Source organism: Rhinoraja longicauda, chromosome 1 (genome assembly GCF_053455715.1).
Source record: "Rhinoraja longicauda isolate Sanriku21f chromosome 1, sRhiLon1.1, whole genome shotgun sequence".
NCBI lineage: Eukaryota > Metazoa > Chordata > Chondrichthyes > Rajiformes > Arhynchobatidae > Rhinoraja > Rhinoraja longicauda.
This window is the reverse complement of record NC_135953.1, coordinates 22,311-94,399: the sequence shown is the minus strand read 5'-3', so window position 1 is coordinate 94,399 and position 72,089 is coordinate 22,311. Positions and strand designations below refer to the sequence as shown.

The following is a 72,089-nucleotide window of genomic DNA, read 5'->3' as shown; positions in this document are numbered from 1 at the left end:
CCCAGAGAAAGACAGATACGCCCAGTGTTATCCGGGTGCGTTTGCACATTCACTCTGTTTCCCAGCGAGTGCTCCGGTTTATGTGAGAGGAATTAGGTTACAATGAAATGACTGCATGGATGGGGGTGATGGGATTGTACTGGGAGCTGGCGTGGACTAGATGGGCTGAACGGACTTCTCTGTTGAATGAAGGGAAATGTTGGCTGGTTTTGTTCACAGGGCATGTGAACGTGTCATTGTTAACTGTACATAGGGGTTGCCAACTTCCTCACTCCCAAATACGGGACAAGGTGACGTCACCGCCCCGCGCCCCACATGGCCTCACCCAGCCAGCGGCCATCTGCTCCCGCTCTAACAATGGCGGCCGCCTGGGCCGGGAGGCGGGTTGCTATGTAGCCTCTGCCTCGGCACCTACAATGTCGGGAAGGTAGGTACAGATTTTAACAAGCATCTGCAGTTTTTTTTCCTACTAGACTGTGCGGAACTACAGTGTCCAGGCCTACAGTGTCCAGGCCTACAGTGTCCGGGCCTGCAGCGCCCCCCGGGCCTAATATGGGACAAGGGCGGTCCCGTACGGGACAAGCCAATTCAGCCCAAAATACGGGATGTCTCGGCTAATACGGGACTGTTGGCAACCTGAACTGTACCTGGCATCTGTCGCTTAGGCCGATCCAAGTATTTTGACTCCCTTTGATCACTGCAGCAATCACGTTGGTAATGAATGTGTTGTGTTCACTCGAGGTCACAGTAGCCAGATGCCCGTAATGTGCTTGCTGATTGCAGAACGCCTGTAAACAAACAAAATAGATGATCTGTTGCAGTGAATCTGTGTGTTCCACCCTCTCACAAGCGCCAAATAAATCGTCCGAAGTGACGATGAAAATTGGGGAACTTTATTCCCTGGTCGTGGAGTTTCCCCCGAATCCCAATATTTCACCCACCGGTCGGAGCGATAGAAACGGGAGCCCACGGCCACAGTGAAGGGCAGCCTGGAACACAGGGCCTCATCGCAGGTATTCAACGACAGGCCACAGTGAAGGGCAGCCTGGAACACAGGGCCTCATCGCAGGTAATCAACGACAGGCCGCAGTGAGTTCATGGGAATGAACCAGCAGAGAGCAATGTTCCCCTTGTCTCCCAGAACAACCACTAGTTTCAGGGACTTACCTCAGCATCTGACCAGGTCTTTTTGTCACTGAAACACCGATAACAGGATGTTAATTCAGGAAAATAAAACCAGTTTTCAGCACACGGCCCTTCGGATAAGGCGTGCATTTCAAGGTCTTGCTGAGTCTCCTCCGGTCCAAATGAAAATGACGTCCCTGTCAGTTAAGGAGAATTCAGATTTAAACCAACTCACCGACCAAAGGGCCTTCCTCAGCGAGTCCCGTTTGTCTGCATTTGGCCCCTCTCCTCTCATCCTTTCCGATCCATGAACCCGTCCAAGTGGCCTTGTAACATTGTAGATGTACCTGCCTGCCCCACTACCTCTGGCACCCTCATTGTGAATAACATCCCTCCAGTGTTTCTGCCCTGCACTGTGATATCTATGTTCTATTGTTGCACCTCATGAATTTATAACCCCCCCCCCCCCCCCTTATAACTCAATCCCACCACACCTGGTAACACCATGTCCTGGTGGGGTCTCACCAACATCTCCTATGTGGGACCTTGTCGAAGGCTTTCTGAAAGTCGAAGTACACCACATCCACCGGCTCTCCCCTGTCAAGTTTCCTAGTTACAAAAAAAAAAATAGTCAAGGCAAATGTGGGTCCCTTGAAGACAGAAGCAGGGGAATTTATTATGGGGAACAAAGAAATGGCAGACGAGTTAAACCGTTACTTTGGATCTGTCTTCACTGAGGAAGATACACACAATCTCCCAAATGTTCTAGGGGCCGGAGAACCTAGGGTGATGGAGGAACTGAAGGAAATCCACATTAGGCAGGAAATGGTTTTGGGTAGACTGATGGGACTGAAGGCTGATAAATCCCCAGGGCCTGATGGTCTGCATCCCAGAGTACTTAAGGAGGTGGCTCTAGAAATAGTGGAAGCATTGGAGATCATTTTTCAATGTTCTATAGATTCAGGATCAGTTCCTGTGGATTGGAGGATAGCAAATGTTATCCCACTTTTTAAGAAAGGAGGGAGAGAGAAAACGGGTAATTATAGACCAGTTAGTCTGACATCAGTGGTGGGGAAGATGCTGGAGTCAATTATAAAAGACGAAATTGCTGAGCATTTGGATAGCAGTAACAGGATCATTCCGAGTCAGCATGGATTTACGAAGGGGAAATCATGCTTGACAAATCTACTGGAATTTTTTGAGGATGTAACTAGGAAAATTGACAAGGGAGAGTCAGTGGATGTGGTGTACCTCGACTTTCAGAAAGCCTTCGACAAGGTCCCACATAGGAGATTAGTGGGCAAAATTAGGGCACATGGTATTGGGGGTAGGGTACTGACATGGATAGAAAATTGGTTGACAGACGGAAAGCAAAGAGTGGGGATAAATGGGTCCCTTTCGGAATGGCAGGCAGTGACCAGTGGGGTACCGCAAGGTTCGGTGCTGGGACCCCAGCTATTTACGATCTACATTAATGACTTAGACGAAGGGATTAAAAGTACCATTAGCAAATTTGCAGATGATACTAAGTTGGGGGGTAGTGTGAATTGTGAGGAAGATGCAATAAGGCTGCAGGGTGACTTGGACAGGTTGTGTGAGTGGGCGGATACATGGCAGATGCAGTTTAATGTAGATAAGTGTGAGGTTATTCACTTTGGAAGTAAGAATAGAAAGGCAGATTATTATCTGAATGGTGTCAAGTTAGGAGGAGGGGGAGTTCAACGAGATCTGGGTGTCCTAGTGCATCAGTCAATGAAAGGAAGCATGCAGGTACAGCAGGCAGTGAAGAAAGCCAATGGAATGTCGGCCTTCGTAACAAGAGGAGTTGAGTATAGGAGCAAAGAGGTCCTTCTACAGTTGTACCGGGCCCTGGTGAGACCGCACCTGGAGTACTGTGTGCAGTTTTGGTCTCCAAATTTGAGGAAGGATATTCTTGCTATGGAGGGTGTGCAGCGTAGGTTCACTAGGTTAATTCCCGGAATGGCGGGACTGTCGTATGTTGAAAGGCTGGAGCGATTGGGCTTGTATACACTGGAATTTAGAAGGATGAGGGGGGATCTTATTGAAACATATAAGATAATTAGGGGATTGGACACATTAGAGGCTGGATAGAGCTCTTAAGGATAGCGGAGTGAGGGGGTATGGGGAGAAGGCAGGAACGGGGTACTGATTGAGAGTGATCAGCCATGATCGCATTGAATGGCGGTGCTGGCTCGAAGGGCTGAATGGCCTACTCCTGCACCTATTGTCTATTGTCTATTGTCTATTGTCATCCTCAAAAAATTCCAGAAGATTAGTCAAGCATGATTTCCCTTTCGTAAATCCATGCTGACTCGGAACGATCCTGTTACTGCTATCCAAATGCTCCGCAATTTTGTCTTTTATAATTGACTCCAGCATCTTCCCAAAACTTTTTCCTGCCTAATGTGGATTTCCTCCAGTTCCTCTGTCACGCTAGGATCTCTGGCCACTAAAACATCTGGGAGATTGTTTGTATCCTCCTTAGTGAAGACAGATCCAAAGTACCGGTTCAACTCGTCTGCCATTTCCTTGTTCCCCATAATAAATTCCCATGTTTCTGTCTTCAAGGGACCTACATTTGCCTTGACAATTTTTTCCTCTTCACATACCTAAAAAAGCTTTTGCTATCCTCCTTTATATTATTGGCTAGTTTACCCTCGTACCTCATCTTTTCTCCCTGTATTGCCTTTTTAGTTTGTTCTGTTGCTCTTTAAAATATTCCCAATCCTCTGGCTTCCCACTCTTCTTTGCTATGTTGTACTTCTGCTCTGTTATTTTGATGCTGTCCTTGACTTCCCTTGTCAGCCACGGGTGCCTCTTACTCCCCTTAGAATCTTTCCTCCTCTTTGGGATAAATTGATCCTGCAACTTCTGCATTATTCCCAGGAATACCTGCCATTGCTGTTCCACCGTCTTCCCTGCTAGGGCCTCCTTCCAGTCAATTTTGGCCGGTTCCTGCCTCATGCCTCTGTAATCCCCTTTGCTATACTGTAATACTGACACTTCCGATTTTCCCTTCTCCCTCTCAATTTGTGGGATAAAACTTATCATATTGTGATCACTGCCTCCTAATGGCTCTTTACCCTTACAGTTCCTCATTTCTATCCATACTGATTCTACATCTCCTGATTCTATGTCACCCCTTGCAAGGGAGTGAATATCATTCCTTACCAACAGAGCAACCCCGCCCCCTCTCCCCACCTGTCTGTCTTTTTTATACATTGTGTATCCCTGAATATTCAGTTCCCAGCCCTGGTTCTCTTGTAGCCATGTTTCAGTGATTCCCACAACATCATACTTGCCAATGTCTAACTGAGCTTCAAGCTCATCCACTTTATTTTTTATACTTTGCGCATTTAAATACAACACTTTAACTTCGGTATTCACCTCCCCTCTAACACCGGTCACAATTGGCCCTGACCTTACTCTCTTATCCCTGCTAGAACTTCCCTTCCCGTTCATTCGAGAGTCCTTTGCAATTTCTCCTGTATTCGCTTCCCCTTTAACTCCATCTTCATATTCCCAATTTGTCAACCCGTCATATACAGCGCGTCATATTTAGCTTGGGTAGTTTACACCCCAGGGGGATGAACATTGACTTCTCTAACTTCAGATAGCCCTTGCTGTCCCTCTCTCTCTATCCCCCCCCCCTTCCCAGTTCTCCTTACTGTCCCCGACTACATTCTATCTCTGTACCGCCCACTCCCCGACATCAGTCTGACATCTCAACCCAAAACGTCACCCATTCCTTCTCTCCAGAAATACTGCCCGTCCCGCTGAGTTACTCCAGCATTTTGTGGGTAGCTAAGCTTATATTTGGTGACTGCTGCAGCCCACAGCATCAGATGGCATAAAGGTGTCCTCCATTCCTCACCCTCACCTATCCCACCCCTCTCCTCCATCCCCCCTCTTCATCCCTCACCCTCTTCATCACTCCCTCTCCTCTCCTCCATCCATCCCTCCGCCTCCTCCACCCTCCCATCCTCCCCTCCCCTCCGCCTCCTCCACCCTCCCCTCCCCCTCCCTCCTCCCCATCTCTCACCCCCTCCCTCTATCCTTCACCCTCCATCCATCTCCATCCCTCACCCATCCTATCCCTCATTCCTTTCCACCCATCACTCACTCTCTCCTTCCATCCCTCTCCCTTCATCCCTCTCCCATTCTCTCCATTACTAATAATAATAATAATAATAATAATAATGCATTACATTTATATAGCGCTTTTCAAACACTCAAAGACGCTTTACAGGGATTACTAGAATATAGAGAAGTAAATAAATAGATGAATAAGTAAACGAATAGAGAAAGGATACAGAAGGTGAGGTGACGGTCAGTGGTTGAAGGCAGTGCTGAACAGGTGAGACTTCAGTGATGTTTTGAATGTGGTGAGTGAGGAGGAGTCTCTGACGGTTTGGGGTAGTGAGTTCCAGAGGGTGGGAGCAGCGATGGAGAAAGCCCTGTCCCCCCAGGATCTGAGTTTGGTCCGGATGGGGGGGGGGACAGGAGGTTGGCAGCAGCAGAGCGGAGGGTGCAGGTGGGAGTGTGCCTGTGGAGGAGGTCAGTCAGGTAGGATGGGGCCAGGTTATGGAGGGCTTTGTAGGTCATGAGGAGGATTTTGTACTGGATTCTCTGGGGGATGGGGAGCCAGTGGAGCTTGTAAAGGACGGGGGTGATATGGGCACGGATCGAGGTGTGTGTGAGTAGACGGGCAGCGGAGTTCTGGATTTGTTGGAGTTTGTTGATGATTTTTGAGGGTGCGCCATAGAGGAGGCTGTTGCAGTAGTCCAGGCGGGAGGTGATGAAGGCGTGGATGAGGGTTTCTGCAGCTGTGGAGGAGAGGGATGGACGGAGACAGGCAATGTTTTTGAGGTGGAAGAAGGCTGTCTTGGTGATGTGTTTGATGTGTTTGTCGAAGGAGAGGGTTTGATCAAAGATGATTCCAAGATTCCGGATGTGAGGTGAGGTGGATACTGGGAGACCATCAATATTGAGGATGAAGTTGTGGGTGGATTTGGTGAGGGTTTTTGGTCCAATGATGATGATTTCAGATTTGTTGCAGTTGAGTTTGAGGAAATTTGATTGAAGCCAAGATTTCATTTCATTGATGCAGTTTGTCAGTGTAGAGTGTGTGGTGGGGGAGATTGACTTGGTGGACATCCAACCCCTTTCCCTCCATCCACCCCCCCCTCCATCACTTGCTCCTCCTCCCTCTCTCTTCTCCATCTCCCCCCTCTCGCCCTCTCTCCCCTTCTCCCTCCCCCTCTCTCTCCCCTCCCTCCCCCTCCCTCTCTCTTCTCCATCTCCCCCCTCTCGCCCTCTCTCCCCTTCTCCCTCCCCCTCTCTCTCCCCTCCCTCCCCCTCCCCAACCCCCCCCCCAACCCCAACCCCTGGCAGAGGGAGGGAGGGAGGGAGGGAGGGAGGGAGGGAGGGAGGGACTGTGTGAGTGAATGACTGACTGAGTGAATGACTGAGTGTTTGTGTGAGTGAGCGAGTGAGTGTTTGAATGAGTGAGTGAATTTCCGTGTAGGTGAGTGAATTTGAGCGAGTGAGAATGTGAGTGAGTGAATGAGTGAGTGTGAGTGTCAGTGAGTGAGTGAATGAGTGAGTGTGAGTGTCAGTGAGTGAGTGAATGTGTCTGTGAGTGACTGCTGTCACACTTTGTCCCGTGTTCACAGCCGGCTGGCCTTTCGGCCCATAGAGTCTGTGCTGCCCCCTCAGGCACCCATTGAACCCAATGCTACTCTGGCATTTTACTCTCCCCCCCCCCCTCCCCCCCCTTCTCATCAACTGCAGAATCTTCCAGCCGCCCTCACACCCCAGGCTGGCAAACCTCCCCTCAGTAGTGGGGGATCAGGGAGATAATTCCCCCCGGGACAGGGGTTTTATTTTAAGGAGCCACCTCCTTAAGTACCCTGTTCCACAAACTCCCATGTTCCACAGTCCCAACACAGTGCCTGTGCATTCATTCCTCACCCCAATGTATTTCTAACGCTCCTGGAACCAATGGACCTTACCTGCCACATCACTGGCAAGCAGTGCAGTCAGCACCAAAACACACATCAGCATCATGTTTCCTTCCTCGAACCTGAAACACAAGAAAACGATTGATGATTAGTGTCAAGTTTCACAGTGAAGGTGGGCATCTCCTGCTGCCGTTCCCACCTCTCTCTCTCCCAGCTCTCCGTGTCGATGAGGTTTCCAATGCTGTTGCATCTTATATACCTGTAGTTCTGGCATCTTGGAGGCTTTTGGAACCATTGGAATCAACGCAATTGGCTGCAGCAATCATTGTAAAACTCCTGATGACCAATCACTGACTGACAGATTAGAACAAGATGAACAGGAAACCACAGAAATGTCTTGTGATCTCCAAGTGTGACTGTACAATGTGGCACTGTATCTGAACACTTCATGGTCCCATTATCTGGTTATGACATGTCCAATTAATATTATCAATGGGGACAATTAAGATGGACAATCTAGGCAAATATTTCCAAAACAACTGACTATTTATGCAGACCATTTCACTCCTTCCTATTTTCACTCTGGGGTGGGACTGACTGATGGGCCAAATGGCCCTTTCTTTCTCTGGGTTTTCTCTTGTTCCCCAAACACTTCCCACTCTAAAGGCAGAGCAAGTGGGCCCTTGGACCCATTGTACTTTCACCTTCATCGTCAACCCCTGGTAGAATCACAGCATGATACAATGATACAGCACAGAAGGATGCCATTTGGCCCATCCTATGTGTGCCATCTCTTTGAACGTGTGATTCATTTAACACAATTCTCCTGCTCTTTCCTGGAACCACTGGAAATTGTTCTTTCACACATTTCGCCAAGTCCTTTGAAAGTTATTGTTGACTCTGCTTCCACCAGCCTTTCAATCGTCAGTTTCAGTTCATGACAACTTCCTGAACAAAACGGATTCCTCCTGTCCCCTCTGATCCATTTGCAAATGGAGGCAGTTACGCCGGCTAGAGTAACTGCTTCCAACATGGTCCATAGTGAGATGGAGAGTGGGACTACAAGTGATGCAGGCAGGGGAACAAGGTGCGGACTGAGTGGGAGGACTGTAGGAAGCAACCTGATCAGGGCAATGTGGTTCGTGGCCATTCGACAGGGAACAGGGAAGAAAAACGTAGTTGTCATTGGGGATAGTATAGTTAGGGGCATTGACACTGTTCTATGTCGTGAGGATCGAGAGTCCCGAAGGCTGTTGCCTGCCTGGTGCCCAGGTTCAGGGCATCTAGTCTGACCGGCAGAGGAACTTGGAGTGGGAGGGGAAAGATCCGGTCATCGTGGTCCATGTGGGTCCCAATGACGTAGGTAGGAGAAGGAAAGAGGTTCTGCTAAAGGAATTGAGCAGCTAGGTACCAAATTGAAAAGCAGAACCTAGAAGGTGGGCGCAGGTTATTGATTGTGGATGATCAGCCATGATCACAATGAATGGCTCGAAGGGCTGAATGGCCTCCTCCTGCACCTATTTTCTATGTTTCTATGTTTCTAAGGAAATAATCTCTGAACTGCTACCATATGTTGGCAAAGGGTTAAGAGGATTAGAGAGTTGAACACTTGGCTCAAAGACTGGTGTGGAAGGTGGGTTTGAATTTGTGGGCCATTGGCACCAGTATTAATGATTTGGACGAGGGGATTGAAGGCTTTGTAGCCAAGTTTGTGGATGATACGAAAATAGTCAAGTCAAGTCAAGTCAATTTTATTTGTATAGCACATTTAAAAACAACCCACGTTGACCAAAGTGCTGTACATTTGATTAGGTTCCAATAGAAAAAAAAATGAAAACATACAGTAGCACGCAAACAGTTCACAGCGCCTCCTCAATGAGCCTCAAACGCTAGGGAGTAGAAATATGTTTTGAGCCTGGACTTAAAGGAGTCGATGGAGGGGGCAGTTCTGATCGGGAGAGGGATGCTGTTCCACAGTCTAGGAGCTGCAACCGCAAAAGCGCGGTCACCCCTGAGTTTAAGCCTAGACCGCGGGATAGTGAATAGCCCCAAGTCGGCCGATCTGAGGGACCTGGAGTTAGAGAGGGGGGTTAGAAGATTTTTGATGTAGGGGGGGGAGTGTCCATTTAGGGCTTTATACGTGAATAGGAGGAGCTTGAAGATGATTCTGTACCGTACAGGGAGCCAGTGGAGAGAGGCCAGAATCGGGGTGATGTGGTCCCTTTTACGGGTACCCGTCAGGAGTCTCGCTGCGGCGTTTTGGACCAGTTGCAGGCGGGACAGGGAAGATTGGCTGATCCCAGTGTATAGGGAGTTGCAGTAGTCTAGGCGGGAGGAAATGAAAGCGTGAATGATTTTTTCTGTGTCGTCGAATTTGAGGAAAGGTTTGATAGGTGGAGGGGCAGGTAGTGTAGAGAAAGCAGGGACTCTGCAGAAGGACTTGGACAGGTTGGGAGAGTGGGCAGAGAAGTGGCAGATGGAATATAGTGCAGAAAAGTGTGGAGTCAACCATTTTGGTCCTAGGAATAAAGGCGTAGACTATTTTCTAAATGGGGAGAGAGCCCCTAGAGCTCTATCTAACTCTCTTTTAAATTAATCCAGTGAATTGGCCCCCACTGCCCTCTGTGGCAGAGAATTCCACAAATTCACAACTCTCTGGGTGAAAAAGTTTCTTCTCACCTCAGTTTTAAATGGCCTCCCCTTTATTCTTAGACTGTGGCCCCTGGTTCTGGACTCCCCCAACATTGGGAACATTTTTCCTGCATCTAGCTTGTCCAGTCCTTTTATAATTTTATACGACTCTATAAGATCCCCTCTCATCCTTCTAAACTCCAGTGAATACAATCCTAGTCTTTCCAATCTTTCCTCGTATGACAGTCCCTCCATTGTGGGAATTATTGGAGGGGGAATGACACTTGCCCACACTGTGGACAAGTCCTGATGATTGGGAGCAGACTGATTGGTCATTAGCTGGACTGGATTTGTCCAGCTTTATTGTGGAGTCTAATGTATGGGCCAATTCACAGCGAAGACTTATGGAGGAAGGAAATATGTGAGACAAGGTGGTTGGAAGGAAGGTGAAGGAATGGTTCTCAATTGGAGGGGTGTTCATACTGTTGATGTAGAGGGGAATGCTCTTATGTTTGTCCTTGGGTGTCACCAGTGGGGTTTATCAACACTAAAGACTGAAGCTTTTAGAATACTGACCAGAGGAAGAAATTGAGGTTGTTTGGAAAAACAAGCAGGGAATATATTTCAGCCAGAAATACAGAATTAAATGTTTGAAATACACAACATCATCTGGGGGACAGACAGAGTTTACATTCGAGGTAAATATTCAATGTTTTGATTGGTCAGCCTGTTATGTGGAGAGCAGGAGCGAGGGAAAGAGATCCACGCAGGTGACTGATATCAGTTAAACATAAATGATTCCAAGCTGTGTTTGCTTTATCTATCTTTACAGCACCATTACATTGTAGAAATAATGAACACAATAGCACCTTTCAAAAGCTGAATTAATAAAACTAAGGCAGGTGTCACGATGTGGAAGATTTGCATAACATTTTTCGCTGAAACTCATTTTCTGAGACCAGATGTGATGTTTTTCTCTCTATCACCTGCGCTGTGGTCATGTCCATCTACTGATGAGCATGGATGATAAAACTGGGACTTGCTGCCAAAACCAGTTGCTGGGAGATGGGCAGGTGAAAGCTTTGTAAATTTCCCTGGTGTGGGACGAATAAAGGGATATATAATTATTCACAAAATGCTGGAGTAACTCAGCAGGTCAGGCAGCATCTCGGGAGAGAAGGAATGGGTGACGTTTCGGGTCGAGAGTCTGAAGAAGGGTCTCGACCCGAAACGTCACCCATTCCTTCTCTCCCGAGATGCTGCCTGACCTGCTGAGTTACTCCAGCATTTTGTGAATAAATCGATTTGTACCAGCATCTGCAGTTATTTTCTTATAATATATAATTATTATTATATTCCTGTGTGTTTCTTGGTAACCTCTGAGGGCATTTGCTAAAGGGACAAGTATTTTGGTGAGAGTTTAGAGTCACACAGAGATCAGAGCAGAAATGACCAGCAAGTTCCATCCAAAGGAGCTTCACTGAAGAGTTGGGTTTTTACAACATTCTGACGGCTTCATTTAACGAGATGCTCCCACATCTAATAATCAGTGTGTGCATTCTGCGCTCCACAGCCCTGAGGTGGAACATTCAGCAGATTCCCAACTCTCTTCACAAGGAGATTCCCCTTCATCTAAATCCTGAAAGTTGCCCCCATGTTGAACCCACCCCAGTTCTAGACTCTCCAGATTGAGGAACCAGCCTCTCATTATCCACCCATCTGTCCCTCTTGGAAAACACAACAACATTTTTCTAAATTACAGTCGGATAAGTCCCATTATTCTCAGTCTCCCCATCTTTCATTCTGAAAATCCATCTGTTGAATCAATGCTGCACTGACTCCAAGGCAAATATTTCCTGCCTTCGGTCTGGAGAGTGAATCACCCGCTAAACTCCAAATGTGCTCTCACCAAAACTGGAATATCAGAGAATCTTGCCCCTCCGATGCCCTTGAAATCTTTCCCCTCTCAGTTTAAAACTATATGTACCCTTTGGTTTCAGACTCCCCTACCCTTGTGAAAAGACTGTGACCATCCACGTTATCTGTGCCCCTCATGATTCATAAACCTCCCAAAGGTCACCCCTCAGCTAGCTCCACTCCAGGGTAATGGGGTGGGGTGGGGGGGGGGGGGGTGAGGGGTATGGGGAGAAGGCAGGAACGGGGTACTGATTGTGGATGATCAGCCGTGATCACATTGAATGGTGGTGCTGGCTCAAAAGGCCGAATGGCCTCCTCCTGTGTCTATTATCTATTGAAAACAGTCCCAGTTTATCCAGGCTGTCCTTATAACACAACCCCTCCAGTCCTGGCATCAACATTCTCATTTTTTCTGCCATCCTCTTTAAGTTATTATTATCCCTCCCTAGTCAGACCTGTACACAATATTCCAAGTATGGTCTCACCAATGTTGTGCTGCTGTAACATGCTGCCCCAACTCTTGTACTCAAAGTCCCAGCCAATGAAGGCAAACTTGTCAGACAGTGCGTTCAGAAAGTATTCAGACCACTTTACATTTTCCACATTTTGCTACGTTACAGCCTTATTTTTAAATGGATTAAATTCATTTTCTTTATCATCAATCTACAAATAATACCCCAAAATAAAAAAGCAAAAACAGGCATTTAGAAATGTTTGCAAAATTAAATATTGTGGCGCGTCGAAGGAGGCCCGAAATAAAGGCGAGGAGCCGGGTATTTCTGGACGTTGGGTTTTATTTCACAGTTACCAGACCGGTCAAGTCTGCTGGAATGACTTCGCGCCCAAAACCTCGTCCTTATATACGTAGCAAAGGACCGCCCCCCTGGACCGGTCCATTCCAGTGCCGAGGGGTCGGTAGTGGTATGGCCTGACCTTGGGAGCCGCCGCAGGACCCCCCCCAGAACCGGAGTCACGAAACGCACTGGCGGTCGCACAACCCGACCGAACCGCGTACGGAAATCGGCCGACAGAGGGGCCGGCGGAGGCACAGTTGGAGGGACAGGTGGCGAGGCAGGTGGTGGGACCCGCAAAGGGGGGCGACCTCGTGGCCGAGATGGGCAACCCGCACCGGTTGGTCAATGTCTAAGTGGGCTGGCTTTAAGCGGTCAATTGACAAGGCCTCCGGCCGGCCCCCCATGTCCAAGACAAAGGTTGTCTGTCCGTGCTCCAGCACCTGGTACGGGCCTTCATACGGCCTCTGGAGTGGCGTCCGGTGGGCGTCACGGCGCAGGAACACAAAGGCGCAGTCCCGGAGGGCCGATGGCACGTAAGGGTGGAATGTCCCATGGAGGGACGTCGGCACCGGTGTGAGCTTGCCAACTCGCTCTCGAAGGCGCTGTTGGGTGGATGAGGGTGGTTCCTCTCGCCCCGGCAACGAGGGCACAAACTCCTCGGGCACCGTGAGCGGGGACCCGTATACGAGCTCCGCTGATGATGAAGCCAGGTCCTCCTTGGGCGCAGTCCAGATGCCCAGCAAGACCCATGGTAGCTCGTCCATCCAGTCGGGGCCGGAGAGTCGCGCCTTCAGCGCTGTCTTCAGCTGCCGGTGGAACCTCTCCATCAGGCCGTTTGCCTGCGGGTGATAGGCCGTGGTGTGGTGCAGCCGCACGCCCAACAGGTGGGCCATGGCCGACCACAGCTCAGAGGTGAACTGTGGCCCCCGGTCCGATGAGATGACCACCGGCACCCCAAAGTGAGCAATCCAGTGCGCGGCCAACGCACGAGCGCATGTAGATGTGGATGTGTCGGCCAGCGGTATGGCCTCTGGCCACCGTGTGAAGTGGTCCACCACCGTGAGGTGGTTGTTGATGCCCTGGGACGGCGGGAGAGAGCCCACAATGTCCACGTGCAGGTGGTCGAAACGCCGGCAGGGTAGACCGATCTCCTGGAGTGGTGCCCGGACGAGGCGTTGAATCTTCGCCGTCTGGCACGGAATGCAGGTGCGGGCCCAGTGGCCAACCTGCCTGCGCAGACCGTGCCACATGAACCGCGCAGCTACTAGTGCGGTCGACGCCTGGATGGATGGGTGAGCCAGCCCGTGGACCACGTCGAACACCCTCCGTCGCCAGGCGGCGGGTACAATGGAGCGCGGCAGACCTGCCGACACATCGCACAGTATCGTCGCTCCTCCGGGGCCGAGAGGGACATCCTCAAGGTGGAGGCCAGAGATGGCAGTCCGGTAGGCGGGCATCTCACCGTCTGTTAGCTGGGCCTCCGCCAGGGCAGAATAATCAATGGCGGGCGCCACTTCTGAAACGGCATTGACGGCGGGGCGAGACAACGCGTCGGCCACCCGGTTTTCCTTCCCCTCGATGAAGCGGATGGAGGTGGAAGGAAAACCGGGTGGTCGACGCGTGGAACTCTTTGACCTCTTCGGCCGTGTCCTGGTCAAGGGCTCCCACCAGGTGGAAAAAACGGGTGTCATCTGCGGTGATGCCCCACAGCTGGAACTGGGCCTCCGCTTGGTAAAACCAAACGCGAGCCCGGGTGGTCCAGAAAGTCGGGAGCTTGATGCCTACCGCGTCGACAGCTGGGGCCTGGTCGGCCTGTGAGCCGGACGAACGGTCAGCTTTCCATCGTGTGTCCATCCTACTATCAATGGACCGTCAGGGTCACCAATGTGGTGCGTCGAAGGAGGCCCGAAATAAAGGCGAGGAGCCGGGTATTTCGGGACGTTGGGTTTTATTTCACAGTTATCAGACCGGTCAAATCTGCTGGAATGACTTTGTGCCCAAAACCTCGTCCTTATTTACGTAGCAAAGGACCACCCCCCTGGACTGGTCCATTCCCGTTCCGAGGGGTCAGTAGTGGTATGGCCCGTTCCTTGGGAGCCGCCACAATATGAAGAAATAACTGAAATATCCCATTTACATAAGTATTCAGACCCTTTACTCAGTACTTTGTTGAGGCACCTTTGGCAGTGATTGCAGCCTCAGGTCTTCTTGGGTATGAGGCCTCAAGCCTGGCACACCTGTATTAGGATAATTTCTCCCATTCTTCTCTGCAGACCCTCTCAAGCTCTGTCAGGTTGGATGGGGAGCGTCGATGCACAGATATTGTCAGGTCCCTCCAGAGATGTTCGATCGGGTTCATGTCCAGGCTTTGGCTGGGCCACTCAAGGACATTCACAGACTTGTCATGAAGCCACTCCTGCGTTGTCTTGGCTGTGTGCTTAGGGTCGTTGTCCTGTTGGAAGGTGAACCTCTGCCCCAGTCTGAGGTCCAGAACACTCTGGAACAGGTTTTCATCAAGGATCTCTCTGTACTTTGCTCCGTTCATCTTTCCCTCGATCCTGACTAGTCTCCCAGTTCCTGCCGCTGAAAAACATCCCCACAGCATGATGCTGCCGCCACCATGCTTCACCGTAGGTATGGTATTGGCCAGGTGATGAGTGGTGCCGTTTGGCATTCAGGCCAAAGAGTTCAATCTTGGTTTCATCAGACCAGAGAATCTTGTTTCTCATGATCTGAAAGTCCTTTAGGTGCCTTTTGGCAAACTCCAAGTGGGCTGCCATGTGCCTTTTACTGAGGAGTGGCTTCCGTCTGGCCTCTCTACCACAAAGGCCTGATTGGTGGAGTACTGTAGATATAGTTGTCCTTCTGGAAGTTTCTCCCATTTTCACAGAGAAATCTGGAGCTCTGTCAGAATGACCATCGGGTTCTTGGTTACCTCCTTGACCAAGGTCCTTCTCCCCCGATTGCTCAGTTTGGCCGGGCGGCCAGCTCTGTGAAGAGTCCTGGTGGTTCGAAAGCTTTTTCCATTTGAGAATGATGGAGGCCACTGTGCTCTTCGGGACCTGCAATGCTGCAGAAATTGTTTTATACCCTTCCCCAGATCTGTGTCTCGACACAATCCTGTCTTGGAGGTCTATGGACAATTCCTTCATCTTCATGGCTTGGTTTTTGCTCTGACATGTACTGTCAACTGAGGGACCTTATATAGACAGGTGTGTGCCTTTCCAAATCATGTCCAATCAATTTAATTGACCACTGGTGGGCTCCAATCAAGTTGTAGAAACATCTCAAGGACAATCAATGGAAACAGGATGAACATAAACTCAATTTTGAGTGTCATAGCAAAGGTCTGAATACTTATGTAAATGTGACATTTCAGTTATTTCTTTTTAATTACTTTGCAAAAATTTCTAAACACCTGTTATTGCTTTTTTTAATATGGGGTATTGTGTGTAGATTGATGATTATTTTTTTTTAAATCCATTTTAAAATAAGGCTGTAACGTAACAAAATGTGGAAAAAGTGAAGCGGTCTGAATACTTTCTGAATGCACTGTATGTCTCCTTCACCACCCTGTGTAACTGGTTGCTACTTTCAGAGAAAGGGGCATTTGTACCTCTTGGTGTCAGATCTACAACCTCTCCAAGGCTCCACCATTTACTGTGTAAGTCCTTCCCTCGTTTAACTGCAACACCTTTAAAATTAACACCTCACACGTTTCTGAGTTAATTTCCATCTGCCATTACTCAACAATCTTTTTCTGCCGATGAAGATGCTCTTTTATTCTGAGACAACCTTCTTCATAGTCTACAACACAAGCAATGTTGGTGTCATCCACAAACTCATTAACTTATCAACTTACTGACCACTTCAAAAAACTCAAATCCGTGTGTCATGATCTGCCACACACTAAGCCAAGCCGACTCTCCATAATCCATCCTGTCCTTTTTAAATGCAGATAGATTCTGCCTCTCAGAATCCCCTCCATAACCACTGATGTTACACTCATTAGTCTGTAGATCCCTGTCTATTTATTGCAGGCCTTCTCAAATAAAGGCACAAAATTCACCAGCCTCCAGTCACCCAATACCCCAACTGTAACAAATGAAGAAACACCAATCTCTGTCAGGGCCCCAACAATTCTCCTCTAGCTTTCAACCATGTCCCAATCTACATTTGGTCAAACCCCAGGCATCTTTCCAGCTTTATCCACCTCTACACAGCAATATCTCCTCTTTCATAAAGTGACCTCCATGTTTCAGGGCATCACTGTTCTCTTTCCTGAACTCACCACCAGCCTTGTCCTTCTCCACGGTAAATACAGACCGAAGTATTCATTTAAAACCAGACCCATCTCCCCACATTCCACGTATTGACAATCACACTGATTGCCGATGAGGCCTATTGTCTCCAAAGTTCCCTTTCCTGCTGTAAATATGCTTGCGGAGATTTTGAGAGATCTGCTTTACTTTATCTGCCAGGGATATCTCGTGTCATTTGATTTGTTTAACTATACTCCACATCCTTTCTACTCCTCAAGGATTCACTTGACCACAGCTGCCTCTATCTGCCTATATCATTGTCCTCACATGAGCCTCAATATCTCTCATCATTTACGCCTCCCTAAAATTGCCTTCCTTGTACTTCATTTTCACCCTGAACTCACCCTCCATCACTTTCTGGTCATTTTGACCGCAAGATGTTGAAGGTGGGGAAACAGTGATGGCAATGGCAGTGAATGAGAGGTTGTGGGTGCGAGACACTCACAGGTTACAAATGATCACAGTCTGCTATTTGTCTGGTGCAAACGTTACTTGGCATTTATCATCCCGGGGTCGTCTATGGTCCTTCTTGGGTCTTGGTGCAAGGAAGGTCATTGATGGAGCAGGAGAACGTGTTCGTGTCGAGGATACTGTCCTGAGCAGCTCCTGACACGAGATCCTGGGGCTGGGATGTTGGACTTCCAATGGCCACAGCCATTCCCTTTGTGTGAGGAATGTGGACCACTCCTGCTGACACTTTGATTGGGAGCAGACTGATTGGTTGGTCTTTACCAGGGAGGATGGAGAATCAGCTGAGAACACTGGATATGTCAAAGGCTACAGGACCAGGTGACATTTCAGCTGTGGTCCTGAGTACCTGTGCTCAGACCAAGGCAGCTACACCTTGGACCAAATGGTTCCAGTTCAGTGACTAGACGGGCACCCACCCACAATGTGGAGAATTGCCCAGGTTAGTCCTGTTGTCAAAAGGCAGGACCAACCCAATCAGCGATCTGCAGCCAACCAGCCCACTTTAATCATCAGCAAAGTGTTGGAACCGAGAGAGCGAGTGAATAGCATTTACTCCCCACACCCGAACTACTGTGGCCCCGTGTAGCTTTACAGTCCAGCTGTGGAAAACATCAGTGAGGCCACAGCTGGAGCACCATGCACTGGTTCAGAGCTTCAGGACTGCTTTGCGCGCACAGAATGGACTATATTTGAACACCAGGACCTAGAGGAATATATGGAAACTGTTCTGTCCTATATAAAAAGCTGCACTGATAATGTGACTGTTAACAAGCACATCTGGGTCTATATCCCAACCGCAAACCCTGGATGACTAGAGTGGTACAATGTCTTTTGGAAGCGCGCTACTCTGCCCTCTAGTCTGGAGACAGAGCACAATACAGCGTGGCAAGGGCTGAGCTGAGGAGGGGCATCAAAGCAGCCAAGGAGGACTACAAGAGGAAAATAGAGGACCATCTAACTCAGAACAACCCACGACAGGTGTGGCAGGGTTTACAGCAGATAACCAACTACAAGGGCAAAACATCTGTGACCTCCAGCGTGGATACCTCACTGGCAGAGGAACTAAATCATTTCTTTGCCCGTTTTGAGACTGCAGTGCCACACACAGCCATCCTGCCCCCACCATCTACCACACCCCACACGTTCATTTTACAGGAACACCAAGTGAGACGTGTACTAAAGATGGTGGATCCAAATAAAGCAGCAGGATCTGATGGAGTACTTGGTAAAGTACTGAAAGCTTGTGCTGACCAGCTTTCAGAGGTCCTCACAAAGATCTTTAACATCTCCCTGACACAAGCCACCGTCCCATCCTGCTTAAAATCAGCTACTATTATCCCAGTCCCCAAAAAGCCTGCTGTCAGTAGTCTAAATGACTACAGACCAATAGCCCTCACATCGGTTGTGATGAAATGTTTTGAGAAGCTTGTGGCACAACACATCAACGCCATCCTTCCTCCCAGCTTTGACCCCCATCAGTTTGCCTATCGAGCGAACAGATCTACAGAAGACGCCATCAACACTGCCCTCTACACTGCACTGAGCCACCTAGAGAGCACGGGGACCTATGTAAGAATGCTCTTCATAGACTACAGCTCGGCATTCAATACGATCATCCCAGGCATACTAGTGGACAAGCTGTACAATAACCTGGGTTTTCCCCCATCCATCTGCGCCTGGATAAGAGACTTCCTCACAAACCGCCCACAATCTGTCAAGATCGGCCCCCACAGCTCCTCCACCATTACGCTCAGCATTGGCTCCCCGCAGGGCTGTGTGCTGAGCCCCCTCCTCTATGCTCTGTACACACACGACTGCACTCCTATCCACCCCTCCAATTCATTCATCAAATTTGCAGATGACACAACTGTGGTCAGTCTGATCACTGGAGGGGATGAGTCTGCGTACAGGGACAAGGTCTGTGCTCTGTCCGGATGGTGCGAGGCAAATAATCTAGTACTAAACACTAGCAAGACAAAAGAAATAGTGCTGGACTTCAGGAAACAAAGAGCGGCTTCCACCCCACCATATAAATGGGGAGGAAGTGGAGAGGGTCTCCACCTTCAAGTTCCTGGGGACCACCATCTCCCAGGACCTCACCTGGACTGCAAATACCAAGGCGGTAGTGAAAACGTCACAGCAGAGACTGCACTTCTTAAGATTACTTCGGAAAAACAGACTGAAGGAGAATCTGCTGGTGACCTTCTACCGCTCCACCATCGAGAGCGTACTGGCATACTACACCACTGTGTGGTATGCTGGCTGCTCAGTTGCAGACCAGAAGGCCCTCCAGAAGGTCATCAGGACAGCAGAGAAAATTATCGGTTGTCCACTACCTTCCCTGAAGGACATCTCCAGCTCGTGCTGTCTGAGCAGGGCCAGAGTCATAATCAAGGACAGCACTCATCCAGGACACGAATTGTTTGTTCTCCTGCCCTCTGGGAAGCGCTATAGGAGCCGAAGGGCCAGGACAAATCGACTCAAGAACAGTTTTTTTCCCTGGGCAATAAGAACAGTGAACGGAAGCACATGACTCGACTTTTCTCATTTAAAAAAAGAAACTTTCTTTTAAGAATTTTAAGTGTTTAACCCATTCATTATTTATTAGGTTTTTAAATTGGTTTTATCTGATACTGGCATTTGTTGTGTTGGTTCGTATGTCTGTTATCAGCTGTAGCATTTCTAATTTCGTTGTACCTTGTGTACAATGACAATAAAGGCATATTATTATTATTATTATTATTATTATTATTATTATTATTATTATGGTCACCACACTGTAGGAAAGGCGAGAGGGAGCAGAGAAGATTCACCAGGACGTGGCCTGGGTCAGAGTGTTACAGATATGAGGAGACTGGGTAGTCTGGCTTGTTTTCCCTGAGAGTGACCCTGATTGAGATGATACCCAAGACATTGACTGTACCTTTGCCTCCACAGTTGCAGCCTGACCTCCTGAGTTCTACCACAGCTTGTCTTTGGTCCTGGAGCAAGGTTGGTACTTCACTGGATGGAACATATTGCAGATGCTGGAAATGCAGAATCAACATTCTGGAAAAAACACAGCAGCCCCACAGCATCACCACGGGGAAAGACAGAGGTTACATTGGAGTGAATATTCATTGGAACTGGAAAGAGGTAGAGACTGAGTAAGTTTTTGATTTGCAGAGAATGTTGAGCAGAGGTCAGGAGAGAGGAAGAGAGACCCATGGAAATGCAGGTAATTGCAATTAGATGAATGCACATTTGCAGTGTTTGCTTTCACTGTCTTTACAACACTCTTCCATTGTAGATGTTTAACAAAACAAAGGTATATCAGATTGTTGAAGGCCAGGGGATTTGCATATCTCATGAGACTAGATGTGATGTTTTTCTCTCTACCACCTGTGCTGTGGCCATTTCCAACTCGTGATATGAGCATGGATGATAACATTGGGATTTGCTGCCAAAACCTGTTCCAGCAAGATGGGCAGGTACAAAGCTTTGAGATATTCCTGTGTGCTTCTTGGTAACCTCTGAGGACATTTGCTAAAGGGACAAGCATTTTGGAGAGAAAACATAGAACATAGGAAACATAGAAAATAGGTGCAGGAGGAGGCCATTCGGCCCTTCAAGATTCAAGATTCAAGATTCAAGATAGCTTTATTTGTCATCCAATATTGGGCGAAATTCAGTCACCCACAGTCCAACAATAAAAGCATTAAATAAGCATTAAAATTACACAACCCCAAAAACTCCCAAAACACAGTCCAACAATAAAAGCATTAAATAGGCATTCAAATTACACAACCCCAAAACCCCCAAAACACAGCCCAACAATAAAAGCATTAAATATGCATTCAAATTACACAACCCCAAAACCCCCAAAAACACAGTCCAACAATAAAAGCATTAAATAGGCATTCAAATTACCCAACCCCAAAAACACACAAAAAAAGAAACATCCATCAAAGAAACATCCATCACAGTGAGTCTCCTCCAGTCCTCTCTCTCCTCACTGTGATGGAAGGCCACAATGTCTTTCCCTTCTCCTGCTGTCCTCGCCCGCAGTCAGGTTGTTGTGGTTGCAGGCCGCACCGGACGGTCCACAGCGGGCCAAGCCCAAGGCGCGTCGCGTCGCAGCCGCTCCCGCAGCCTCCGAAGACGGCCGGCTCCGCCGATGAAAAGTCCGATCCGGGGCGGGCGAACACGCTGCTGCTGCCGCTGTTGTTGCACGTCGGGGCGGTCGTGGCTCCTGACATTGAAGCCCCCGCCCAGCAGAGAAATATCCCGCGGCATATCTTAGGCCGCGCCGGACGGTGAAATGTCCGCGCCCCAAGCCCCGCGATCCGGGGTGGGCGAACCCGCTGCCGCTGCGGGAGCTCCCGATGTCGGCATCCACGCGGCCCGAGCCTAAGGCGAGTTGCAGCCGCTCCCGTAGCCTCCGAAGACGGCCGGCTCCGGTGATGGTAAGTCCGATCCGCGGGCTCTGCGAACCAGAGCCCTGGAGGCCGACAGCTCCAGGAGTTGGGCCGATGGTAGGCCGCAGCAGGAACGGAGACACGGCCCAGAAAACAAAGGTCGGGTCTCCGTTCGGAAGGGACATCTATTTACATCTATTTACAATTTTACAGTTCCCCCCCTCCCCCCCACATACACACACAGTACACAAACACAAAAACACCACATCACAACTACAATTCAGACAAAAAAAAACAACAAAAACACAAAGACAAATGGACCGCAGGTGAGCCGCAGCTGCTAGGGCAGCGCCGCCATTTTGCAGCACATCATGGCAGCACATCATGCCAGCACATCATGGCACATCATGCCGCCATCAGCCAGCACATCATGGCTGATCGTCCCCAATCAATAACCTGTGCCTGCCTTCTCCCCATATCCCTTCATTCCACTAGCCCCTAGAGCTCTATCTAACTCTCTCTTAAATCCATTTATTCACAAAATGCGGGAGTAACTCAGCAGGTCAGGCAGCATCCATCCCGAGATGCTGCCTGACCTGCTGAGTTACTCCAGCATTTTGTGAGTAAATCGATTTGCACCAGCATCTGCAGTTATTTTCTTATATATTTCTCTCTTAAATCCATCCAGTGATTTGGCCTCCACTGCCCTCTGTGGCAGTGAATTCCACAAATTCACAACTCTCTGAGTGAACAAATTCCTTCTCACCTCAGTTTTAAATGGCCTCCCCTTTATTCTAAGACTGTGGCCCCTGGTTCTGGACTTCCCCAACATTGGGACCATTTTTCCTGCATCTAGCTTGTCCAGTCCTTTTATAATTTTACAGGTTTCTATAAGATCCCCTCTCATCCATCTAAACTCCAGTGAATACAAGCCTAATCTTTTCAATTTTTCTTCATATGACAGTCCCGCCATCCCAGGGATCAATCTCGTGAACCTACGCTGCACTGCCTCAATTACAAGGATGTCCTTCCTCAAATTAGGAGAACAAAACTGTACACAATAGCCCAGATGTGGTCTTACCATGGCCATGTACAAGTGCAGTGAGAGTTTAGAGTCACACAGAGGTCAGAGCAGCAATGACCAGCAAGTTCCATCCAAAGGAGCTTCACTGGAGAGTTGGGTTTTTACAACATTCTGACGGCTTCATTTAACGAGATGCTCCCACATCTAATAATCAGTGTGTGCATTCTGAGCTCCACAGCCCTGAGGTGGAACATTCAGCAGATTCCCAACCCTCTTCACATGGAGATTCCCCTTCATCTTAAACCTTTTTTACATGAAAATAAACTTCACTCAGAATAAAAACTATATACAAAACAAGAACGATCCAAACTTTCTTCCGACATTCTCAGAGACTCTACATACATTGGAGAGTGTTGTACTTGGCAGTATTCACAGAAATATCATTACATCCGGCATCCTTGCCACTCATGGGGTCTGTGGGGTGATATTCCTTCCCTTGTTTGAGGGTCACACACCACACCTGCCCCTCCCCCTCCCCCTCCCCCAGGGTCCAGTAGTGGAAGGACTCCAGACGATGGTCCTACTCCACAGAGCCTTGACGTTGTGTGCACCAAGATTCAGTGTGTGCCTCTACGTGTACTCCTACAATCGGGAGTGGGCCAGTCGGCAACATTCCCATGGACATCTCGCTCTGCTACCAGTCAACAAGTTTGGAGCCGACCAAGGAGTATCTTTCACCCAGTTGATGACCTTCCAGCAGCACATGATGTCCATATCCAAACGTGTCCCTGGGAACAGTCCGTATAATGTTACGGAGCTGCTCAGGATAAACTGTGACAAGGATCCTACAATTCCTCTGCAGACTCTCTTCGCAAATCCATGCTCTGTGAAGAGGTGGGCAACCGTCTGTTTGTAGCAGCCGTCCCGAGGGCAGCGTGCGCTGGTAGGATCCCGATGGTGCAGGAAGGATCTGACTGGGAGGGCCCCTCTAACCACTAGCCAAGCAGGGTCTTGGTGCTTGTTGGTGAGTTCTGATGATGAGGCATTTCGCCAGACAAGCTGGGCAGTCTCCTCAGGGAACCACGCCACCGGATCTATCGAGTACTTGCCCTGCAGTGCTTGCGGAATGTTCCTTGCTGAACCCTGTCAATGGACGTGTGGTCAAAGGTGTTGGTCTGGAAGAACCTTTCCACAATGGTGTGGCTGTGTGCAGCTGACTGGCACATTCCACAGCATCTGTGCCAGGCCCATCCTTCACAACACTGGTGACAGGTTCAACCTCATCACAGCGATCCAATGTTTGTTGTTGATGTTTGCAGAATATGCAGTGATTTGTATCCGTCAGTGCCAGTGGTTTTGTTTGCTCTCTCCCGTATCCTGGAGTAACTTAGGGGTCGGGCATCATCTTGGGAGGACACGGAGAAGCAACATTTTGGGTCGGGATCATTCTTCAGACTAATTGTAGAAGGGGGAAGAAACTTGTAAATGATGTGGGAACAGATCAAAGCCTGGGGAGTGATAGGTGGGTACAGGTAAGGGGAGGTTTATGATCGGCAGATGGGAGGACAAATGCTAAAGATGAAAAGGAGCCTAAAGAGTAACAAAAGGAGACAAAGGATGGGCTCCATCCACAAAAGCAAAGGGGAAACCACATTTACTAAAGAAAGACATCTCCTACTTCCCAGAGTGGAAAATTGTAACTTGGGAGCAGATGCGGTGGAGACGGAGAAATTGTGAGTAAGGGATGTAGACAATGACAATAGGTGCAGGAGGAGGCCATTCGGCCCTTCGAGCCAGCACCACCATTCACTGTGATCATGGCTGAACATTCTCAATCAGTACCCCGTCCCTGCCTTCTCCCCATACCCCCTGACTCCGCTATCCTTAAGAGCTCTATCTAACTCACTCTTGAAAGCATCCAGAGAAGTGGCCTCCACTGCCTTCTGAGGCAGAGAATTCCACAGATTTACAACTCTCTGGATGAAAAAGTTTTACCTCTCCTCCGTTCTAAATGGTCTACCCCTTATTCTGAAACTGTGGCCCCTTGTTCTGGACTCCCCCAACATTTGGAACATGTCTCCTTCCTCTAGCGTGTTCAATCCCTTAATAATCTTATATGTTTCAATAAGATCCCCTCTCATCCTTCTAAATTCCAGTGTATACAAGCCCAGTCGCTCCAGTCTTTCAACATATGACAGTCCCGCCATTCCGGGAATTAACCTAGTAAACCTACGCTGCACTCCCTCAATAACAAGAATATCCTTCCTCAAATTTGGAGACCAAAACTGCACACAGTACTCCAGGTGTGGTCTCACCAGGGCCCTGTACAGCTGCAGAAGGACCTCTTTGCTCCTATACTCAACTCCTCTTGTTATGAAGGCCAACATTCCACTGGCTTTCTTCACTGCCTGATGTACCTGCATGCTTCCTTTCAGTGACTGATGCACTCGGACACCCAGATCTCGTTGTACGTCCCCTTTTCCTAACTTGACACCATTGAGACAATAATCTGCCTTCCTATTCTTACCACCAAAGTGGATAACCTCACACTTATCCACATTAAACTGCATCTGCCATGCATCGGCCCACTCACACAACCTGTCCAAGTCACCCTGCAACCTCATAGTATGAGAGATATGAGAAAATAACTGCAGATGCTGGTACAAATCGAAGGTATTTATTCATAAAATGCTGGAGTAACTCAGCAGGTCAGGCAGCATCTCGGGAGAGAAGGAATGGGTGACGTTTCGGGTCGAGACGTCTGAAGGGTCACCCATTCCTTCTCTCCCAAGATGCTGCCTGACCTGCTGAGTTACTCCAGCATTTTGTGAATAAATACCTGCAACCCAATAGCATCTTCCTCACAGTTCACACTGCCACCCAGCTTTGTATCATCTGCAAATTTGCTAATGGTACTTTAATCCCTTCATCCAAGTCATTAATGTATATTTTCAATGTAAATTTTCCAAGTGTATTTGTTTCAGTACCTTTACAACACGGTTCCATTGCAGAAGTTATGTGAAAACAAAAGCACTTTTCAGAGCATGAACTGGTTTAATAAAAACAAGATGGATCTCAGGTTGTTGAAGGAGAGGTGATTTGCATATCCTGTTCAGTGGAACTCAATTTTGCGACCAGCTGTTTTGTTTATTGTCTCTGATATCAGCGCTGTGTTCATTTTCATCTTGTGCTATGAGCATGGCTGATAGAACTGGGATTTGCTGCCAAATGATATTTTGAGATAATACTGTGTCTTTGTTGATAACCTCTGTAGACTGTAGTTAAAGGGCCACTCATTTTGGGGAGAGTTTAGAGTCACACAGAGGTCAGAGCAGCAATGACCAGCAAGTTCCATCCAAAGGTTTTTACAACATTACGACAACTTCATTTACTGAGACGCTCCCTGAATATAATAGTGGGCAGCGCACAGACAACACAGCAGAGACCTGCATTTAATCCTGACCTCAGCTGCAGTCTGTGTGGAGTTTGGACATTCTCACTGTGAATCCTGACCTCAGCTGCAGTCTGTGTGGAGTTTGGACATTCTCACTGTGATCATGTGGGTTTCCTCTGCGTGTTCCAGTTTCCTCACACACCCAAAGATGTGCGGGTTTGTAGGGTAATTGGCCTCTGCAAAAATTGCCTGTCATTTACAGGCAGTGGATGAGAACATTTGATAGCATAGACGTTCTGGCAAGCAGGGTTGGTAGTGCTTCACGTGAGGGTTTAAACTAAGTAGTGGGGGGAGGGGGTGACAAATTGGGAGTATAAATATGGTGTTAGAGGGGAAGCGAATACAAGAAAGTTGCAGAGGGGGTGGGGTTGCTCTGATGGTAAGGAATGATATTCATTCCCTTGCAAGGGGTGACATAGAATCAGGAGATGTTGAATCAGTATGGATAGAAATGAGAAATTGTAAGGGTAAAAAGACCCTAATGGGAGTTATCTATAGGCCCCCAAACAGTAGCCTCGACATAGGGTGCAAGTTGAATCAGGAGATAAAATTGGCGTGTCAAAAATGTAATGCTACTGTGGTTATGGGAGATTTCAACATGCAGGTAGACTGGGAAAATCAGGTTGGAAATGGACCCCAGGAAAGAGAGTTTGTAGAGTGCCTTCGAGATGGATTCTTAGAACAGCTTGTACTGGAGCCTACCAGGGAGAAGGCAATTCTGGATTTAGTGTTGTGTAATGATCCTGATCTGATAAGGGGACTAGAGGTAAAAGAGCCATTAGGAGGCAGTGATCACAACATGATAAGTTTTACTCTGCAAATGGAAAGGCAGAAGGGAAAATCGGAAGTGTCGGTATTACAGTATAGCAAAGGGGATTACAGAGGCATGAGGCGGGAGCTGGCCAAAATTGATTGGAAGGAGGCCCTAGCAGGGAAGACGGTAGAACAGCAATGGCAGGTATTCCTGGGAATAATGCAGAGGTTGCAGGATCAATTTATTCCAAAGAGGTGGAAAGACTCTAAGGGGAGTAAGAGACACCTGTGGCTGACGAGGGAAGTCAGGGACAGCATAAAAATTAAGGAGAGGAAGTATAACATAGCAAAGAAGAGTGGGAAGACAGAGGATTGGGACTCTTTTAAAGAGCAACAAAAGTTAACTAAAAAGGCAATACGGGGAGAAAAGATGAGGTACGAGGGTAAACTAGCCAATAATATAAAGGAGGATAGCAAAAGTTTTTTTAGGTACGTGAAGAGGAAAAAAATAGTCAAGGCAAATGTGGGTCCCTTGAAGACAGAAGCAGGGGAATTTATTATGGGGAACAAAGAAATGGCAGACGAGTTAAACCGTTACTTTGGATCTGTCTTCACTGAGGAAGATACACACAATCTCCCAAATGTTCTAGGGGCCGGAGAACGTAGGGTGATGGAGGAACTGAAGGAAATCCACATTAGGCAGGAAATGGTTTTGGGTAGACTGATGGGACTGAAGGCTGATAAATCCCCAGGGCCTGATGGTCTGCATCCCAGAGTACTTAAGGAGGTGGCTCTAGAAATAGTGGAAGCATTGGAGATCATTTTTCAATGTTCTATAGATTCAGGATCAGTTCCTGTGGATTGGAGGATAGCAAATGTTATCCCACTTTTTAAGAAAGGAGGGAGAGAGAAAACGGGGAATTATAGACCAGTTAGTCTGACATCAGTGGTGGGGAAGATGCTGGAGTCAATTATAAAAGACGAAATTGCTGAGCATTTGGATAGCAGTAACGGGATCATTCCGAGTCAGCATGGATTTACGAAGGGGAAATCATGCTTGACAAATCTACTGGAATTTTTTGAGGATGTAACTAGGAAAATTGACAAGGGAGAGTCAGTGGATGTGGTGTACCTCGACTTTCAGAAAGCCTTCCACAAGGTCCCACATAGGAGATTAGTGGGCAAAATTAGGGCACATGGTATTGGGGGTAGGGTACTGACATGGATAGAAAATTGGTTGACAGACAGAAAGCAAAGAGTGGGGATAAATGGGTCCCTTTCGGAATGGGAGGCAGTGACCAGTGGGGTACCGCAAGGTTCGGTGCTGGGACCCCAGCTATTTACGATATACATTAATGACTTAGACGAAGGGATTAAAAGTACCATTAGCAAATTTGCAGATGATCCTAAGTTGGGGGGTAGTGTGAATTGTGAGGAAGATGCAATAAGGCTGCAGGGTGACTTGGACAGGTTGTGTGAGTGGGCGGATACATGGCAGATGCAGTTTAATGTAGATAAGTGTGAGGTTATTCACTTTGGAAGTAAGAATAGAAAGGCAGATTATTATCTGAATGGTGTCAAGTTAGGAGGAGGGGGAGTTCAACGAGATCTGGGTGTCCTAGTGCATCAGTCAATGAAAGGAAGCATGCAGGTACAGCAGGCAGTGAAGAAAGCCAATGGAATGTTGGCCTTCGTAACAAGAGGAGTTGAGTATAGGAGCAAAGAGGTCCTTCTACAGTTGTACCGGGCCCTGGTGAGACCGCACCTGGAGTACTGTGTGCAGTTTTGGTCTCCAAATTTGAGGAAGGATATTCTTGCTATGGAGGGCGTGCAGCGTAGGTTCACTAGGTTAATTCCCGGAATGGCGGGACTGTCGTATGTTGAAAGGCTGGAGCGATTGGGCTTGTATACACTGGAATTTAGAAGGATGAGGGGGGATCTTATTGAAACATATAAGATAATTAGGGGATTGGACACATTAGAGGCAGATAACATGTTCCCAATGTTAGGGGAGTCCAGAACAAGGGGCCACAGTTTGAGAATAAGGGGTAGGCCATTTAGAACGGAGATGAGGAAGAACTTTTTCAGTCAGAGGGTGGTGAAGGTGTGGAATTCTCTGCCTCAGAAGGCAGTGGAGGCCAGTTCGTTGGATGCTTTCAAGAGAGAGCTGGATAGAGCTCTTGAGGATAGCGGAGTGAGGGGGTATGGGGAGAAGGCAGGAACGGGGTACTGATTGAGTGATCAGCCATGATCGCATTGAATGGCGGTGCTGGCTCGAAGGGCTGAATGGCCTACTCCTGCACCTATTGTCTATTGTCTATTGTCTAATACACTCCCGAATTAATGTTCTAGATGGGATAAGGTCAGGGCCAATTGTGACCGGTGTGAGAGGGGAGGTGAATACCACAATTAAAGTGTTGTATTTGAATGCGCAAAGTATAAAAAATAAAGTGGATGAGCTTGAGGCTCAGCTAGATATTGGCAAGTATGATGTTGTGGGAATTACAGAGACATGGCTACAAGAGGACTAGGGCTGGGAACTGAATATTCAGGGGTATACGACCTATTGAAAAGACAGACAGGTGGGCAGAGGGGGTGGGGTCGCTCTGTTGGTAAGGAATGATATTCAGTCCCTTGCGACGGGTGACATAGAATCAGGAGATGTAGAATCAGTATGGATAGAAATGAGGAATTGGAAGGGTAAAAAGACCCAAATGGGAGTTATCTACAGGTCCCCAAACAGTAGCCTGGATATAGGGTGCAAGTTGAATCAAGAGTTAAAATTGGCATGTCACAAATGTAATGCTACGGTGGTTATGGGAGATTTCAACATGCAGGTAGACTGGGAAAATCAGCTTGGTAATGGACCCCAGGAAAGGGAGTTTGTGGAGTGTCTCCGAGATGGATTCATAGAGCAGTTTGTACTGGAGCCTACTACGGAGAAGGCAATTCTGGATTTAGTGTTGTGTAATGAACTAGATTTAATAAGGGAACTCAAGGTAAAAGAGCCATTAGTCAATCGTCAATCAATAGTCAATAGTCAATAGTGGTTTATTTGTCACATACACATAAATGTGCAGTGAAATGAAACACTACCCGCAGTTCAACAATAAGACCAATAAGAATAATCAATAAAAATGCAATAACACATACAATCATAAACTAACACCAAACAAAAGAAACATCCATCACAGTGAGTCTCCTCCAGTCCCTCCTCACTGTGATGGAAGGCCACAATGTCTTTTCTCTTCCCCTGCCGTCTTGTCCCGCGGTCAGGCTGTTGGAGTTGCCACGTCGGGGGGGTCGGGGCTCCCGTCATTGAAGCCCCCACCGGACGGTGAAAGGTCAGCGGCCTATTCCAGCCCCCGCCGGACGGTGAAAGGTCCGCGGCGTGCCGACCCAAGCCCCGCGATTCGGGGCGGGCGAACACGCTGTCGCTGCCGCTGCCGGAGCTCCCGATGTCGGCCCCCACCCAGGGCAGGGCCTGCGGGCTTCCGACGTCCATGGGGCCCGTGCCGGAGCCTCCGGAGACGAGTCGCAACCTCTCCCGCAGCATCCGCAGGCAGCCAGCGCCGCAGGTGGTGAGTCCGGGCCGTGGGCTCTGCGAACCAGAGCCCCAGGTGGTCCCATGTTCATGGCCGATGGTAGGCCGCAACGGGAACGGAGACACCACACAGAACAAAGGTCGCATCTCCGTTTGGGAGAGAGAATTTTACAGTTCCCGTTCCCTCCCACACCCCCCACCCCCCACCCCCACATAACATACAAACACTACACCATATTAAAACTACAATTCATACAAAAACAACAAGAACCACAAAAGACAGACAGACTGCAGGCAAGCCGCAGCTGCGATGGCAGCGCTGGCTCCACCATTCTCTGTGGTGAACATTTGTCTGCCACATTAGGAGGCAGTGATCACAATATGATGTTTTAATCTACAATTTGAGAGGGAGAAGGGAAAATCGGAAGTGTCAGTGTAGCAGTTGAGCAAGGGGGACTATGGAGGCATGAGAGAGGAGCTGGCAGCGTCTTCGCCCGCCCCGGATCGCGGGACTTGGGTCGGCCCGCTGCGGATCTTTCACCGTCCGGCGCGGCCTGGAACGTGGCAACTTCAACAGCCTGACCGCGGGAGAAGACGGCAGGGGAAGAGAAAAGACAATATTGACTATTGACTATAGAAGTAAAGAGGTTCTTCTGCAGTTGTACAGGGCCCTGGTAAGACCACACCTGGAGTACTGTGTACAGTTTTGGTCTCCTAATTTGAGAAAGGACATCCTTGTAATTGAGTCATTGCAGCTCTCTCTCTCTCTCTCTCTCTCTCTCTCTCTCTCTCTCTGTCTCTCTCTCTCTCTCTCTCTCTCTCTCTCTCTCTCTCTCTCTCTCTCTCTCTCTCTCTCTCTCTCTCTCTCTCTCTCTCTCTCTCTCTCTCTCTCTCTCTCTCTCTCTCTCTCTCTCTCTCTCTCTCTCTCTCTCTCTCTCTCTCTCTCTCTCTCTCTCTCTCTCTCTCTCTCTCTCTACACACAGCGCTGTCAGACTGACAATACACACGGCGCTGTCAGACTGACAATACACACAGTGCTGTCAGACTGACACACAAACAATACACACAGCGCTGTCAGACTGACAATACACACAGCGCTGTCAGACTGACAATACACACAGTGCTGTCAGACTGACAATACACACAGCGCTGTCAGACTGACAATACACACAGCGCTGTCAGACTGACAATACACACAGCGCTGTCAGACTGACAATACACACAGCGCTGTCAGACTGACAATACACACAGTGCTGTCAGACTGACAATACACACAGTGCTGTCAGACTGACAATACACACGGCGCTGTCAGACTGACACACAAACAATACACACAGCGCTGTCAGACTGACAATACACACAGCGCTGTCAGACTGACAATACACACAGCGCTGTCAGACTGACAATACACACAGCGCTGTCAGACTGACAATACACACAGCGCTGTCAGACTGACAATACACACAGTGCTGTCAGACTGACAATACACACAGTGCTGTCAGACTGACAATACACACAGCGCTGTCAGACTGACAATACACACGGCGCTGTCAGACTGACAATACACACGGTGCTGTCAGACTGACAATACACACAGCGCTGTCAGACTGACACACAAACAATACACACGGCGCGGGTGAGTGAGCCTTTTTCTGTTCTACTAGTCAGACACTTGAACCTGTGCTCTTGTAACACCTTGTCTCCAAACGTCCCTTGCTCTCCAAAGTGTTCACTAAGTCTCTGCCTCCATCTCCCCCCAGGCACCGAATTAATTTCCACCTACCTCGACTCCATCCTATCCCCCCTGGTCAAATCCCTCCCCGCCTCTGTCCAAGACACCTCACACGCTCTCCATCTCCTGAATAACTTCTGGTTTCCAGGCCCTCACTCCCTCATCTTTACCATGAATGTCCAGTCACTCTTCACCTCCACCCCCCACAAGGGTGGTCTTGAATGTCCAGTCACTCTACACCTCCACCCCCCACAAGGGTGGTCTTGAATGTCCAGTCACTCTTCACCTCCACCCCCCACAAGGGTGGTCTTGAATGTCCAGTCACTCTACACCTCCATCCCCCACTCCCTCATCTTTACCATGTGTAGATGGACTATTGCATGCTAGCCAATCGTAGTGCTTGTTAGTAGTAGTCCCAGTAGCCTAGTACGTGCTTTATAATATTAAGAACTCACCTACGTCAGGCAGTAGATGTAGCAGCTCGGAGCTGTAATGTACTGCAGGTCCTATGATGTAAGTGCATCAATAAAATGATGCGTTGTATCTTAGAGAGTACTTAAGTACTTTATTACACGGTGTCAGAGTCAACTCACACCTACTTCTCTGTGTTTATCATGTTTTCTTTTCTTTTTTTAGTTTGCTCCTGTTATCTCCATTATGGCTAATTCGTGTTGTCGCCCAGACCCTCTGATCTTTGATTTAGACATTGCTGAACGTTGGCGTCTTTACGAGCGTGACTACACTCATTATGCTCACATCATTCATCGCAATTACCCTCTTGATGTGCGTGCATCTGTTTTACTCAATCTTGCGGGCCCTGAGGCTATGAACCGAGCTGACAACTTCGTTTTTGCTCCAGCTGTTTCGGGTGTCAACGACCAGGTTTTCGTTCCTGGCGAGACTATAGATGACCCTGTGGTTCTACTCAAGAAATTCAGAGAACTGTGTGATATGCCTTCCAACCATATAATTGAAAGAACAAAGTTCTATGCTCGTTTGCAGCAGACTGATGAACCGATTGAACAATTTATTAAGCGACCTCAGGCACAAGGCTGCGCGCTGTCGATTTGGTGAGTTGCGGGACGAACTTGTTCGAGATAAGCTGGTAGGGGGCATGATTGATAGCAAACTGAGAGCTGAGCTGCTTCGCAACACTGAGTTGACCCTAGACCAGGCTATCCACTCCTGCCGTATTTCAGAGATTATTGCTTCCCATGCTGTTCCTGTCCCCTTCAGCCCACGCCAGCAACAGAACGTTAATCTTACAGACTTCTCCTCCCGTAGAACCTCTAACGTGCCTGCTACTCACTGTCTGAATTGTAACTATTTTCATGCCAAGGGTCGTCAGTTCTGCGTTACTTATGGAAAGGCTTGCAATTTCTGTAAAAAGTTAAACCATTTCGCTAGATGCTGTCAGATGTGGCAGGGGGATGGGAGCATGAGGAGAGAGACAGAGGGGTGTAAAATGAGGGTAGAAGCAATAGGTAGCAAGGTGAAAAGTAAAAGTGGCAGGCAGACAAATCCAGGGCAAAGATCAAAAAGGGCCACTTTTCAACATAATTATATAAGGGGTAAGAGTGTTGTAAAAACATCCCTGAAGGCTTTGTGTCTCAATGCAAGGAGTATACGTGATAAGGTGGATGAGTTGAATGTGCAGATAGTTATTAATGAATATGATATAGTTGTGATTACGGAGACATGGCTCCAGGGTGACCAAGGCTGGGAGCTGAACATCCAGGGATATTCAATATTCAGGAGGGATAGGTTCACCAGATTGATTCCTGGGATGGCAGGACTTTCATATGAAGAAAGACTGGATAGACTCGGCTTGTACTCGCTGGAATTTAGAAGATTGAGGGGGGGTCTTATAGAAACTTACAAAATTCTTAAGGGGTTGGACAGGCTAGATTCAGGAAGATTGTTCCCGATGTTGGGGAAGTCCAGAACAAGGGGTCACAGTTTAAGGATAAGGGGGAAGTCTTTTAGGACCGAGATGAGAAAGTTTTTTTTCACACAGAGAGTGGTGAATCTGTGGAATTCTCTGCCACAGAAGGTAGTTGAGGCCAGTTCATTGGCTATATTTAAGAGGGAGTTAGATGTGGCCCTTGTGGCTAAAGGGATCAGGGGGTAGGGAGAGAAGGCAGGTACGGGATACTGAGTTGGATGATCAGCCATGATCATATTGAATGGCGGTGCTGGATCGAAGGGCCGAATGGCCTACTCCTGCACCTATTTTCTATGTTTCTATGTTTAATGCGCGAAGGTCAATGGCTGGTTGTTGAGTGGAGGGGTGAAGATGCCGGTCTGAAGATGAAGGGAACTGGTCCTGAGTTTGTCCTCTGGATGGCACCTGTGGGTTTAGCAGCACTAAACACTATGTGCATAATGTCGGCTTGAAATTGTGAGTCAAGCACTCATAATGCTGACCAGAGGAAGGCTTTAGCCAGGTCCTGGAGTGCAGCCTTGAAACCCACAACATCCCCAGATGCTGCCGACCTGCTGAGATTTTCCAGCAGCTTTTTATTTGGTCCTGGAGAGTTTGTTTAGAAAGAGAGTGCAAGATTATTCCTTCACTGGAAGGAAAGTATTGCAGATGCTGGAAATACAGAATTGAAAGTTTGGAAATACACAGCAGGCCCCATAACATCACCAGGGGGAGATTGTACACAATGTTGGTCAGAGGGCAGGAAAGATGCAGAGTGACCCATGGAATTGGCAGAGACTGAAACGAGTTGAATGTAAATTTTCCAAGTGTATTTGTTTCAGTACCTTTACAACACGGTTCCATTGCAGAAGTTATGTGAAAACAAAAGCACTTTTCAGAGCATGAACTGGTTTTAATAAAAACACGATGGATCTCAGATTGTTGAAGGAGAGGTGATTTGCATATCCTGTTCAGTGTAACTGAATTTTGCGACCAGCTGTTTTGTTTATTGTCTCTGATATCTGAGCTGTGTTCACTTCCATCTTGTGCTATGAGCATGGCTGATAAAGCTGGGATTTGCTGCCAAATGATATTTTGAGATAATACTGTGTCTTTGTTGATAACCTCTGTAGACTGTAGTTAAAGGGCCACTCATTTTGGGGAGAGTTTAGAGTCACAGAGGTCAGAGCAGCAATGACCAGCAAGTTCCATCCAAAGGTTTTTACAACATTACGACAACTTCATTTACTGAGACGCTCCCTGAATATAATAGTGGGCAGCACAGACAACACAGCAGAGACCTGCATTCAATCCTGACCTCAGCTGCAGTCTGTGTGGAGTTTGGACATTCTCACTGTGAATCCTGACCTCAGCTGCAGTCTGTGTGGAGTTTGGACATTCTCACTGTGATCATGTGGGTTTCCTCTGCGTGCTCCAGTTTCCTCACACACCCAAAGATGTGCGGGTTTGTAGGGTAATTGGCCTCTGCAAAAATTGCCTGTCATTTGCAGGCAGTGGATGAGAACATTTGATAGCATAGACGTTCTGGCAAGCAGGGTTGGTAGTGCTTCACGTGAGGGTTTAAACTAAGTAGAGGGGGGAGGGGGTGACAAATTGGGAGTATAAATATGGTGTTAGAGGGGAAGCGAATACAAGAAAGTTGCAATACACTCCCAATTAATGTTCTAGATGGGATAAGGTCAGGGCCAATTGTGACCAGTGTGAGAGGGGAGGTGAATACCACAATTAAAGTGTCGTATTTGAATGCGCAAAGTATAAAAAATAAAGTGGATGAGCTTGAGGCTCAGCTAGATATTGGCAAGTATGATGTTGTGGGAATTACAGAGACATGGCACAAGAGGACTAGGGCTGGGAACTGAATATTCAGGGGTATACGACCTATTGAAAAGACAGACAGGTGGGCAGAGGGGGTGGGGTCGCTCTGTTGGTAAGGAATGATATTCAGTCCCTTGCGAGGGGTGACATAGAATCAGGAGATGTAGAATCAGTACGGTTAGAACTGAGAATTGGAAGGGTAAAAAGACCCAAATGGGAGTTATCTACAGGTCCCCAAACAGTAGCCTGGATATAGGGTGCAAGTTGAATCAAGAGTTAAAATTGGCATGTCACAAATGTAATGCTACGGTGGTTATGGGAGATTTCAACATGCAGGTTGACTGGGAAAATCAGGTTGGTAATGGACCCCAGGAAAGGAAGTTTGTGGAGTGCCTCCGAGATGGATTGTTAGAGCAGCTTGTACTGGAGCCTACCAGGGAGAAGGCAATTCTGGATTTAGTGTTGTGTAATGAACTAGATTTAATAAGGGAACTCAAGGTAAAAAAGCCATTAGGAGGCAGTGATCATGTCAGTGTTGCAGTTGAGCAAGGGGGACTATGGAGGCATGAGAGAGGAGCTGGCCGGAGTTGACTGGAAAGAGACCCTAGCAGGGAAGACGGTGGAACAACAATGGCAGGTATTTCTGGGAATAATACAGAAGGTGCAGGATCAGTTCATTCCAAAGAGGAAGAAAGATTCTAAGGGGAGTAAGAAGCGACTGTGGCTGACAAGGGAAGTCAAGGACAGTATAAAAATAAAAGAGAAGAAGTATAACATAGCAAAGAAGAGTGGGAAGCCAGAGGATTGGGACTCTTTTAAGGAGCATCAGAAGTTAACTAAAAAGGCAATACGGTGAGAAAAGATGAGGTACGAAGGTAAGCTGGCCAAGAATATAAAGGAGGATAGTAAAAGCTTCTTTAGGTGTGTGAAGAGGAAAAAATAGTTAAGACAAATGTGGGTCCCTTGAAGACAGAAGCAGGTGAATTTATTATGGGGAACAAGGAAATGGCAGACGAGTTAAACAGGTACTTTGGATATGTCTTCACTAAGGAAGATACAAGCAATCTCCCAGATGTTCTAGTGGCCAGAGATCTTAGGGTGACGGAGGAACTGAAGGAAATTCACATTAGGCAGTAAATGGTGTTGGGTAGACTGATGGGACTGAAGGCTGATAAATCCCCAGGGCCTGATGGTCTGCTTCTTATCCACTTTGGTGGTAAGAACAGGAAGGCAGATTATTATCTGAATATTGTCAAGTTAGGAAAAGGGGACGTACAACGAGATCTGGGTGTCCTTGTTCATCAGTCACTAAAAGTAAGCATTCAGGGTCAGCAGGCAGTGAAGAAAACCACTGGCATGTTGGCCTTCTTGACAAGAGGAGTTGAGGATAGGAGCCAAGAGGTCCTTCTGCAGTTGTACAGGGCCCTGGTGAGACCACACCTGGAGTACTGTGTGCAGTTTTTGTCTCCAAATTTAGGAAGGACATTCGTGCTATTGAGGGAGTGCAGTGTAGGTTCACTAGGTTAATTCCCGGAATGGCGGGACTGTCGTATGTTGAAAGGCTGGAGCGATTGGGCTTGTATACACTGGAATTTAGAAGGATGAGGGGGGATCTTATTGAAACATATAAGATAATTAGGGGATTGGACACATTAGAGGCAGGAAACATGTTCCCAATGTTGGGGGAGTCCAGAACAAGGGGCCACAGTTTAAGAATAAGGGGTAGGCCATTTAGAACGGAGATGAGGAAGAACTTTTTCAGTCAGAGAGTGGTGAAGGTGTGGAATTCTCTGCCTCAGAAGGCAGTGGAGGCCAGTTCGTTGGATGCTTTCAAGAGAGAGCTGGATAGAGCTCTTAAGGATAGCGGAGTGAGGGGGTATGGGGAGAAGGCAGGAACGGGGTACTGATTGAGAGTGATCAGCCATGATCGCATTGAATGGTGGTGCTGGCTCGAAGGGCTGAATGGCCTACTCCTGCACCTATTGTCTATTGTCTATTGTCTATTGACACAAAGCTGGGTGGCAGTGTGAACTGCGAAGAGGATGTTAGGAGGTTGCAGGGTGACCTGGACAGGTTGAGTGAGTGGGCAGATGCATGGCAGATGCAGTATAATATAGATAAATGTGAGGTTATCCATTTGGCAAAAACAAGGAGGCAGATTATTATCTCAATGGTGTCAGGTTAGGTCAGGGGGAAGTGCAACGAGACCTGGTTGTCCTTGTACACCAGTCACTGAATGTTGGCGTGCAGATACAGCAGGCAGTGAAGAAAGCTAATGACATGTTGGCCTTCATAACGAGAGGATTTGAGTAAAGTAGTAAAGAGGTTCTTCTGCCGAGCAGAGCTGGTTCTTACCCATAACAACTTCTCCTTTGACTCCTCCCACTTCCCCCAAACCAGAGGCATAGCTATGGGCACACGCATGGGCCCTAGCTACGCCTGCCTCTTTGTCGGGTACGTCGAACAATCCCTGTTCCAGACGTACACCGGCCCCATCCCCAAACTCTACCACCGCTACATCGACGACTGCATTGGTGCTACCTCTTGCACCCATGCAGAACTCACTGACTTCATACATTTCACCACTAATTTCCATCCTGCCCTTAAATATACCTGGACTATCTCCGACATCTCCCTCCCGTTTTTGGACCTCACCATCTCCATCACAGGAGACAGACTAGTGACTGACATCTACTATAAACCCACTGACTCCTACAGCTATCTGGACTACACTTCTTCCCACCCGGTCTCCTGCAAAAAGTCTCCTGCAAAAGTCTCCTGCAAAAAGGAAGAGCCGTAGTGGTGGGTGACTCCATCGTCCGAGGGATGGACAGAAGATTCTGTGGCAGCAGGAGGGACTTGAGGATGGTCTGTTGCCTCCCTGGTGCCAGGGTTCAGCACATCACGGACCGGCTTCAGAAAATCCTAGTGAGGGAAGGCGATCAACCTGAAGTCGTTGTGCACGTGGGCACGAATGACGTCGGGCGGAAGAGGAAGGAGGTGCTACAGCGGGAGTTTAGAGAGTTAGGAAAAACACTGAGAAGTAGGACGTCGAAGGTGGTTATCTCTGGACTGCTACCGGTACCTCGTGCTGGTGAGGCCAGGAACAGAGAGACAGAGGGTATGAATTTATGGCTGAGGGGCTGGTGCAGAGAGCAGGGATTTAGATTTCTGGACCACTGGGATCTCTTCTGGGCTAGGGGTGACTTGTACAAAAGGGACGGGTTACATCTTAACAGCAGGGGGACAAACATTCTGGCAGGCAGGTTTGCTAGTGTGACACCTGTGGCTTTAAACTAAGCAGTGGGGGGGAGGGGTTAACAAATTGGGAATATGAAGATGAGGTTAAAGGGAATACAGGAGATATTGCAGAAGACTCTCGGAAGAATGGGAACAGAAGTTCTAGAGGGGAAAAGAGATTAAGGGCAGGGCCATTTGTGACCGATGTGAGACGGGAGGTAAATACAGAAGTTAAAGTGTTATACTTAAATGCGCGTAGTATAAAAAATAAAGTGGATGAGCTTGAGGCTCAGTTAGTCATGGGCAAGTATGATGTTGTAGGGATCACTGAGACATGGCTACAAGAGGACCAGGGCTGGGAACTGAATATTCAGGGGTACTCAACGTATAGAAAAGACAGACAGGTGGGCAGAGGGGGTGGGGTTGCTCTGCTGGTAAGGAATGATATTCATTCCCTTGCAAGGGGTGACATAGAATCAGGAGATGTTGAATCAGTATGGATAGAAATGAGGAATTGTAAGGGTAAAACTACCCTAATGGGAGTTATCTATAGGCCCCCAAACAGTAGCCTCGACATAGGGTGCAAGTTGAATCAGGAGATAAAATTGGCATGTCAAAAATGTAATGCTACGGTGGTTATGGGAGATTTCAACATGCAGGTAGACTGGGAAAATCAGGTTGGAAATGGACCCCAGGAAAGAGAGTTTGTAGAGTGCCTTCGAGATGGATTCTTAGACTGGAGCCTACCAGGGAGAAGGCAATTCTGGATTTAGTGTTGTGTAATGATCCTGATCTGATAAGGGGACTAGAGGTAAAAGAGCCATTAGGAGGCAGTTATTATTATTTATTATTAAAATCTTATTAAGCAGACTCATGGTCCATTAGAATACACATACAGTACACAGTATATACATATAAAATTAAATTAAATTAGAAAAGGCAACAATACCAATGTTTCCACATAGGTGCCAGGTATCTCACGGCACTGAAACCAGGATTTACCAGCAGCACAATGATGGAATTCTGAGAACCATTCAATCGGCATATACATTTAAACATGAGATTCCTCAACAGGGCATGAAACGTATTGACTCCTGCACTACAAAACAGTTCACTTGCACTGCACCACCTTGGCTTTCTAAGCAATATGCGCATGCAGTCATTATAGGCAACCTTAAGTTTATGGATGCTTGACTTATTAAACTTTATCCACAAAGGAGCAGTGTAAAGAGGAGTACAGTACGCTCTAAACAGGTTTATCTTGACATTTCCTGAGCACCAGTGGAATTTCCTAACCAACATGTTAGCGCGTGCATACAACATGTGGCGCTGTCTATACATGTCCTCATCATCAGACATTTGATCTGTGATGACATGTCCCAGATACTTAGCTTTACAGCAGACAGATAGAACCTGCCCTGACAGGTAAAATGATGGGAAGACTAGATCTTTGTCCCCTTTTACTTTACAAATCATGACAACGCTCTTTTTAGCATTGTATTTCACGTCAAATTGGACACCATACTCAGAGCATATATTCAACATCTGCTGAAACCCAGCACTGCTAGGAGAAAAAACCACCAGATCATCGGCATACATGAGATGGTTTACCAGGGTGTTACCAATCATACATCCTGTTTTACAGCCTCTAAGCTGGTCAGATAAATCATTCATGTACACATTAAAGAGGGCTGGTGAGAGTAGCCCCCCCCTGGCGAACCCCATTACCAACACCAAATGTTACAGAGACTGCATTACCCCATTTGACCTGCATGCTCTGGTTGGCGCACCAATATGCCAGGACCCTAATTATACTGTTAGGCACTCCTCTTTGACTCAATTTTTGGAACAGCTTATGATGGTTGACTCGATCAAAAGCTTTAGAGGCATCAATAAAACCAATTAACACAGAGGAATTCTGCCTTCTATACATTTCAACCATTTCCTTCAGGGCATAGATACATAAATCAGTACCATGCTTAGCCTTGAAGCCAAACTGGTTGTCTGTAGTACCCAAATAAAAACATAATCTATCTAATAAAATTATTTCCAGGACTTTGGATAACACACTGGCTAGAGCAATCGGTCTGTAATTATCCAAGCTCCCCACCTTGCCCGCTTTGTCCTTGATGACAGGCACCAGAGTAACGGACAACATGGAGTCCGGTAACAGACCATGATTCATAAGGCCAGTAAAACAGATTGCAAGAAGGGCAGCAACCCTCGGGCTTGCAAGTTTGAGGTGCTCTGCAGTGATCTGATCTAAGCCGCTAGCTTTGTTATCAGCTAGCTGTGTGATTGCTTGATAGACCTTATTGGCTGTGATTCCCACTTTGTCACTGTTGGCAATGTTGCCCACTTTGTAGGGATCACTTTTAATACAATTGAATAGCTCAGAGTAATGTTGCCTCCACAAATCAGCTATGTTGTCGGCTCCTGAGACTCCTTCTATGGTACATGGTAACGATGTACTGCCTCTGTTCAGAGCTCTCACCTCCTTCCAGAAGCCAGTAACATCGTTACCAAGGAGCTTATCAGCCATTGAGTCTGCTCTCATTAATTGTTCATGTTTGCTGATATAACGAACTGCATATTTATACCGAGCATTACTAAGCTTTTTGTGATCCAGGACAGGCCCCTCTCTGGGCCTACCTGCCAGGACCCAAGCCTTAAAGGCATCCTTAGCTTCAGAATGATGAGCAGCCACATGTTTATTCTACCCTGGCTTAATGCTGTGTCTTTTATCAGAGTGAGTAAAGCATGGCCTACTAGCTTCATACACAGCACCCACAATACAATTATACATAGCACAGAGGTCCTTACAGTGAGCGCTGTTATTACAATTCACATCAGTACACATAATCGCATCTCTGGGTAGATATACATTACTTAGAAGGACATCAGTTCTCCCATAGTATAACATCACATCCTCATCTGAGAGCTTAGACCAATCCAGTTTAGCAGTGATCACAACATGATAAGTTTTACTCTGCAAGTGGAAAGGCAGAAGGGAAAATCGGAAGTGTCGGTATTACAGTATAGCAAAGGGGATTACAGAGGCATGAGGCAGGAGCTGGTCAAAATTGACTGGAAGGAGGCCCTAGCAGGGAAGACGGTAGAACAGCAATGGCAGGTATTCCTGGGAATAATGCAGAGGTTGCAGGATCAATTTATCCCAAAGAGGCGGAAAGACTCTAAGGGGAGTAAGAGACACCTGTGGCTGACGAGGGAAGTCAAGGACAGCATAAAAATTAAGGAGAGGAAGTATAACATAGCAAAGAAGAGTGGGAAGACAGAGGATTGGGACTCTTTTAAAGAGCAACAAAAGTTAACTAAAAAGGCAATACGGGGAGAAAAGATGAGGTACGAGGGTAAACTAACCAATAATATAAAGGAGGATAGCAAAAGTTTTTTTAGGTACGTGAAGAGGAAAAAAATAGTCAAGGCAAATGTGGGTCCCTTGAAGACAGAAGCAGGGGAATTTATTATGGGGAACAAAGAAATGGCAGACGAGTTAAACAGGTACTTTGGATCTGTCTTCACTGAGGAGGATACACACAATCTCCCAAATGTTCTAGGGGCCGGAGAACCTAGGGTGATGGAGGAACTGAAGGAAATCCACATTAGGCAGGAAATGGTTTTGGGTAGACTGATGGGACTGAAGGCTGATAAATCCCCAGGGCCTGATGGTCTGCATCCCAGGGTACTTAAGGAGGTGGCTCTAGAAATAGTGGAAGCATTGGAGATCATTTTTCAATGTTCTATAGATTCAGGATCAGTTCCTGTGGATTGGAGGATAGCAAATGTTATCCCACTTTTTAAGAAAGGAGGGAGAGAGAAAACGGGGAATTATAGACCAGTTAGTCTGACATCAGTGGTGGGGAAGATGCTGGAGTCAATTATAAAAGACAAAATTGCTGAGCATTTGGATAGCAGTAACAGGATCATTCCGAGTCAGCATGGATTTACGAAGGGGAAATCATGCTTGACAAATCTACTGGAATTTTTTGAGGATGTAACTAGGAAAATTGACAGGGGAGAGTCGGTGGATGTGGTGTACCTCGACTTTCAGAAAGCCTTCGACAAGGTCCCACATAGGAGATTAGTGGGCAAAATTAGGGCACATGGTATTGGAGGTAGGGTACTGACATGGATAGAAAATTGGTTGACAGACAGAAAGCAAAGAGTGGGGATAAATGGGTCCCTTTCGGAATGGCAGGCAGTGACCAGTGGGGTACCGCAAGGCTCGGTGCTGGGACCCCAGCTATTTACGATATACATTAATGACTTAGATGAAGGGATTAAAAGTACCATTAGCAAATTTGCAGATGATACTAAGCTGGGGGGTAGTGTGAATTGTGAGGAAGATGCAATAAGGCTGCAGGGTGACTTGGACAGGTTGTGTGAGTGGGCGGATACATGGCAGATGCAGTTTAATGTAGATAAGTGTGAGGTTATTCACTTTGGAAGTAAGAATAGAAAGGCAGATTATTATCTGAATGGTGTCAAGTTAGGAAGAGGGGATGTTCAACGAGATCTGGGTGTCCTAGTGCATCAGTCACTGAAAGGAAGCATGCAGGTACAGCAGGCAGTGAAGAAAGCCAATGGAATGTTGGTCTTCGTAACAAGAGGTGTTGAGTATAGGAGCAAAGATGTCCTTCTACAGTTGTACCGGGCCCTGGTGAGACCGCACCTGGAGTACTGTGTGCAGTTTTGGTCACCAAATTTGAGGAAGGATATTCTTGCTATTGAGGGCGTGCAGCGTAGGTTCACTAGGTTGATTCCCGGAATGGCGGGACTGTCGTATGTTGAAAGGCTGGAGCAATTAGGCTTGTATACACTGGAATTTAGAAGGGTGAGGGGGGATCTTATTGAAACATATAAGATAATTAGGGGATTGGACACATTAGAGGCAGGAAACATGTTCCAAATGTTGGGGGAGTCCAGAACAAGGGGCCACAGTTTAAGAATAAGGGGTAGGCCATTTAGAACGGAGATGAGGAAGAACTTTTTCAGTCAGAGAGTGGTGAAGGTGTGGAATTCTCTGCCTCAGAAGGCAGTGGAGGCCAGTTCGTTGGATGCTTTCAAGAGAGAGCTGGATAGAGCTCTTAAGGATAGCGGAGTGAGGGGGTATGGGGAGAAGGCAGGAACGGGGTACTGATTGAGAGTGATCAGCCATGATCGCATTGAATGGCAGTGCTGGCTCGAAGGGCTGAATGGCCTACTACTGCACCTATTGTCTATTGTCTATTGTCTATCCCCTACTCCCAATTCCTCCATCTACGCCGCATCTGCGCCCGGGATGAGGTGTTTCACACTAGGGCGTCAGAGATGTCCTCGTTCTTCAGGAAACGGGGCTTCCCCTCTTCCATTATAGATGAGGCTCTCACTAGGGTCTCTTCATCATCCCACAGCTCCGCTATTGCTCCCCCTCCCCCCACTCGCAACAAGGACAGAATCCCCCTCGTTCTCACCTTCCACCCCACCAGCCAGCGTATCCAACAAATCATCTACCAACATTTCCGTCACCTACAACGGGACCCCACCACTGGCCATATCTTCCCATCCCCTCCCCTTTCTCCGTTACGCAGAGACCATTTCCTCCGTAACTCCCTGGTCCACTCGTCCCTTCCTACCCAAACCACTCCATCCCCGGGCACTTTCCCCTGCAACCGCACGAGATGCAACACCTGTCCCTTTACCTCCTCCCTCAACTCCATCCAAAGACCCAAACAGTCTTTCCAGGTGAGACAAAGGTTCACCTGCACCTCCTCCAACCTCATCTATTGCATCCGCTGCTCCAGATGTCAACCTCTCTACATCGGCGAGACCAAACGCAGGCTCTGCGATCACTTCGCTCAACACCTGCGCTCGGTCCGCCTTAACCAACCTGATCTCCCGGTGGCTGAGCACTTCAACTCCCCCTCCCACTCCCAATCTGACCTTTCTGTCATGGGCACAGCACTATGGGGGTACACACAGCACTATGGGGGTACACACAGCACTATGGGGGTACACACAGCACTATGGGGGTACACAGCACTATGGACACAACACTATGGGGGTACACACAGCACTATGGAGTACACACAGCACTACGGGGGTACACGCAGCACTATGGGGGTACACACAGCACTATGGGGGTACACACAGCACTATGGACACAGCACTATGGGGATACACACAGCACTATGGACACAGCACTATGGGGGTACACACAGCACTATGGGGGTGCACACAGCACTATGGGGGTACACACAGCACTATGGGGGTACACACAACACTATGGGGTACACACAACACTATGGGGGTACACACAGCACTATGGGGGTACACACAGCACTATGGGGGTACACACAGCACTATGGGGGTACACACAGCACTATGGGGGTACACACAGCACTACGGGTCACAGACTGTTCGGGCACGATTCTCGTGTCACAGGATAGTTTGCAGGAAGGGTGAAGGGATGGTTCTGAGTGGAGGGGTGGAGATGCCGGTCTGATGCCAGGCTGATGGTGGGAGGGGGAGGGAGGGGGGAGGGTAAGGGGGGTTGAGGGGATGGAGTGGGGGGGTTGGGGGGGGGGGTAGGGGGTGGTGGGAGGGGGAGGGAGGGAGGAGGGAGGAGGTTGAGGGGGGAGGGTTAGGGAGGAGGGAAGAGGGGAGGGGGTAGGAGAGGGTGCTGCATCAATGCAGGAGAGGTTTGGGCCCAACGGGTCCACTTGGTTTACCAGCACTAAAGACTGAAGCACTGATTGTGCTGACCAGAGGAAGACTTTACCAATGCCCAGGGGTGTTGATGCAGGTTTAAAGACCTGAAACGTTGATTCTATGTTTGCCCCCACAGATGCTGCCTGACCACTGTGTTCCTCCAGCAGCTTGTTTTTGCATCTGCAGAGATGATTTAGAAACATGAGCAAGGTTGGCCTGTCCATGGGGGGGAACTGTTGCAGATGCTGGAATGCAGAAATAGATTTGTGGAAATTCACAGCAGGGCACACAACATCACCAGGGGAAAGACACAGCTTACATTGGAGTAAATATTCACTGGAACTGGAAAGAGGCAGAGACTGAATAAGTTGTTGATCATGGAGAATGTTGGGAGGGCAGGACAGAGGGAGACATTATTGTGTCTTTCCTAATCTCCTCTGAGGACATTTGTTAAAGGGACAAGCATTTGTTGTGAGTTTAGTGTGACACAGAGGTTGGCCTTCATTCACCACCCTCAGCTGCTTGCAGCGTCCTGTCGGTAGCTCGACGCTGACTTCTTATCAGGTACTTACATGTATAAACTGGTTGCAATCCACATATATGTACATATATATTTCAGAGCTTCCAATGCAAAACATTAAGCTTTTAGTAACACACACAGACTATTACACGGATAATTACACAAATTATTCATTTTTAGTCCATATCTTCCCTTCAAGAAGCAGACTTGCTGTGTAGATCAGCGTAGTGTAGGCTCTAGATGAGTGAAGGTTCTTGCTCCACCGCCATGATTGGGCTCCCACTGCTGGGCCACACTGTTGGGCCGGCACTGCTGGGGCACCACTGCTGGGCCCCCACTGCTGGGCCCCCACTGCTGGGCCCCCACTGCTGGGCCCCCACTGCTGGGCCCCCACTGCTGGGCCCCCACTGCTGGGCCCCCACTGCTGGGCTCCCACTGCTGGGCAGCACTGCTGGGCCCCCACTGCTGGGCTCCCACTGCTGGGCTCCCACTGCTGGGCCCCCACTGCTGGGCCCCCACTGCTGGGCCCCCACTGCTGGGCCCCCACTGCTGGGCCCCCACTGCTGGGCCCCCACTGCTGGGCCCCCACTGCTGGGCCCCCACTGCTGGGCCCCCACTGCTGGGCCCCCACTGCTGGGCTCCCACTGCTGGGCCGCCACTGCTGGGACCCCACTGCTGGGCCCCCACTGCTGGGCTCCCACTGCTGGGCTCCCACTGCTGGGCTCCCACTGCCTGGCCACACTGTTGGGCCCCCACTGCTGGGCCCCCACTGCTGGGCCCCCACTGCTGGGCCCCCACTGCTGGGCCCCCACTGCTGGGCCCCCACTGCCTGGCCACACCGCTGGGCTCCCACTGCTGGGCTCCCACTGCTGGGCCCACACTGCTGGGCTCCCACTGCTGGGCCCACACTGCTGGGCCCCCACTGCTGGGCCCCCACTACTGGGCCACACTGCTGGGCTCCCACTATGCAGCTCCCAGCTGCTGTAACCGCGGTGCGATCGGCCCCGCCCACAGGTGCTCCCGGCCGCTGCCGCTCACTGTCGGTACGCGCTGCCGCTGCCTCGGGCCCAGGGCCGTCCCGACTCTCCGGTCGCCGCGCCTGGGTGAGTACGCAGTCCCTCGGCCTTACCGGCTGCCGCGCCTCGTGGGTGTCGGTCCCTCCGGTCACTGCACTCCTCCGGTCACCGCACCTCCGCGGTGCCGGGTCTCGCGCCGCACTCCTCCATGGGTGTCGGTCCCTCCGGTCACCGCACCTCCGCGGTGCCGGGTCTCGCGCCGCACTCCTCCATGGGTGTCGGTCCCTCCAGTCACCGCACCCCCGTGGGTGCCGGGTCTCGCGCCGCACTCCTCCATGGGTGTCGGTCCCTCCAGTCACCGCACACCTCCATGGGTGTCGGGCTCACTGAGAAGCAGTCTCAGGTTTCCAAACGTGGGACTGCACAGGTGCTGGGGTGCGATGTGGGCCTTCACACACCTCCCCCAGCAGCTTGCAGTGTCACGTCGGCAGCTCGGCGCTGACTTCTCATCAGGTAATTATACCTACATATAATGGCCCTGTCAAGTTGCAATCCGAGCGTCCCTTACCGAGCTGGACACTTTTTTTTCCTTTAGGGTGTAAGGGGTTTTTGCGCCGAGCTTTCGCCCGACCTAAGGTCCCCGTGCCTTGCTCTGATCCCTTGACCAGGCCGTGCACACTGGTTCCCCGTGAGTGGTTCGACCCACTCACCCCTTACGGTTCTAGACACTGGGCTTAGATGCAGGAGCTCTTATAGTGCAGAAAAAATTCAACCAGACCAGATTTTAAAACCAGGGTTTAAATGAAAAAGGCTTTTATTCAGCACTTGGGACTATTGTCCAAGAATACTTATACAGTTCTATAATACATGTCTATGAAACACATACCGAATCACACGAATACTTATAACTATGAATCATAAAACACACACAGTTCTATAAGACACATACACGAATACCTTTTACTTATGAATTCTTAAACACAGTTCTGCAAGACACATACACGACTGTCAGATGGGGAACGCACGACGCATCGCAACCTTGACCAACACATATTTTAGTACACACCCAACGTTTATTCACAACCACCCTCCCCTCTACACTAAACTATGTCCAGGATATGTCGGATTTGGAATGCATGCTCACCATGGGGCTATTACTGGGGTTACTGGCTGTTCGTTTGGCAGTATTTCTCCTCGAGTTGCGTGCCTGTTCCTCTCTCTTGCATCCGTTTTTCTTGCCTGTCTTTTCTTCCTCCTGCATTCGTTTCCTTGCCTGCTTGCGTTTCTTGCAGGTTTTCTTCTAGCTTCAGCTTCTTCTTCCAGTATTTCTTCTTGAGTTTAAAACCCAAAAGTAGTGGCCAGTTATACTGTTTCAATAGTCAATAGTCAATAGTGGTTTATTTGTTACATACACATAAATGTGTAGTAAAATGAAACACTACCCGCAGTTAAACAATAAGACCAATAAGATTAATCAATAAAAATGCAATAACACATACAATCACAACTAACACCAAACAAAAATAAACATCCATCACAGTGAGTCTCCTCCAGTCCCTCCTCACTGTGATGGAAGGCCAAAAATGTCTTTTTCTCTTCCCTGCCGTCTTGTCCCGCGGTCAGGCTGTTGGAGTTGCCACGTCGGGGCGGTCGGGGCTCCCGATATTGAAGCCCCCACTGGGCGGTGAAAGGTCAACGGCCTATTTCAGGCCGCGCCGGGTGGTGAAAGGTCCGCGGCGGGCTGACCCAAGCCCCGCGATTCGGGGCGGGCGAACACGCTGCCTCTGCCGCTGCCGGAGCTCCCGATGTCAATAGACAATAGACAATAGACAATAGGTGCAGGAGTAGGCCATTCAGCCCTTCGAGCCAGTACCGCCATTCAATGCGATCATGGCTGATCACTATCAATCAGTACCCCGTTCCTGCCTTCTCCCCATACCCCCTCACTCCGCTATCCTTAAGAGCTCTATCCAGCTCTCTCTTGAAAGCATCCAACGAACTGGCCTCCACTGCCTTCTGAGGCAGAGAATTCCACACCTTCACCACCCTCTGACTGAAAAAGTTCTTCCTCATCTCCGTTCTAAATGGCCTACCCCTTATTCTCAAACTGTGGCCCCTTGTTCTGGACTCCCCCAACATTGGGAACATGTTATCTGCCTCTAATGTGTCCAATCCCCTAATTATCTTATATGTTTCAATAAGATCCCCCCTCATCCTTCTAAATTCCATCCAGGGGCCTGCGGGCTTCCGACGTCCACGCGGCCCGCGCTGGAGCCTCCGGAGACGAGTCGCAGCCGCGCCCGTAGCATCCGCAGGCAGCCAGCGCCGCAGGTGGTGAGTCCGGACCGCGGGCTCTGCGAACCAGAGCCCCAGGTGGTCCCAGGTGAATGGCCGGTGGTAGGCCGCAACGGGAACGGAGACACGGCACAGAACAAAGGTCACGTCTCCGTTCTGGAGAGAGAATTTTACAGTTCCCATTCCCTCCCACCCCCCCCCCCCCCAAAACCCCCAAACATAACATACAAACACTACACCATATTAAAACCACAATTCATACAAAAACAACAAAAAACACAAAAGACAGACGGACTGCAGGCAAGCCGCAGCTGCGACGGCAGCGCTGGCTCCCTCGGCTCCCTCTGACCCGTCCTATCTCCCGCCAGATCTTGGAATCTCTTTGTTCAAAAAGATATGTATGAGGTTTTCTTCTGATCTGCGCTTATGTTCGGGGATACCGGGGATGGCCAGAAGGTGTAAATTGGGATTTCATTGTGAGGTGATGGGTGTTAACTGGTTTCCCATCACCTACCAGGTAGTTTTCTATGGGCTATTGTGCCCCCTCACTGAGATGAACTGCTTAGGTCGGCTTGGGGCATTGTGAGTATGCTGATGTCAGCGCCCCAGTGTCTGGACTCCGACCTGGTTTCGTAGGTTTCTGCATGGCCAATACCCATCCTTTGTTCTCGCCATGGCTTTGCAGAAAACCTAGAGACTGGGATGTAAGGTTTTTACCTTTTTTGTGGCTGGTCACGAGGTCCTGCAGCCATTTTAGGACCCACAGATTGTGACATCCTTTGGTAAACTGACTGCAGCCTTTCTCCGCTATCGGCCCCAGTCTCCCGTTTAAAATGTCCAAACTGCAGCTCTTTGGTTTTGTGTTGATTTCAGAATGAGGGAAAACTTCTCAAATCTTACAAGGGCTCTATTTTTTATTCTTGTTAACCTTTTGCTTGGGTTTTTTCTTTACCTTTCTAGGCTAATCACCAAACCGCTGCCACCATGTTGTACTTCGTGGTCCGGTATCAGTTGTACCTTTGTTGGGATCTGGACGGACCACAAGTACATGAGTTTAAAAGGTTATAATGCTGGAACTTAAATCCAGGCTGTTTATTCCATGGCCACCTGGAACCAGAGTGACCACCTAATCACCTCATTCTCTTATATACACGCTACTACACAGGCAAACAAAGTAGTCCTTGTGATACAACAAAGTAGTCCCTGCAATATCACAACACGTGTGTGGGATGATCAAGGGGGTAAGGTGTGGGAGGCCCATTGTCCATATAACCATATAACATATAACAACTACAGCACGGAAACAGGCCCGTTCGGCCCTTCCAGTCCACGCCGACCACTCTCTCTGACCTAGTCTCATCTACCTGCACTCAGACCATAACCCTCTAATCCCCTCTTATCCATATACCTATCCAATTTACTCTTAAATAATAAAATCGAGCCAGCCTCCACCACTTCCACCGGAAGCCCATTCCATACAGCCACCACCCTCTGAGTAAAGAAGTTACCCCTCATGTTACCCCTAAACTTTTGTCCCTCAATTCTGAGGCTATGTCCCCTTGTTGGAATCTTCCCCACTCTCAAAGGGAAAAGCCTACCCACGTCAACTCTGTCCGTCCCTCTCAAAATTTTTAAAACCTCTATCAAGTCCCCCCTCAACCTTCTACGCTCCAAAGAATAAAGACCCAACCTGTTCAACCTCTCTCTGTAGCTTAAGTGCTGAAACCCAGGCAACATTCTAGTAAATCTCCTCTGTACCCTCTCCATTTTGTCGACATCCTTCCTATAATTTGGCGACCAGAACTGCACACCATACTCCAGATTCGGCCTCACCAATGCCCTGTACAATTTTAACATTACATCCCAACTTCTATACTCGATGCTCTGATTTATAAAGGCAAGCATACCAAGTGCCTTCTTCACCACCCTATCCACATGAGATTCCACCTTCAGGGAACAGTGCACAGTTATTCCCAGATCCCTCTGTTCCACTGCATTCCTCAATTCCCTACCATTTACCCTGTACGTCCTATTTTGATTTGTCCTATCAAAATGCAGCACCTCACACTTATCAGCATTAAACTCCATCTGCCATCTTTCAGCCCACCCTTCCAAAAGGCCCAAGTCTCTCTGTAGACTTTGAAAATCTACTTCATTACTAACTACACCACCTATCTTAGTATCATCTGCATATTTACTAATCCAATTTGCCACACCATCATCCAGATCATTAATGTAAATGACAAACAACAGTGGACCCAACACAGATCCTTGGGGTACTCCACTAGACACTGGCCTCCAACCTGACATACAATTGTCAACCATTACCCTCTGGTATCTCCCATTCAGCCATTGTTGAATCCATCTTGCAACCTCACTATTAATACCCAACGATTTAACCTTCTTAATCAACCTTCCATGTGGAACCTTGTCAAATGCCTTACTGGCGGCAGCACTGGTTGGGGTGACAGTGGTCAGCCTGGCCAGACGATGTTGACAATGTCCATCACTGCTGCTCTGCTGGTCTGTGGTGGCTGCAGGCTGTGTCCCCGTGGGCTCAGCTCCACCTGCAGTCTGTGTCCCACCCGTGGGCTCAGCTCCACCTGCAGGCTGTGTCCCACCTGTGGGCTCAGCTCCACCTGCAGGCTGTGTCCCACCTGTGGGCTCAGCTCCACCTGCAGGCTGTGTCCCACCCGTGGGCTCAGCTCCACCTGCAGGCTGTGTCCCACCCGTGGGCTCAGCTCCACCTGCAGGCTGTGTCCCCATGGGCTCAGCTCCACCTGCAGGCTGTGTCCCACCCGTGGGCTCAGCTCCACCTGCAGGCTGTGTCCCACCCGTGGGCTCGGCCGGGCAACTGCCAGGGTGCAGACGGTGGGACCCCAACCCGAATATGGGCTCCAGCCAGAACCATGGGGACATTGCCCGACACCCGGGTGAGCTGATTTATAAACACACAGCACAGGTTTCCTTACAGATGTGCCGAGGAATTTCTGGGCCCAGTTGATCTTCTGCAGCCCACCCACAGGACTGTGAGAGCTCTCTCTCTCCCTGCAACTATTCCACTAACTCCCCGTGGATCCTCTCCACAGCCGTTATTTCTCTCCCAGGTGCGTGTCCGGGACCCGACACACCAGGTGCGGTCGAAGGGCAAGCGTTCATTTTGCAAAGTGTGTGCCACCTTCTCCTCAGCGCAGCACTGAGTGCAGAGGTGGGGAACAAGCAACAGTGGGTCAGGAAGGCTGTGGGAAACTGGACTCACACAGCACCAAACACACAGCTCATGATGCAGGTCTCTTTATTATTGGCTGAGAAGCTAAGCGTGTACAGTCACCACAGACAGTGAGAGCGACTACAAAGAAATCAAAGCACTGGATCCACTGCTGGGAGGTTGAGTGGACCATTCTGGAGTCTTCTAATGACAGCCCGCTTTGTAGGAACAAACAAAACCAATTGTTGAACCACACGGCAGGTCATTCCAAGCTCCATTATCTAGAAGCAGGAAAAGGGAAAAACATTTACCCGTTATTCTACAAGCAAATGGAGCACACACTGGGAATCTGAACTGAATGCTGGAAATACTCAATAGGTCGGGTGGCACGTGTGGAGAGGAAACAGGGAGGTCGTTGGTCAAGAAGATTGTCCCTCTGCTCACTTTGATTTATCGGTGGCTATTTTACATTTACGACCAGTAAATCTAGTTTCACACTCGAGGAAACATCCTCTCGACATCCCCCTACAAATCCTTCACAGTGGGATCGGCCCCTGGCTGGTCACCCCTCAATCTTCTCTCTTGTGGAGAACAAACCCCAGCCTGTTGGATCTTCATGGCCACTCTGTTTTGTGACCAGTTCACTGCTCCACTGCCTCTCCGTCTTTTGTCAAACAGTATCATGGAACGTCTCACAGGACAGCATGTCCACTCCAACCGGATATACAGAGGTTGAGCAGAATGTTCCTGCATTTAATTCACTTTGAAATGAATCTCAGGACATTCCTTTCACTTTCCTGTCTGTGTTCAGTTCTTTCTTTATGTGTCGTATCTCACTGTATCTCCCTCTAACTCCAGTGTTCCCCCCTTGTACATTCCTCCTGCACAGTTACAGTCAGTGTCTGTTCCCCTGACTCCAGCATTACATCCCATATATCCTCCACTCACTGCTGGGCAGTCAGTCCAGTTCTGCAGAGCACAGGACCCATGGGGCTGGTTCACCCCTCTGTGTACCAGCGGGTTTGTAGAGGTCAATACTGTGTCTGAAATTAACTTCCAGCAAAACAACACTTCTGTCACGGTTGCACTTACGAAGAATGTGCGCACAATCTTCATTGCCTTGATGATTGTCAGGTTGATTACCACCCCAGTGTCTGTAACTTGATGGAGATCCATCGATCCAAGTGAAAGTCCCTTCCTGTGGGTACAAATCAATGATCATTGCTGTTGGAATGCTGAGTAAGCTGCCACTGAACTGTACAGGGAGCTGTACATGAGCCGAAGTGACAGCAGAATACGAGCAGCCGGGACAAGTAGGGCAGTGGATGGGAGTTTAAACTATGGAATGGCAGGGTGGGGGAATCTCATCGACGTAACAGAATCCTTGAGATGAAAGTGACAGGATCTGAGAGTGAAGGTCAGGGAAGAGGAGAAATGGTAACTCAGAAAATGAGGAAAAGATGGTCATTGAACACAAATACAAAGTAAGATCTCCCAGAGAAAGACAGATACGCCCAGTGTTATCCGGGTGCGTTTGCACATTCACCCTGTTTCCCAGCGAGTGCTCCGGTTTATGTGAGAGGAAGTAGGTTACAATGAAATGATTGCATGGATGGGGGTGATGGGATTGTACTGGGAGCTGGCGTGGACTCGATGGGCTGAACGGCCTTCTCTGTTGTCAGAAATTATGAAACTAAATCCTGGAACAAAGTCAGCCATTGCAATCATTTCTTTGACCAAGTATCTTGGTTAATGGTGCCCGCCCGGGCCGGGAGGCGAGTTGTTAACTGTACCTAGCGGTTGCCAACTTCCTCACTCCCAAATACGGGACAAGGTGACGTCACCGCCCCGCGACCCACATGACATCAGCCAGCGGCCACGTGCTCCCGCTCCACCAATGGCAGCCGCCCGGGCCAGGATGGGGGTTGCTAACTGTACCTGCCATTTGTCGTTTAGGCCAATCCAGGTGTATGGATTCCCTTGGTTCACTGCAGCAATCACGTTGGTAATGAACGTGTTGTGTTCACTCGAGGTCACAGTAGCCAGGTGCCCGTAATGTGCTTGCTGTTTGCAGAACGCCTGTAAAATAGTTTAGTATCAAAATATTTTATCTGTGAATTAATACATTTCATCCTCTCACATGCCTCCAAATAAATAATCAGGATTAATATTGGAAATGGGCAACTTTGTACATTTGAATCAGAGTTCTTGTTCTTTACTCTCTCTGATGCCAACCCCAGCTCTGAGTTAACTCCTGGATGTGGAGTTTCCCCCGAATCCCAATATTTCACCCACCGGTCGGAGCGATAGAAACGGGAGCCCACGGCCACAGTGAAGGGCAGCCTGGAACACAGGGCCTCATCGCAGGTATTCAACGACAGGCCGCAGTGAAGGGCAGCCTGGAACACAGGGCCTCATTGCAGGTATTCAACGACTGGCCGCAGTGAAGGGCAGCCTGGAACACAGGGCCTCATCACAGGGCCTTGGTGAGACCGCACCTGGAGTATTGTGTACAGTTTTGGTCTCCTAATCTGAGGAAAGACATTCTAGCCTTAGAGGGAGTACAGAGAAGGTTCACCAGATTGATCCCTGGGATGGCAGGACTTTCATATGAGGAAAGACTAGATAGACTGGGCTTGTACTCGCTGGAATTTAGAAGACTGAGGGGGACTTTCATATGAGGAAAGACTAGATAGACTGGGCTTGTACTCGCTGGAATTTAGAAGACTGAGGGGGGGATCTTATTGAAACATATAAAATTCTTAAGGGGTTGGAGAAGCTAGATGCGGGAAGATTGTTCCCGATGTTGGGGAAGTCCAGAACCAGGGGTCACAGCTTAAGGATAAGGGGGAAGTCTTTTAGGACCGAGTTGAGAAAACATTTCTTCACACAGAGATTGGTGAGTCTGTGGAATTCTCTGCCACAGAAGGTAGTTGAGGCCAGTTCATTGGCTATATTTAAGAGGGAGTTAGACGTGGCACTTGTGGCTAAAGGGATCAGGGGGTATGGAGAGAAGGCAGGTACAGGTTACTGAGCTGGATGATCAGCCATGATCATATTGAATGGCGGTGCAGGCTCGAAGGGCCGAATGGCCTACTCCTGCACTTATTTTCTATGTTTCTATGTATTCAACGACAGGCTGTGCTGTGAGTTCATGGGAATGAACCAGCAGAGAGCAATGTTCCCCTGGCCTCCCAGAACAACCACTAGTTTCAGGGACTTACCTCAGCATCTGACCAGGATTTTTTGTGACTGAAAAATTGATAACAGGATCCTAATTTAGGAAAATAAAACCAGTTTCCAGCACACGGCCCTTCGGATAAGGCGCGCATTTCAAGGTCTTGCTGAGTCTCCTCCGGTCCCAAGGAATCGGTCGTCCCTGTCAGTTAAGGAGAATTCAGATTTAAACCAACTCACCGACCAAAGGGCCTTCCTCAGTGAGTCCCGTTTGTCTGCATTTGGCCCCTCTCCTCTCATCCTTTCCGATCCATGAACCCGTCCAAGTGGCCTTGTAACATTGTAGATGTACCTGCCTGCCCCACTACCTCTGGCACCCTCATTGTGAATAACATCCCTCCAGTGTTTCTGCCCTGCACTGTGATATCTATGTTCTATTGCTGCACCTCATGAATTTATAACCCCCCCCCCCTTATAACTCAATCCCACCACACCTGGTAACACCATGTCCTGGTGGGGTCTCACCAACATCTTGTAAGGCTGTAACATGGATCCCAACTCCTTTAATCTTCGATGAGGGCAAGCGTGCCAAACACCTTCACCACCTTGTCCACCTGAACCACTACTTTCACAGAGCTATGTGATCGTATCCTGAGCTGAGAAAAGGGCAATGGGTAGAAGACATTGGTTGGATTTGTCCACAGTCACCCAGCAGTTTGGCCCACAGCAGGGGTGGCCACGTCACTGAGCTGCAAACTGGAAGTGTCCTGAGCTAATGCTGCCACCACCATCATCAGGTAAGACAGGAGAGAAGCAATGGTTGGCAATTAAAGAATTAACCCGCAGTTCATAACAGATAGAGAGCCATTTAAGAAACACCAACTACAGAGGAAAGTGTGGTCCAAGCGTGGCCATTGTTTAAACAAGACTGCTCCGAGCCGGGAAACCATGAAGTCCAGGATCAGGAGCCGCTTCTTCCCTACAACCACCAGGCGACTCAACACAACGTACAAATAGGCTCTGAAATAGAGAGACTTTGGGGCATTATTTTAGACGGCACCATTATTGTTTGTTTATTGGTCTGTTCATTTAGTAAATTAACTGAATTGTCTTTGCTGTTTATCATGGGTTTTACAGAGTACTATCATCATATCATATCATATATATACAGCCGGAAACAGGCCTTTTCGGCCCACCAAGTCCGTGCCGCCCAGTGATCCCCGCACATTAACACTATCCTACACCCACTAGGGACAATTTTTTTACATTTACCCAGCCAATTAACCTACATACCTGTACGTCTTTGGAGTGTGGGAGGAAACCGAAGATCTCGGAGAAAACCCACGCAGGTCACGGGGAGAACGTACAAACTCCTTACAGTGCAGCACCCGTAGTCAGGATCGAACCTGAGTCGATGGCGCTGCATTCGCTGTAAAGCAGCAACTCTACCGCTGCGCTACCGTGCCGTACTATAGTTCACACATTAGTTAGTGTGGTGCAAGTAAGGATTTCATTATTCCATTTCAGGACATTTGACAATAAAACACTGTTGACTCGTGACTCTGAAATGTCCGTGCTATAGGGCAGTGAAATGAAGGTTACCCAGACTGATTCCTGGGAAGGAGGGAACTGTGACAATAGACAATAGGTGCAGGAGGAGGCCATTCGGCCCTTTGAGCCAGCACCACCATTCAATGTGATCATGGCTGATCATTCTCAATCAGTATCCCGTTCCTGCCTTCTCCCCATACCCCCTGACTCCGCTATCCTTAAGAGCTCTATCTAGCTCTCTCTTGAATGCATTCAGAGAATTGGCCTCCACTGCCTTCTGAGGCAGAGAATTCCACAGATTTACAACTCTGACTGAAAATGTTTTTCCTCATCTCCATTCTAAATGGCCTACCCCTTATTCTTAAACTGTGGCCCTTAGTTCTGGACTCCCCCAACATTGGGAACATGTTTCCTGCCTCTAACGTGTCCAACCCCTTAATAATCTTATGTTTCGATAAGATCCCCTCTCATCCTTCTAAATTCCAGAGTATACAAGCCTAGTCGTTCCAATCTTTCAACATATGACAGTCCTGCCATTCCAGGAATTAACCTAGTAAACCTACGCTGCACGCCCTCAATAGCAAGAATATCCTTCCTCAAATCTGGAGACCAAAACTGCAAACAGTACTCCAGGTGCGGTCTCACTTGGGTCCTGTACAACTGCAGAAGGACCTCTTTGCTCCTATACTCAACTCCTCTTGTTATGAAGGCCAACATTCCATTGGCTTTCTTCACTGCTGCTGTACCTGCATGCTTCCTTTCAGTGACTGATGCACTAGGACACCCAGATCTCGTTGTACGTCCCCTTTTCCTAACTTGACACCATTCAGATAATAATCTAATTGCTAATGTTTCTTTTAATCCTTTCATCCAAGTCAGTAATGTATATGGTAAATTGTTGCAGTCCCAGCATCGAGCCTTGCGGTACCCCACTAGTCACTGACTGCCATTCTGAAAGGGACCCATTTATCCCCACTCTTTGCTTTCTGTCTGCCAACCAATTTTCTATCCATGTCAGTACCCTACCTCCAATACCATGTGCTCTAATTTTGCCCACTAATCTCCTATGAGGGACCTTGTCGAAGGCTTTCTGAAAGTTGAGGTACACCACATCCACCGGCTCTCCCCTGTCAATTTTCCTAGTTACATCCTCAAAGAATTCCAGAAGATTAGTCAAGTATGATTTCCCCTTCGTAAATCCATGCTGACTCGGAATGATCCTGTTACTGCTAACCAAATGCTCCGCAATTTCGTCTTTTATAAGTGACTCCAGCATCTTCCCCACCACTTATGTCAGACTAACTGGTCTATAATTTCCCGTTTTCTCTCTCCCTCCTTTCTTAAAATGTGGGATAACATTAGCTACCCTCCAATCCACCTGAATCTATAGAACATTGGAAAATGATCACCAATGCGTCCACAATTTCTAGAGCCACCTCCTTAAGTACCCTGTTCCACAAACTCCCATGTTCCACAGTCCCAACACAGTGCCTGTGCATCCATTCCTCACCCCAATGTATTTCTAACGCTCCTGGAATCAATGGACCTTACCTGCCACATCACTGGCAAGCAGTGCGGTCAGCACTAAAACCCACATCAGCATCATGTTTTCTTCCTTGAACCTGAAACACAAGAAAACGATTGATGATTAGTGTCAAGTTTCACAGTGAAGGTGGGCATCTCCTGCTGCTGTTCCCACCTCTCTCTCTCCCAGCTCTCCGTGTCGATGAGGTTTCCAATGCTGTTGCATCTTATATACCTGTAGTTCTGGCATCTTGGAGGCTTTTGGAACCATTGGAATCAACACAATTGGCTGCAGCAATCTATGTAAAACTCCTGATGACCAATCACTGACTGACAGATTAGAACAAGATGAACAGGAAGCCACAGAAATGTCTTGTGAGCTCCAAGTGTGACTGTACAATGTGGCACTGTATCTGAACACTTCATGGTCCCATTATCTGGTTATGACATGTCCAATTAATATTATCAATGGGGACAATTAAGATGGACAATCTAGGCAAATATTTCCGAAACAACTGACTATTTATGCAGACCATTTCACTCGTTCCTATTTTCACTCTGGGGTGGGACTGACTGATGGGCCAAATGGCCCTTTCTTTCTCTGGGTTTTCTCTTGTTCCCCAAACACTTCCCACTCTAAAGGCAGAGCAAGTGGGCCCTTTGACCCATTGTACTTTCAGCTTCATCGTCAACCCCTGGTAGAATCACAGAAAGATACAATGATACTGCACAGAAGGATGCCATTTGGCCCATCCTATCTGTGCCATCTCTTTGATCATGTGATTCATTTAACACAATTCTCCTGCTCTTTCCTGGAACCACTGGAAATTGTTCTTTCACACATTTTGCCAAGTCCTTTGAAAGTTATTGTTGACTCTGCTTCCACCAGCCTTTCAATCGTCAGTTTCAGTTCATGACAACTTCCTGAACAAAACGGATTCCTCCTGTCCCCTCTGATCCATTTGCAAATGGAGGCAGTTACGCCGGCTAGAGTAACTGCTTCCAACATGGACCGTGGTGACATGGAGAGTGGGACTACAAGTGATGCAGGCAGGGGAACAAGGTGCGGACTGAGTGGGAGGACTGTAGGAAGCAACCTGATCAGGGCAATGTGGTTTGTGGCCATTTGACAGGGAAGAGGGAAGAAAAACGTAGTTGTCATTGGGGATAGTATAGTTAGGGGCATTGACACTGTTCTATGTCGTGAGGATCGAGAGTCCCGAAGGCTGTTGCCTGCCTGGTGCCCAGGTTCAGGGCATCTAGTCTGACCGGCAGAGGAACTTGGAGTGGGAGGGGAAAGATCCGGTCGTCGTGGTCAATGTGGGTCCCAATGATGTAGGTAGGAGAAGGAAAGAGGTTCTGCTAAAGGAATTGAGCAGCTAGGTACCAAATTGAAAAGCAGAACCTAGAAGGTGGGCGCAGATTATTGATTGTGGATGATCAGTTGTGAGATGTAAATGTGAGTGCTCACAATCACGATGACAGAGACAAAGTCGTGGAAACAAGACAAGTTTATTCACGAGTCTGCAGAGCCGGGTGCCTCTCCAAACCGAGACACACCGAGACAAAGACAGTGCCTTCTCTTTATACAATACAACTTCGTTGAATCTCCCTCCCCTTTGCTGAATCCCCCTCCCCTTCGGGCTCCTTCCAATCAGAGCGCTGAGGTGCACAATCTTCTGTACCACCCCGGGTACCCCCCAGATCATACATTGCATGTGCATGGTAATTAGCAGTTTCCCCATCAGGGGCGTATTTGCAATATTCATTTACCTCATTGAGCAAGCGCAGTAGTTATCCACATGACCCATAGTTATCCTCATGACCCATTTCAACCCTTTCCTGCCGCTTAGACACTTTCTTAAATTGACGGCTGTTTGTACAGCCTGTCTCTGTCCCTGTACCACATTATCAGGGCCCTAACGAACTCAGTGGTAGTTTAATCATCCTGTCCCTGACGGTTTAATCATCCTGTCCCTGACGGTTTAATCATCCTGTCCCTGACGGTTTAATCATCCTGTCCCTGACGGTTTAATCATCCTGTCCCTGGTGGTTTAATCATCCTGTCCCTGACGGTTTAATCATCCTGTCCCTGACGGTTTAATCATCCTGTCCCTGACGGTTTAATCATCCTGTTTCTCACAATCCATCCTTTTTCTTTTGCTACGCATTCCCTGATTAAACCCCATTTTCAAACTCCTTTGTCTCCAACTGATGTAGCATTCTCCTAATTTCCTTTCTCTGGGAATCCAGAACCTCCCTTGGCCGCATTATCATGATTCTCTGCACCTCCCCTCTTGTCCCCATTGGCACTGCTACAGCCTGCATCTGACTTATGCTCCTAGTTATGATCTCCCTAAGACAAGGTATACAACAGGGGATAAAGATCAGCCCAGCCAGTGCACATAAGATCACCTGTGCCACCGTTCTCCACCATGATCCTCCCAGGAGGGAATCCCACCATCCAATGCCCATAATTGAGTTCCACTTTTGTACCGGAACATGCGCCAATTTCCGGATTCCTTCGGATATGTCCATTACTGCCTGTCCGTTATTGTCAATATTCAGGCAACAATTAGAGAGGTTGAATTTCCCACATACCCCTCCTTCTTCGGGTAGGAGGTAGTCCAGGGCCAATCGATTTTGGTATATTGCTGTTCTCATCTGCGTTTGCTGCTTTGCCAACATCTCTAGTGCGGCAGCCGTCCGATTAGTGATCACCTCCAATACAGCCTGTAAGCGTATTATCCGGTTTAGCATGTACACTGGGGTACGATATCCCCAGGAACCATCCTGAGCCCAGGTGGCTGGCCCATAATATGAAATGATTAGGGCCGGAGGCCACTCATCATCCTCCCAGTTTCCTATCTCCAACTCTCTTTTTTCCCTTTGTAGGTCATCAAACACTGGAGTGCCCATCATTCGTGCTCCCTCGGCTGGCAACAAAAAGAATCCCAGCTGCACTAACCCAATAAAACACGTTCCACTCCATTTTCCCGGAAGTACTGAGTAGGCCTTATGTCCACAGATCCAGAGTAATCCCTCTGGAGCAGGTCCACTGACCGTGTCACTCTCCCAGAGGTCCCGTAAAACTGGTAACCCCTGATATGGGTTGTTCCCTGTGCAGTTCCAGACTCGGCTTTCGTTACCTGTCTTATCTCTGACTGGGGCGATGTTTGTACAATTCCCCCAGTCTTCTTTGGCCAGATACCATTTAGGTTCCTCAGGCCACCAGGTCCGTGTCTGGTTCACCCACAAGGTTAAGATATGTTGACAAGGACTGATGCCGACTTCTTCTCTCCCCTGAGTCCTTGGTCGAGCTATACATTCCGTCCCTATTGGAGCGTCAGTCAATAGCCATTCCTGGGGCCCCCGATCTCTCCCTTTCCTGATGTTCCACCCAAATAGGTCCCCCACTTCGACAGTTGATCCCCTCCAAGGCCATCGAGAACTCATAAGAGGTCCTCCACAAACCCAGCAGTCCTTGACATTCAGCGTCTGAGCAATCCTGGTAGCCAGGTCCACAAAGAGATTCCTTCCCAATTCAGGAATTTCTATCTGCTTCTGTATCTCTTCGTACAAGGATACATGTACTTGAGGTCTCTTAGTTGGGGCTGGTCGGGTTATCCCTTTTGCTCGTAGCCTGTTTATTAGGATTTCCTTTTGCCTGTCTAGATGTTCCTTCCCCAACTGGGACCCCGTCCCCCATTGCCCAGCTTTCCATAAGCAAAGCCATCTCTTTCCTCTGGGGCAGGTTCTATACATCCTCATTCCTGAGTATCCCAAATTCTGCACTAAGTAGTATTCTACCCCCCCCTCCTTGCAGCTGGTTCTGGTCCTATGGGTATAACATGAGTCATGCGCATAGGAATGATAGGTAAAAGACCTTATGATTTGTCCGCCATACCTGATGGGGTGGTAACATTTATCACAGCTGTCCATGCATTTACTCAGTGGCTACCATCATGAGCACCAGTGCCACGCACTGCATTGTAATCTTCTAGTTCAATCGTTCTTTCTCAAAGATCAGAGTCAGTGGTTTCCTCCCTTGCCTTACTGTCCAGTCCTCCTCAGCCGGAGGTTCCACTGGTCCCTTTATCCGCGCTGCGTGTGTCCACCCTTTCTCTTTCGTCCGCACTGCCGTCTCCGTGGTCAACAATACCAAATACGGACCAGTCCAACGGGGTTGCAACTTTTCTTCCTTCCACGATTTCACAAGAACCCAGTCTCCCGCCTTCACAGAATGGATTGGAAAGTTGAGAGGGGGACTCTGTGCCAGCAGCCCCTTGGTTTTTAATTATGTAATAGAACGAGATACTGCCAGTACATAGTTCCTTAAGAAAACATCACTACCCTCTAGGGTGGGTATTCCTTCTATCTTTCCCAAATAAGGTAACCCAAACAACATTTGGTAGGGGGATACTGCTATATCCTTTCGTGGGGCGGTTCGAATTTTAAGCAAGGCTATCGGCAAGCACTTAGTCCAAGGTAGTCTAGTCTCCTCCATTAGTTTGGTAATTTGTGTCTTTAGGGTGCCATTCATCCTCTCCACCATTCCCGAACTTTGCGGGTGCCAGGGAGTATGCAACTTCCATTTTATCCCTAGGGCATCACAGATGAGCGAATGGGCCTTTGATGCGAAATGGGTTCCTCGATCTGAATCGAGAGATTCGATGATTCCATAACGCGGGATTATTTGTTCCAATAGAATTTTGGCTACCGCCTGTGAAGTGGCATTTACTGTGGGAAATGCTTCCACCCAACGGGTAAAGTGATCCACCACCACTAGGAGGTATTTCCATTTCTGTATCCTGGGGAGTTCAGTAAAATCTACCTGTACTCCCTGGAATGGTCTGATGGCTAACTGTTGACCCCCTCCCGGTGTTGCCCTCATCACTTTCTTATTTATCTTCTGACAGATTACACAGCTTGAGACGGCTTGTTTAGCCAGAGTATATATCCCCCTACAAGCATACGTACATAAAAGAGTATCACATAATGCCTGAGCCCCCCAGTGTGACTGGGAATGTAATCTTCCCAATAATTCTCTGATAACCTCCTTATTTAGCAATTGCTTCCCATCCGGCGTCCACCATTGTCCATCTTTTGCTATTCTCGCTCCCAACTCATTCATCCTATCTATCTCGAATTCGGAAAACACGGGTATCTTCTCTATCCCTCCCCTGAGAGGTATCAGAGACATCGTCTTTACTGTCCCCTGTAGAGCCGCCCGTTTTGCCATTTCGTCCGCGGCTCTGTTTCCCCGGGCCTCTGGAGAATTTCCCTTCTGATGTCCCGCCACTTGTACTACTGCTATTTGCTCTGGCTTTGCTAACGATTCCAAGGTTTTTTCAATCAACTGTTCATGTGCTAACTCCTTTCCTCTCGCTGTTATCATTCCCCTTTCCTTCCAAATCTTTCCAAAGGTATGCACCACCCCAAAGGCATATTTCGAATCAGTATATATGGTGCCTTCTTGGCCTTCAAGTAACTCCAATGCCCGCATCAGGGCATAGAGCTCACAGGACTGGGCTGACCAGCTCCCAGGTAATCGCCCAGCCTCTATATCACTTAATGTATTCCCGTCAATTATGGCGTATCAACTGTGTCTTTTCCCATCTATGCACCGAGATGACCCATCTATAAACCATCGACCTCCCTCAGCCAGAGGCTGTTCCCCCAGGTCTTCCCTACTCTTGGTCTCTAATTCTATTATTTTGCTACAATCATGTTCTGGCTTCTCTGTCTCTTTTTCTTTGGGCGGGTACAAAAACTGAGATGGGTTTGAGTTTTTGTCCGTAATCAGGGTCAAATCATCCTTTTCCATCAGGATAGCTTCATATTTTAATATCCTTGAGTCTGTCAACCACCTCTGAGACTTCTGTGTCAATATTGTTCTCACCGTATGTGGGGTGGAGACCACCAAAACCCCCCCGAAGGTCAATTTCCTGCTCTCCTCTACTAGGACCGCTGTGGCTGCCACTGCCTGTATACAGACAGGCCATCCTCGTGACACTGGGTCCAATATTTTTTATTTAAATGCCACGGGCTGCCGGTTTCCCCCCCTCCTCTGAGTCAATACCCCGAAGGCTATCCCATTTTCCGCATTTACAAACAGATGTTGGGCAAGGCGTTTCTCAGCCCCTCTAGGTCTCGCGTCGCCCAAGGAATATACTGGGTTTGTCCTGCCTTTTTCAGAAGTAATGGCATCATTCTCCCCCTCAGCTCCTGTCTCTCGTTCACCATCTCCTGTTGTGGTTCTATCTGTATACTTTCCCACCTCATTCTTCTCTGGACAAACCCCTGGCTTTCCTTTCTTTTCTTTCCATATCTTTTTCCATCTCCTTTATCTCTATCTCTAAGCGCTTTATGGATGCCTCTATTTCCCTTCTACACTCCCTTGTTCTTTCCCCATCACTTTCTAATTCTGCTTCATTCTCACAGTTTTGCCCTCTCTCTGATGCCTGCTGATTACTTGCCTGTGTTTCTGTGTTGCTGCCTCCCTCATACTCCTCATTTGCTGCCTGACGGGTCCCATAAATCTTTCTGTCCCTGAGGTCCCTGAGGTCCTGCAGCCTTCTGATGTCTGCTTCTATTTCCCGTGCTTCTTGCTTCATCCTTTCCTTTTCTCGCTGCCCCCTTCTCTGTCTATATTCCTTTATGTCTTGCTCATCGTTCCAAGTTGTGACTTCTCCCTCTATCTCCACTATCCCTTTCACCAAAGGGCACTGCTTTATTCCGTCCTGGCCGGAATAGCGAGGGGGATACCCAGGGTCCCATAGGCTGGGGTACACTTTGGATACGGGGAATTTCTTACTTAGTAGTTCAACTGCAGTTATTTTATTCAATGTATTCGTCTTATGTTAGTGCCCTTGGTCAGTCAGTTTAAATGCAGTCCTTGTTCTCACTCCGTTCCATCTCTATAGTCACTGTGCTACCTATTACGCTATTTCTATCTTCTATAGTTCTACTATATTCCTTTAATATTTATTCCGAGGCATCGGCAAGCCTGTGATTCCTGCGATTCTTTCAGGATTTATTCTTCGCTTTCCCCTTACAAGCATAACAACTTTCCTCCAGATTAGGGGAATCTTTTGAATTAACTAACACATTTAATGCCTGCCGTACTCAATCCTCATCGGAGCCCAGTCGTGGCCACCAGACTGAACTCCCTTTTATTGGTTCCTTTGGCCAATCAAAATAACAGAAACAGTCTTTCCAGGTGAGACAAAGGTTCACCTGCACCTCCTCCAACCTCATCTATTGCATTCGCTGCTCTAGATGTCAACTTATTTACATCGGCGAAACCAAGCGCAGGCTCGGCGATCGCTTCGCTGAACACCTGCGCTCGGTCCGCATTAACAAAACTGATCTCCCGGTGGCCGAGCACTTCAACTCCCCCTCCCATTCCCAGTCTGACCTTTCTGTCATGGGCCTCCTCCAGTGCCATAGTGAGGCCCACCGGAAATTGCAGGAACAGCACCTCATATTTCGCCTGGGCAGTTTGCAGCCCAGTGGTATGAACATCGACTTCTCCAACTTTAGATAGTTCCTCTGTCCCTCTCTTCCCCTCCTCCTTCCCAGATCTCCCTCTATCTTCCTGTCTCCACCTATATCCTTCCTTTGTCCCGCCCCCCTGACATCAGTCTGAAGAAGGGTCTAGACCCGAAACGTCACCCATTCCTTCTCTCCCGAGATGCTGCCTGACCTGCTGAGTTACTCCAGCATTTTGTGAATAAATAGAACTGAATCATTTTTGTCTTCTCCAATCCCTGGGTTTTCCCTGCCCCCAATGGCTCAGCATTCGCCCCAACGGACTATCAGGTGGAATGCAGGGGTTGAGCTTACCGCCCTTCCCCTCCCTTTTGGACTTTCCGTTTCCACTGACCATCCTCCCGATCGGAATTCCCCTCCGATCTGTTATCCCTGTCCGACTGAACCCAATCGCCTGAGTAATACTTAATAATCACTTTTCTTACCCGGGTCCTGTGCACAGAAATTGCTCGATTGATCCCTTCCTTACTCCGGATTCCCTCTTGTTTCCACAAGTCTCTTGTCCGGATATCACTCGCTCAAACCGCTGATGGCAAGCAAGGAGATCAGAGACTGCTGAAATCAGCAGGGTGCACCTTCCCTTCCTTCCGTGCCTCCGCCAAGCGGCCGAAGTGGCGATCCCGGACGAGCCCCCAAGCTTGTGAGATGTAAATGTGAGTGCTCACAATCACGATGCCAGAGACAAAGTCGTGGAAACAAACCAAGTTTATTCACGAGTCTGCAGAGCCGGGTGCCTCTCCAAACCGAGACACACCGAGACAAAGACAGTGCCTTCTCTTTATACAATACAACTTCATTGAATCTCCCTCCCCTTTGCTGAATCCCCCTCCCCTTCGGGCTCCTTCCAATCAGAGCGCTGAGGTGCACAATCTTCTGTACCACCCCGGGTACCCCCCAGATCATACATTGCATGTGCATGGTAATTAGTAGTTTCCCCATCAGGGGCGTATTTGCAATATTCATTTACCTCATTGAGCAAGCGCAGTAGTTATCCACATGACCCATAGTTATCCTCATGACCCATTTCAACCCTTTCCTGCCGCTTAGACACTTTCTTAAATTGACGGCTGTTTGTACAGCCTGTCTCTGTCCCTGTACCACATTATCAGGGCCCTAACGAACTCAGTGGTAGTTTAATCATCCTGTCCCTGACGGTTTAATCGTCCTGTCCCTGGTGGTTTAATCATCCTGTTTCTCACATCAGCCATGATCACAATGAACGGCTCGAAGGGCTGAATGGCCTCCTCCTGCACCTATTTTCTATGTTTCTAAGGAAATAATCTCTGAACTGCTACCGTAAATTGTCAAAGGGTTAAGAGGATTAGAGAGTTGAACACTTGGCTCAAAGACTGGTGTGGACGGTGGGTTTGAATTTGTGGGCCATTGGCACCAGTATTGGAGAAGGAGGGAACTGTTCCAACAGGACGGACTCCACTTGAACCCGACTGGGACCAGCATCCTGGCAAACCAGGGCTGTGTAACTAGGGCAGTAGATAGAGCTTGAAACTAAATAGATGGGGGTGGGGTCAGCAAATTGGAGTCGGGATAAATGGGTGCGTTTTGTATCGGTAATCAGTAACTGGTACGATGCCACGGGGAGCAATGCTGGGACTCAACTATTTATCATCTACATTTCTGGCTGGGCTGATGGGATCGAATGCCAGGATCTTCAGGGAAATTTGCTGTTGAATCAGAGATAAACGATTTGGCAGGTGGTGGGGGCACACTGCCTGCAGAGGGATGTTGTGAATGGGCAAGGAGGTGGCAGATGAAGTCTGACGTGGGACAATGTGAGCTGAACCATTTTGGGAGCAAAATATCACTTAATCAGAGTGAGAGAACTGAATGTTGTGTTACAAAGGGATTGGGGAGTGGAGGACATGAACATGTGAGGGGGATGGAGTCTAAGTTGGGAAGTCCAGCACATTTACTGGTTGCTGGTGAAAGTGTCACTGGAGCAGGGAGACAGTTGTGGGCTCGGGGTTTCAGGAAGGATCTGCTTGTCTTGGAGACAGGACAGAGAAGGTCGGGTATAATCGGGACCGGTGAGATCGGGATCGTAAGGTATTTGACTGCGCGTTGTATAAGAAACAACGTGGATGAGCTTGTAGCAGTTAGAGATTGGTAGGTACGATGTTGTGGGAATTACAGAGACGTGGCTGCAAACAGATCGCAGCTGGGAGCTGAGTATTCAGGGGTATACGTCATATCGGAATGAATGGAAGGTGGGCAGAGGGGATGGGGTCTCTCTGTTGGTTAGGAATGAAATTCAGTCCTTAGCGAGGAGTAACATTGGATCAGAAGATGTAGAGTCATTGGGAACAGAGCTGAGAAATTAGACGGGTACAAATAACCTGATGGGGGTTATTTTCAGGCCCCCCCAACAGTAGCCAGGATATAGGGTACAAGTTAAATCAGGAGATAAAATGAGCATGTGAAGAAGGCAATGCTGTGGAGGTGATGGGGGATTTCAATGTGCAGATAGACTGAGAAAGTCATGTTGGTACTAGACCCCAAGTAAGGGAGTTTGTGGAGTGCTTCCGAGATGGATTCTTAGAGCAGCTTGTACTGGAGCCTACCAGGGAAAAGGCTATTTTGGGTTTAGTGTTGTGTAATGAACCAGATTTGATAAGGGAATTCAAGGTAAATGAACCGCTGGGAGGTAGTGACCACAACATGAGAAGTGTTAATCTGCAGTTTGAGAGGGAGAAGGTGAAATCTGATGTGTTGGTGTTGCAGTTGGGCAAAGGGCACTACAGAGGCATGAGGGAGGAGCTGGCCAACGTTGACTGGAAAGGGACCCTTGCAGTGATGACGGTGGAACAGCAAAGGCAGGGATTTCAGGGAACAATTCATCAGGATCTTTTCATTCCAAAGAGGAAGAAAGATTCTAGTGGGAGAAAGAGGTGACCGTGGCTGACGAGGGAAGTCAAGGACAGTAAAATTCTAAAAGAGAGGGCGTATAGCAGAGCAAAGATTAGTGGGAAGCCAATGGATTGGGAAGCTTTTAATGAACAACAGAGTGTAACTAAAGAGAAAATACGTGGAGAAAAGATGAAATATGGAGGGAGGTAAGATCACCAATAATATAAAAGAGGATATCAAGAGTTTTGTCAGTTATATAAAGAGCAAGAAAGAGGCAAGTGTGGACATTGGACCGCTGGAGAATGATGCAGGAGAAGTGATAATGGGGAATAAAGAAATGGCAGAGGAGTTGGACATCAGTCTTCACAGTGGAAGACACCAGCAACGTGCCTGAAATTCAAGAGAGTCAGGGGGTGGGAGTTAGAGGAGTGGCTATTACTGGGGAGAAGGTGCTGGAAGCTGAAAGGGCTGAAGATGGATAAGTCACCTGGGCCGGATGGACTGCACCCTAGGGTGCTGAAAGAGGTGGCTTTACAGATTGTGGAGGCATTGACAGTGATATTACAGGAATCACTAGAGTCAGGAGTGGGAGCAGTTGATTGGGAAATTGCCAACATAACCCCACAAGAAGTTCACAATAAGATAGGCCAAAGTCAGCATGACTTTGTGAATGGGAGGTCTTGCTTGGAATTTTCCGGAATTCTTTGAAGGAGTAAACAGCAGGACAGACAAGGGAGAGTCAGTAGATGTTGTTTAATTAGATTTTCAGAAAGCCTTTGATAAGGTGCCACACGTGAGGCTGCTTAGGAAGATGAGAGCCCACAGTATTAAAGGGCAGATACTGGCATGGGCAGCAGGCTAGCTGGGTGGCAGAGGGCACAGAGTGGCAGTGAAGGGGGCTGTTTCTGGTTGGCTGCCAGTGACTGGTGGAGTTCCACAGGGGTCGGTGCTGGGGCCGCTACACTTCACGCTGTGTATTAATGATTTGGACGAGGGGATTGAAGGCTTTGTGGCCAAGTGTGTGGATGATACGACAATAGGTGGAGGGGCAGGTAGTGTAGAGAAAGCAGGGACTCTGCAGAAGGACTTGGACAGGTTGGGAGAGTGGGCAGAGAAGTGGCAGATGGAATATAGTGCAGCAAAGTGTGGAGTCATGCATTTTGGTCGTAGGAATAAAGGCGTAGAATAATTTCTAAATGGGGAGAGAATCCAGAAACCGGAGGTGCAAAGGGATTTGGGAGCTGGTGCAGGATTCCCAAAACGTTAATCTGCAACTCAAATCGGTAGTAAAGAAAGCAAGCTCAATGTTGGCATTTATTTCAAGATGGCTTGTGTACGGGGGCGTGTCCAATGCTTGGCTGAGTAGACATAACTTTTCAGCACTCCCGAAAACAAAGCCCTAAACTGCTAAAAAAAAGACGAACTAAAGGAATCAAGTACTTTAAATTAAATCCGAAAGTATACAGAAAGTATACAGAACGTACGGATGCTTTCCAAGAAAGTAAAAGGAGGAGAACAACTGCCACAGAAGCAAGCAAAGGAATCAAGAAAAAAAATCGAAGGTAGGCCCACAGCTCTGATGGAGCAGGGGACTAGATTTGGTGACCCCTCGGCAGGCGGTGAGTCTGGGGAGGGTTCCGGTATGAAGCTGGAGTCTACTACTCTCAGCAAGCGCTCTTTGACTCGGGTCAAAATAAGAGGGAGTCGCCGTGAGTTACCAAAAAGGCCCACTGTTTGCTGAGAGGCTGCTGATGTTGTGTCTGGAGTTTCAGAAACGAGTGACGATGAGGTAACGGGAGACTCCACTAGCAGTGGAAGTGGAAATGAGGAAGAAGAAGAAAAAAGCAAGAAGATACAGAGACTAATATGAAAACGATGCTTCAAGAAATTATTAACAGGCTTAAGAAAATTGAAGGAGATAACAAATTAATGAGGAGAGATAACAAGAAATTTCATAAGACTTTGAAACAAATGGAGGAGAAATTTCAAACAGTGACAAATAAAGTGGATAATATATAAATGGAAAATGAAATGTTAAAATCTAGAGTGGAAAAAAATGAAGACAGTATTACTGCTGCAGCAATTGAAAGCAATAAGACGGCGGAGAAGTTGGATGCCTTGGAAAACTATAGCAGGAGAAATAATGTTAAAATTGTTGGTTTGCCAGAGGGAGTGGAGGGGGAAGACCCAATTAACTTTTTTCAAGATTGGATAGTGACCACTCTGGGAATAGATAAACAAGGTTGGATGGAAATAGAAAGAGCAGATAGGGCTCTAAGACCCAAACCCTCGGCTAATCAAAAGCCAAGATCTGTGTTGATTACATTTTTAAGATACCAAGATCGAGAATTGGTTTTCAAAACAGTCGGGAATAATATAAGAGAGGGAAAACCAATAGAACATGAAGGCACTAAAATAATCTTTTACCCAGACATCAGTAATGCCTTGTTGAGCAGAAAAAAAGAATTTAATAAGGCAAAAAATATTCTATGGAAGAAAGGCTACAAGTTCATTTTACTG

General features: G+C 48.3%; 1 protein-coding gene across 1 annotated transcript; it reads right to left on the bottom strand.

Moving 5' to 3' along the window:
• Window positions 1-52,986: 52,986 nt before the first annotated feature.
• On the bottom strand, window positions 52,987-66,694 carry LOC144598388 (C-type lectin PAL-like). The gene is made up of 6 exons (XM_078408513.1): window positions 66,571-66,694; window positions 59,178-59,248; window positions 56,123-56,277; window positions 54,837-54,977; window positions 53,991-54,096; window positions 52,987-53,179 (listed from the first exon to the last, which is right to left on the bottom strand). Exons 1-6 carry the CDS (start codon window positions 66,675-66,677, stop codon window positions 53,103-53,105), a joined length of 657 nt encoding a protein of 218 aa, XP_078264639.1. The 5' UTR covers window positions 66,678-66,694; the 3' UTR covers window positions 52,987-53,102.
• Between the last annotated feature and the right edge of the window lie 5,395 nt (window positions 66,695-72,089).

Coding starts and splice junctions, on each gene's coding strand:
- LOC144598388 (XM_078408513.1), bottom strand. CDS start 66,677: ATGTTCATACCACTGGGCTGCAAACTGCCCAGGCGAAATATGAGGTGC. Junction 59,249..66,570: donor AGGAGGCCCATGACAGAAAG/GTCAGACTGGGA, acceptor CTTGTGTTTCAG/GTTCAAGGAAGAAAACATGA. Junction 54,978..56,122: donor AATCCTGGTCAGATGCTGAG/GTAAGTCCCTGA, acceptor ACTATTTTACAG/GCGTTCTGCAAACAGCAAGC.